This window comes from Manihot esculenta, chromosome 4 (genome assembly GCF_001659605.2).
Source record: "Manihot esculenta cultivar AM560-2 chromosome 4, M.esculenta_v8, whole genome shotgun sequence".
Taxonomy (NCBI): Eukaryota; Viridiplantae; Streptophyta; class Magnoliopsida; order Malpighiales; family Euphorbiaceae; genus Manihot; species Manihot esculenta.
The window spans coordinates 28,496,105-28,565,926 of NC_035164.2; the positions used below are offsets into that span (position 1 = coordinate 28,496,105).

Genomic DNA, 69,822 nt, shown 5'->3' on the forward strand with positions numbered 1-69,822 from the left:
GTCCGAGAAGAGGCTTTGACAGGAGGTCGGCTGATCTTCTTGGAAAAAGCGGCCTGTGCCAGCTCTGCAGCAATCTCAGTTACAGAACGCCCATCCCCAAAGGCGTCAAAAATTGCATGCATGTTCTCCCGAGACAGGTCAAAATTCTTGGGGAATTTGATGCCCTCCATTCTAACCTCAGAAGCTGCAAAAAACAAGAAGTTATAAAGAGTCAGCATACTTCCTGATATCATGAGCAAAAAAAAAAAAAAAAAAAAAAAAAAAAGAATAACCGGACAAAGCACTATACCCGTGTCCTGGATATCCCTAAGGTTTGACGCAAACATACACTTCTCGACATCATACTTCCTCTCAACGGAAGTCAGTCGAAGCAGCCCGACCTGCTCAATAAGACTCAATTCGGGCAGATCGTTGCAGCCCGGAAAGATCTCCCCCCACCTCAGGTCCACATCCCACGATCGGCAGGATCCTAATTTCAACTCCGCCGTAAGGAAATTCTCTACCCATCCCTTTATAGAATCCTTGTAGCCCGTAAGAAGAGACAACCCATTACGGGGGGAAAAGTAATAGAAGTTTTGCTTCGCCCTAACCAGGCGGAAAAAAGTGACAAACAGACAGGCCGTAGGGGCGAAACCCCAACCCAGACAGATAGACTCGAAACAGGACATGAATAAAATGGAATTTGGGGATAACATTCGAGGAGTTACCCCAAAATATTCAAAAACCTCAACAAAGAAAGGGGTAAAAGGAAGCGGTAGACCAAATTCTCTCTGCTTCAGGAAAAACACTATGCTACGAACCTCTTGAGGATCCACTAAACCAGGAGGACGAGGGTAAGGAAGAACTATCCTCTCATTTGGAAGGGGTGCTCGAATAAGATACAACGGAGTATCTAAAAGCCTCCGGGAAATGTGATTAGTTATGTTGGAAGGGGTAATATGCGACTCAAGATCAAAAACATCAGGAAGCTTTAAACTTGCCATAGAAGAACAAGGAAGCGTACCTGAGAACACGATGGGATGAAAAAAGAGACGTAGAAGGAATTGCAGGAAGACAGAGAGCAACCAAGAGCTAGTTCTTCAAAGGACAGAAGGAATTCGAAAAGAAAGAAAGAAAGGCTATTATGAGGCAAAGCGTTGATACTGAACAGTTTTGTCTTGGAGCGGTGCGATCATTAATTGTTCTCGAAATTTACCCTCTCGACGGTTAGGAAATAACCGGCGAGACGGTAAAAGGGCAAAAGGATGATCGCTGGGCTTCTCTACATCTATCAAGAGGACAAGTATACGATGACAGTCCATCATTTAAAAAGCCCATTCGCCACCCACATAATACAGGCCCAACTCATCAGTCAGAGCAACTTAGCCTACTACTTTACCATCCCTATGGTAAATGCCGAGGAAACAGAGGGGCAAGTTATGAAAAGACTCAAAAGTACAAGCAAATGGGAGCATGATAAAGGTCAGACTTGCGCATCACTTAAAAAGTTATAAGATTTGATTTGCCACTACTAAACAAAGGGTGGGAGATCGGAAAGAGGCGCCGAAAGCACCTCGGAGTCATATAAAGCTGAGAGCTTAGAGTTCAACTCATCAGAAGCCGAGCTCAGAGGTCGGATTAGTCCAGCTCAGACAGCATGACTTGAGAGCTTGGCCAGCTAAAGGAAACTCAGAGCTCATCTCACTAAGCAAAGACATAAATCTCAGGTCGGTCAGTTCAGCTCGGACAACATGACCTGAGAGCCCGTTCAGATGAAGAAGACTCAAAGCTCAATTCATCGAAGTAAAGACCGAGCTCACAGGTCGGTCAGACAGTCCAGTTCGAAAAACTTGAAAGCCCAGTTGACTAAGTGGATCCGGAGTTCAACTCATCAGAGCTCGCAGATAGGTTAGATTAGCTCGGAAAAAAGCAGGACAGAGCTCAGTTGGTTAAAACTATAAGGCGGGCAATCTAAAGTATTTCACACATAATAAAAGAAGAACAGCTTAAGCATGAGAGCAGAACAAGAACTTCATTAAAAGAAAAGCACATTACAGCACGTTACAAAGGCCTACACTACGGGATGAAAGACTATCCTCAAAGAATTTACATATCCAGATACTTCCTCATCTACGACTATCACCTACCCTACTATTCTAGTCTTCAGCTCGCAGGACTTCTCGTAACTCGGAATGAGAATTTTTCAGGAAAGGCCAAGATCTGTCTCGCTATTATAGGGGAACTGAACAAGTTGATTCCCATAAGCATTTCTCACTGTTCCCCTGGGCGAACGTCCGGTTACCCAAATGTGATGCACGGTACATTCGAACAAGCTCAGATATGGTATGCTGGCCGTGCACCACACATGAAAAACATAAGTCTTCGAGGCTATGACCCCGAAGAGATCGCGAAGCACACATTCGAAAAAATCGCTGGAGACCTGACTGAGTGCAGCAGATCCCAGTCTCACGTAATACTGGTACTTCACACCAAAGGGAATAATAATACTGGTACTTCACACCAAAAAGAACAACAAGCTGAGCGCCGGCGCCACTCCCATTTATATCAAAAGAGAACAACAGGGGCATCGAGGAAATTCCTTGTTTCTCTATGGAAAAAGGCGAAGTTAGATCCAACCCCTCAACAGTCCAGAACTTCTCTGGAGCCCGGACAACAAGCAGAGGAGGAGGCCGGCCAGACGACCTGGGTAAAGCAGTTTCAATAGCTTGCTGGATGGTCCCGCCCTTTGCCTGCCATACCCAAAGGATCTTCAATGCACCCTTCAGACGCCTTAGAGGTAACATCAAATTTTCAAGAATTTTGAACTGACCCATATTTATCTCAGGAACGGCAAAAAGTTTCAAAACAGGGACAAGTCAGAAACAGTTCTCCCTTAAGATGATAAGAGCACAATCAAGGCAAACCTCTGGGGCACAAGGCAATCTGTTTGAAGAAGGCGTCGGATAAACCTGCCACAGACAAAACGAGAATTCCTCGCTTCAACAGAAGGCTCAAGAATGAATAAAAGCTGGCGCTGATATATACTCGGAGCCTGAAGACTTAGCACGGGACAGAGCTACACTAGACTCTAAGCTAATGGCGTCAGATTTTTAAAAGATATTCACAGAAAAGGAAAGAAAGGAGATGTCCAGATAATGATGACAAGAAAGTAAAGGCGACAGAGGACAAGAAAAATAGAGAAAAGACAGAAAGAGGAAAGAGCCGATAGAATTCAGAAACTGCGCAACGACTGAAAGATGAAAGGATGTTATTAAGGTACCTGAACCCGAACAGACGCGATCATAATAGTTCTTGGTATTCACCCCCTCGGCAGTTGGAGCAATAACTGCCGAGAAGGTGAAGGGGCAATTGATGACCGCTGGATTCCTTCACCCCGGACCAGGGGCTTGACCACAGCCCAAGGCCCACGATGTAGGGGTCCACACACCTGATATGCATAACAAGCCTGGCTCATCCAACCTTCAAGGCCGGGCTCGGCCCATCTTCCTCACTCAAGCTGGCCCGGCCCGCACGAAGCAGACCCTCTCCACCCAGGCTTAGCATCCGGCCAAACTCTCAGCCCAGCCCAGGATCCGGAATAATATTCACCAGACAGCCTGGCAGATCCACTTGAACGTACGCACGAGGAGAATCAGAGGCCGTTACGCATGGAGCAGGCGGCTGATACCCTAGTACCTCCGAATCCGCATGGCAGAGACGCGTGGCCCAATCCTGGAGAGACCTTTACACGTCACCAGCAAGCAAGACAATGTATAAAAGAGGAGTCCCCTCCTCAGGAAACTCAGACCTTATTCAGTAATACAAAACCCTTGTAAAACTCTATTCATTTGGATCTCAGATCATCAGGAGTTAGCAAATGCCTATCAAGAAATTTCAATGGACCAAAATAACTTTTTGCTTGGCCTTTACTGGATTTGAATTGTAAGTAAATGCCAAAGGATTTTTTGCAGGGACGATACATAATTCTTACTAAGTAGAAGGTAAGGAGTTGTGGCATTAATTTTGATAGAAATTAGAGAAAATCTTTTAAATTTTAAAATAATAAAAAAAAAACACTTGGGTTTCAAAGATTTTAGGTTTAGGATCTATGTGTATAGAAAAAATATCAAATACCCTATATTGTCCCCTAAACAAGATAATAGACTTAAAATTGTGTTCATAATAAATTAATTATCAATAATTTTGATTGGAATTTAAATTATAATTTCTGTCTCTTGTAGTCTTGAAGGAACACATAAATGTTTCACAATTAAGACGAATTAAATACATATAATTGATATTTTGATTTCATTTATTTATTTTTTATTTTAAAACACTGTTTTAAAACAATTTTTTTTTTATATATATATATTTTTAAAAATAAGTGTACAATTACAAGTGAAGAACTTTAAATGAGATAACAATAATTAAAACTAAATGGAGATTTGAAAAGTATGTATACAGATTAAAATTTTGCTTAAGTTTCTTTCAAAAGAATTCGACCTTCATCATTTTAAATTTAAATTTTAGTAATAGATCTATAGTAGTTTATGTGAGTTACTGCTATAAGTGATACAACGTAATAATTATTCAAAGTAGGCTACATTTAAAAATAGAACTATATGAAAAGAGTTCCATTGATAGAAAAGAAAATTCAATAGGTTTTTCTTTATTAAGACTCATTATCAATAGGTTTTTCTTTATTAAGACTCATTCTCTCATTTACAGGGTGAGACTCCACATAAAGTCACCATTAGAGAATTCAATATAATAGATTTTCATTATATCTATAATCGCGGAATCTCATATTTACTAATCGGTGCTAATCGGATTTTCAAAAAATATATAATTAACTATGTTTTCTTACAATATAAAAATAAATAAATATAGAATTCATGTACGTTTTTCTGACACTAACTATTTTTTAGTTCAACGCATCTCATTATACTTATTTTTCTCTTCAGATTACTGACTTAGCATCAAAATGTCTTCAGATTACTGACTTAACATCAAAATAACTGCCGTAAGCGTCAACCACCTTACTCATTATTTTTTTTATAAATTGATCAATTACAATGCAATCTCATTTCAATTATATCAATAAATTTACTAGATATTTATATCTAAATTTCATTTATTATCCATAAATATAGAGATATCATAATCGATTTTCAATTTTAGGATATAAAATTTTTAAAATTAAATTTAACTATTTTTTTAATAAAAATACTCATAATAAATTATTATTATATAGTTGTCTGTTAAAAATTTATATTTAATTTAATATTAAAAAAAATATTTGATATATTTCAGAAGCTCTATTTAGATATTAAATTTGTATATGAGCATGGACCCATGTTTGATTTTCATGCTATAAAATAATTGATAGTGAGCCATTACTACTAACAATTTAATCCGCTGTAGCACAAAAAAAACTGGTCAATTCTGATAATCATCCGGGTTCGATTCCCGGCAGCGGAATTCTTTTCTTAATCAAATAAGTATTTTCACAGCCAATGCCATGTGATTAAATCAGAAAACGGATTTTTCAGTTTGAGGCAAGCCCAACTCATCTGGGCCCAAGCTCAGTCTACTCTACGTGTCAGGAAAACAGAGTCCCCAACCATGACCCAGACTTATATCATACGTGGCAAGAAACTATTGGCTAAGTGAAAACTATTTTACAAGAAAACTTCTGGATGGTATTTGATGTAGCAAAACAAAACATCCTTGAATTAAAATAATTAAAAAAAAAAAGAAAAAAGAAAAAAAAAGCATTGGCCTTGGAAAAAAACATAGAGAGATTAGTGGTTCTCAATGGATTGGAAGTTGCTTTCAAAAAACACGTGCTTTTTTAAGCTTTGTTTGTGGCTATCAATCATTCAACACTTATTTTTTATTTTGAATTTAGTAATTATAAAAAACTCATGATTGCAAATATCCATTATATTACTAAAATTCATGACTTTTAGGTTTTTCTATTATAATTTTGAATTTTTTATTTATAATTATTGAAGAACTATTCCTAACCCATATATTATTAAACATTTCAAATAAAAAATTTAACAGTTATTTTAATTGGTTAATACATTTATTTTTTTAAATAAAAATTATCATGTATTATATTATTAAAAATTATAACCTAATCTCATAAAATAAAATAAATAGCTTAAGACAATCTTCATAATCTTTTAATTTTAATGTCAATGTTTTTAAATGATATAATTTATATATAAAATTAATAATAATCAAACTTATAATTTTATAATATATATAATTATTTTAAAATAATTTAAAAAATTAAATAAAAAATATATAAATTAATGTAATTCGAAATACATAAATTAAAACTTTAAAAAAAAATCATGCATGTTAATTTGAAATATGTAAGTAAATATAAGAAATTGAAATGATAACAACGATTTCTCGTTTCGGAGACACCAAAATTATTGTTGTCCTTTTGTACTTGGCGTCCTTCTGCGATCGAAACAAACAGATTTGTTCAAGTTTTACACATGCTCTCAGATGAGTGAAACTCACTTACCAAAAGCGCCATACAGGCTTGTGGCATCACCATCAAACGTGGTTTTCACAGTCCTTGAGGGAGCGTGTGTCATAATATTCCTCATCCACTATTAACAGCAAAGGAACAGATCACCGAAATGAATAAACTCGACTATAATAAACTCTTTGAAAAAAAAAAAAAAGCTATAATAAACTCCATTTGAGCAAACGCGCGGATACTCGAATGCATGCATCACACTCGTCATCTCCGCCACGAGTTCTTTTTTTATTTTTTATTTTTCTTCCTAGATTCATTTTTTTTTTATATAAATCAATTTTACTTAAAAACTAAACTTAACGCCGTCGAATTTTAAACTTTAATACATTATATTATATAATATAAATATATTATTTAGAGCTTGCATTATATAAAATTAAAAAAATTATTCAAAATTAATTTATAAGTTCTTTTTTGTTCTATACTGGTTATATATATGAAAATATTTTTTTTCCAGTTAATATCTATATACTAGGCCGGGACGGAGGGAAGGTAAAATAAGGGGTACGTGCCGTACCAGAGACCGAAAAATGCTTTGAAGGGAATGAAGGTGCCGCAGCGGCGCAGCCGGTGGTGCTACAGCAATACAGTTGCAGCCGATAGTGCACTACCAAAGGAAAACTCCTGACTTCGCCACTAATACTAGGCTAACTCGTAAATAATTGATATAACACCATTTTTTTTATCTTTTAATTTTTAATTTTAGAATATTTTGAGCAAAAACTCATTATTATTATTATTATTATTATTATACTCTGTAAATATTTATAGCATAAGGATAATTTAATTCTATAAATTTATTATTATCATGATTATAAAGTCAATGGTTTATAGTTGCGATAAATTTTATTTTACTTTTTATAAAAAATTAATAGAGATAGAAACTCACTGCTTTATTTTTTTATTGATTCTAAAATTAAGATACAGTATATCTATTTTTAAAAGAAATTATATATATAAGTCTAAATATTCTATTCAAATAAAAAATTATCAAATTAAATTAATTTAAAATTTTAATTTAATTTTTTATTTTTTATTCAATTTAATTTTTATTTTTAAAAAAATTAAATATTTTAATTTAGTTTAATTTTAATTATAAATTAAAGAAATTAAATGAACCGATAATAATTTGATGGTCGATAACTAATAAATAATATAATATATATATATACTAATTTTAAAATAAATTTGGATACACTATATTTTAACCTCTAATTTTTAAAAATGATTAATAAATTATTTTTTTAGCTAAATAATTTAATCTGTATTTTTAGTTTATCTAAAAATTCGTCATTCTATTTTTTAAAAATGTTAAGTCAAAGACTGATAATTGGTAAAACGTTTAAATTTTTTTTTAAATATCTTTTTTTCATCCATTTAAATTATTAAAAATTAAAATATTTTAATAATTAAAAATTAAAAAATAAAAATATTTAAAATTAATTGAATTTTAATAATTCAAATTATTAATGTTGTAATACTGAAATCATTAGAAAGTTAAAAGAAATTATGTAATAATAAGTAAAGGATCAAAATATTTAATATTTATTAAATTTATTTATTATATTAAAATGTATTATAAAATGCCAATAGAAAGAATAAAGTATTAAGAATTATAATTTAGTTAATATTTTAAATTTAAAAAATAAAATAAAAATATTTAAATTCATATAACGATAAGAATTCAATAAAAAGTCTAATTTTTGAATAAATGGAATATATAAATATTTAAGTGTTTAATTTTAAAAATATCAAAATTGATATATTAATATAACTAAAATTTAATTTAAAATATATTTTATTTAATAAATTTTTTTAATAATATTATTTAAAAAATTACTATTTATATATAAAAATATATTCTTTAATTTTTTTATTTTTTATTTTAAAAAATATATTAAAATATTATTAAAATTTAAAAAATATATTAAATTGTGATTAAAACTTTTAAAAATACAGTTTTATAAATTTGCTAGATTAATTAATAATTTTTTTCATATTATACAAATTAAATAATAAAATATTTAATATTTAAAATTAATGAAAAACTGATTAATAATTTTTTAATATTTTAATATATTTTTTAAAATTAATAAATAAATTATTAAATTTTTTTAAATAAATAAATTATATTTTAATTTTTAAATATTAACATAATTAATGTATCAGTACATATATTTTTAAACTCAAACATTTAAATTTTTATACAATTATTTCATTCAAATTAAAAATTCTTATATTAATTAACCGATTAAAAAATAAAATAAATATTTTAAATACTTAAAATATTTTTATAAACACTAAAATTTTTTTCATAAAAATTTATATTTTATAAATTATATTTTAATTTTTAAATTTTAACATAATTATTGATTCAATTTTTATATTTTTAAAATTAAAATTTTAAATTTTTTTATATTTAATATATTTAAAATTATAATTTTTTTATTTATTATAGATATTAATTTAAAATTAATAAATAATTACTTTTCTTTATTTTTAAAATACATTTTATAAAAACTTATAACTTATTTAAAGTTATTTAATATTATTTAAAAGTAATTAAAATTATAAATATTTTTTAAAATTTTCTATAGAAATTTAAGTATTTTTTTAAATAAAAAATTAAAATATTTAAATTATAATAGATGAGATCAACCAATAATTATAAAAATTTAAATATATAATTTTAAAAATATAGAAATTAATTAATTAATTAATTATATTAAAAATTAAAAATTTAAGTGTAATTAATTAATTTAAAAAAAAATAAAAATATTTTTATATTTTTAATAATAAAAATAAATAGAGTAATTTTTAATTTAAATTAAAAAAATTAATTATATAATTTTAAAAATAAAAAATCAATTTATAAATTATATTAAATTCAAAGATGAATATGTAATTTATCCTCCCTTTATATCAAGTGACCATTTTATTTATTTACAATAAATAATGGAATTGGATTCATCAGAAAGCAAACGTGTCGAGGAAAAGAAGCCAGTAGTGAGGAGAGATACGACAGAACAGAGCCCGAAACTGTTCCCAGTTCCTGAGATTCCAGAAGAGACGACTTCCACTCTTCTCTCTCCTCCCATCTTCTCTGCTTCTTCTTCTTCTTCTTCTTCTCTCTCTCAATCTTCCTCTGATTTCCTTACTCAAGACTCTGCAAACCACTGAAATGGCGTTCAAGAGAAGCAAGGACCAACAGTTTATTGCGCAGATTGAAGAATAAAGACTAAATTATTGAGTCATTTTATATATAAAATAAGGAAAAAACAGAAATGCGTACGCTTTGCGACGTGTGCGAGAGCGCCGCCGCTATCCTCTTTTGCGCCGCCGACGAAGCCGCTCTTTGCCGCTCTTGTGACGAGAAGGTAGTTTTCCTTCAATTGAAAAAAAAATTGATTAGTGAATCTGTGGTTAAGTTTATCGAAGTGGACAGTTGGATTTAGATGTGTATTTGTGGAAATTTTGAATGAGTTGATATGGTTCATATGTTTTTAAAGCTTGAAGTAACTGTTACCAATTGGATTGTTATATTCTGTTTGTTTTGAGGGAACTGAGGGGAAATGGGAAGAAAAGGAATCAATTTAATTTCTTTTGTTTGGATGACATAAATGAAAGGGAGGGAACTAACTCACCTAATGCTTCCTTCAACCTGGAGGGAAATGATAGAAAATTGAACTTTCTATGATATCGTCTTAGTCAATATAAGTATGGATCCTTGATTCGGGGCATCATGGTACAAATATAATTCCCTTTCATCAATTTCCTGAATAAAACATACGAACAATCAAAGAGTTTCTGAATTTCTTTCTGAATCTCCTGTTCTTTACCTACAGTATTTGCTTGCATAACTGAATACAAGTATAATCTGATAATCACGTTATCCTAGGGATAACTCTAGGAATAATGTTCTCAAATTGCTCACGTGAAGTTTTGGAACTTTGAATATCTCTTGTGGAATATGTGTGGGCTTTATTAGCATGTGATCACATCAGTTGACCTTTTATCAAATTGAAGAAAATAGGTGTTTACTATATCTTTTATTGCTAGGCTGCCCTTTTTTTCTTTTTTTCCTTATGTGATTCAGCCATTTAATGCCTCTAAAGGGATACCTTAGAGTTAATGGTTGAAACATTTGTTGAGAGGTTATGAGTTCAAATTTTCATCGTGATTGTTTGGGGTTGCGGTGGGAGATTGATTTATGGCAATGGGGACTAATGTAACTGATGAGTGTGGATTTACCCATTATCACTCATTTATTTTTAGTTAAATGTGGATAGTGGATTATCTGTTTTCATAATGATTTATCCAGGGTCTGCTTGTATAATTTTCGAACTTTTCTTCCAGGTCTCTCTAGTATTTTTTTTAACTCAATACAAAAAAAAGGTACTGGATTATGTGTTCTTTATGCTCTGGAGTTGCAGGTCCATTTGTGTAACAAGCTTGCTAGTCGACATGTACGCGTTGGGCTTGCTGATCCTAGTGATGTGCCCCGTTGTGACATATGTGAAAATGCACCTGGTATAGGTTTTTAACGTTTAATAGTTTTGCTTTTGCAAGGATATGCACTTTTAATTGTGCTCAAGTGTTTGAGTTTTATGCTTCTCTTGCAACATGCATGTAGCTTTCTTTTACTGTGAGATAGATGGTAGCTCCCTCTGTCTGCAATGTGATATGATTGTGCATGTTGGTGGTAAAAGAACCCATGGAAGATATCTCCTATTGAGGCAGAGAGTTGAGGTTTGTGTCTCTGGACTGGGAGCTGGGTGTTATCTTTTCTGTAAAGAAGGTTCCCAAAATTAATATGTTTCTCTTTGATTGTCTGATTTAGTTTCCAGGGGATAAGCCTAGCAATCTGGATGAATTCGGACAACAACCTCTTGATCAAAATGAAGTAAGGAAGGACCAAAATCAGCCACCTAAACTCGTCATGAGAGACAGTAAGCAAAATCACATAGAATCTCCCATTCCAGTGATGGAGAATAACAGTCATGGTAAGATTGAAAATAAATTGATCGATCTTAATGCCAGACCTCAGCGGATACACGGGCAAAATTCTACTAACCAGGTATACCCTTTTCCATTGACCATTATGTTTGTATTTTTCAGTCTGTGACTTCACATTCATATGCATGCTAAGAAATGTAGTTTTATGCATGAGATTTACATCTTAAAAAAGCTGCTCGGTTTTGTGTGTTTGAAGGAACAGGGTATAGATGTTATGAGCAGTTCTAATCATGAATCTGCAAGTGTGGTTCCGGTTGGGTCCTTCAAAAGAGAGCATGAAAAGTAAGCAAGATTTAATCTACATACTTTGTAATTGATCAAGTCTGGTCCTTATGTATTTTTTTTTTTTCCTTTTGTTATTTTTAAACTAGGATGATGTCATAGGAAAGCTTTGAGCTAGCTTTGAAATTACAATTCTTGAACTAATGGATAGACATAACCTGTTATCAAAAACTTGAAGCTACTGATTGTAAAATGTTAAGAATTTGATATTAAGCTTGACTTCAGAAGGATGCTCATGTGCTTGAAAAGGTAAATTTTTACAGTTGCATCTCGATAATATGCTTGACTGCTTGTGGTTCAGATCGACGTCAGAATTTAGTGTTTGTTATGCTGGATGATTACACTGCCTCATTCATTGACCTTTCCTGGACGTTACACTTGTTCACATTTTTCAGATGTCAGGTTAGATATTAGATAAAATATGCATCATTTAGTTTTGTTGATAAGTTCCAAGACATTGATAACAAGTTGCTTAATAGGATTGAAGACAGTGGTTCAGGTACTGAACAGAATTTTAAAAACAGTCTTCACATCTTCTGTCATTGATAATTGTTTGTTGATTGAAGAGGGGACTATAGCTTGGCTGATGGACAGAATTAACAACCTGAGATTTTTCGGGTCTTCTTTTATCCACTTGTATAGGTCTACAGCTAGTTCTGTGTGAATATGCATTGTTTGCAAGTGCATATTCTGCAGATACCCTCATATGTTTTTGTTTTCGTTAAGTGGTTAATTTTCAGAGTGCTTGACTTATGTGTTTGCGGATATGTGGGCTTCTTGATGAACAGGATTTGTTTTTTTTTTTAAAAAAAAGAAAAGAAGAAGGATGTAATGTGAGCTTGAATAACAGTGTATTATTAGCTTTACAATGAAGGCATTTGCTAGAGGCCTTAACCAATAAATGTCGCTCTAGAGTGAATACTAGTAGAACTGTTGAACAAAAGTGGACTTAGTGTAATGTGCAGTTGTGGAGAAATGGAGGAAATGTTAGTCATGAGTATATCCTCATCATAAAGTGCAATTTGACTAGATTTGGAGAGTGATTGTTGAAGAACGCATTTAAATTGGTAGAATTGTTTGAATATCAAATCAACTACCCCAATTTATATGATGTGGGACATGAGATTTCTTCTACTTGTTTGTGCTGTTTCTGGTTTATCCTCTCGCCATTCGTACTTTGTCTTGTGTTCAAGGTGCGGTCTTATTTTTTCATAGTTTTGACTTTATTGCCCGGAGAATTAATCTCTAGCATATCATTTGGTCTGTGCATGTGTTTGCACTTTGTTGAAGAGTCTTTACCATCTCAGAATAATGTGGACTCCTCTCTCATACTTCTAATTTGTGTCTGCAGGTAATTTTGGATGCCTTATGACAAGTTGAGTAGAGCGGCCTGCGTTATACTCTTATTCGAATTTCTTTAGGTTAGGTTTTCATCCCTTGTGCAAAGTTGTTTAGATAGTGATAACTGCGTCCTGTATATCTAGAGCAAGATAGCCTGTGTTATCCATCTACTGGCTGAACACACCCACTGCCTGCTGGTCCTTGCTTTTATATTCAATAAAGTGGTTGTGTTTCATTTGAATTGACAATTTTTTTTTTTCAACATCAAATGAATTTGCTTTCACCACTTGACATCAAACTGATAAATGTACACAAATTCAATGGATACCTCCAATAACGTTACAATCTGCGGAGGATGCTATGTTCATGTCTGACTATCTTCTAATCCACTCGGCGTGCCGACTGAATCTCTTGTCCCATCCATAACCTTTCTCCTCTGAGTGATGGAATTTTTTTAACCTAAACTTCGTCTATCAGATTAAGGAGCAAATTGTATAGCAGGATTCACAAGTAAAATGATAAGAGTATAATTTTGCTGTTATGAGATTAATATAGACTATAATTCCTGCCTCGTATATTAGTGGACCACAATGTGCTTAGTTAATGATCGCACGGCCCCTTGGCGGTTTTCCTACAAGACGGGTGCCACTAAGGAACATTGACAATTGATGGAAATCTGTTGCCCTGGCTTGCTTCGGTGTGGTTATCATCATCAAGCCATCCGCCGGTTAACCTATGGTGCCTCTTTCTGGACGGTTGTTAAATTAAGAGCAAGTGCTGGTTGAACATTAGGTTAATTTGATATGGGGTTAAGTTACTTAAACGCTCTAGTTTGAGAGGTGAACAGTAATAAGGGTAAAAAAAAAGCAAGGTAACTCTTTCTTATATTGTTTGATCCAAACGACCTAAAGAGCTGAACTTTTGAAAAAGTTAAGAAAAATTGTTTAATAAAGAAGTAGAATTATAGCACTTTCTGAAAACTTAAAATTTTCAGTTCCTGAATTTAGTTATGCTTTAACACTTGGGTTGCAGTAGGATTTGAACTTAAATTTGTTGAGGCTTGGCAGTGTTTGAAGCATCTGCTGGTCCTATGTGTTGAGGATATCAATAAAAGGTCCCATTCCTCATTGTTACTCAGCAATTTTTGCCTTCTTGGACTTTGTAAAGCATGGACATGAGGTCCTGCCAAAAGATGAGGATTTGTATTGCCCATTTCAAGAAGAATGCCTCAACTAAATAAACCCCACTTAGCCATTCTGTTTGTTGATCCATATCAAACTCTACTTTGGCTAATCTATTTCAGCACCTTCTGCTTTAGCTACATGACTGATCAAACTACTCACAGCTAACTTTTTGACTTGCTAGTAAACTTTTCTAACTTGGATTTGTGTCTATGAATTTCTCTCAAGCTACTGTAATTAGCCTGGTTAAAATTGACTTGAATAATTATTAAATTTATTTTTCATCTAATCTAAAATAGTTAATTCAAATTATTTAATAGTTTTAAATTAGTTATCGTAAATCTTTTACAAATTTTTTATCCTGCCGATGTGGGACGCTATGGTTAACTTTCCCCTTAATATAGAATATGACTAGAGATGATTAAACAAAATGAAGCATTTCAGTATATGGTGCATCATATCAAGTACACACTAACTAATCTCATCAGCAAATGGCTTATTAAGTGGTGGCTAAAAGTACATGTTATAACAAAGAACAAAAATAGTCTGCAAGGCTATAAAGCATTTTAACACACAGTGAGAAATTAATCTTGCATTTGATTTCTCCTTCAACCTTCATTCTGTAGCTTAGTACACGTAGCCCTTGACGAACATTCCTTTCTTGGCTTCCTCTGATTCTCCTTCGCCGGTGTACTTGCCAAGCTGAGCAAGTGAGTTGGCCTTGGCACGGATAAGAAGTGCCTCCTGAGCAGCCTGGACATTCTCAGGTCTGCCAGCCCAGGTCTTGAGGCAAGTGTTCTGGAGAGCTCTTGCATATGAGAAGGACACATGCCATGGGTTTGGACCTTGGTTCATGGCGTTCAGGTTCAAGGTTGCTTCAACCTCAGATTGTCCACCAGACAAGAACTGCACCATCAAATTGTTCACCGTCAATCGTACATAACTTAATTTTTGCGAAATGAACGGAGCCTAGATAAATAAAAGGAGACAGGCACTTGCCATGATTCCGGGAACGGCTGGGGGGATTCTCCTCTTGAGGAGATTGAGGGTGTAGTCTGCAACCTGCTGAGGAGTGGCCCTGTCTTTGCATTCAGCTCCAGGAGTAACCATGCTAGGCTTGAGAAGAATACCCTCAAACATGACATTGTTCTCAGCCAAGTAGAAGAAAACCTCAGCCCAGACCTTCTGTGCTACTTCAAATGTCCTATCAATGCCATGCTCACCATCAAGCAAGATTTCTGGCTCCACAATTGGGACCAATCCATTGTCCTACAGATCCCAGCAACAAAATTTCCTCAATCAGACATATATATTTTTTATAAGAGATTAGAAAAAAGAATGGCAATGCAGACACATACTTGAGAAACAGCAGCATAGCGGGCGAGACCCCAGGCAGCTTCCTTCACAGCCAGAGCAGATGGGCCATTGGGGATGCTCACAACAGTACGCCTAATCCATTGTGTTATGAACAATTCTATCAGAAACTAATTCAAATATTTGATTCAGTATATGTATAATGAAAGTGAGAGAGTCAGATTTCTCATACCATTTGGCGAAACGAGCACCTTGCTGGTAATAAGCAGCTGTGCGGGAGGCGAGACCATCAAGACCTTGGCACCATGACTCATTGTTGGAACCAGGAAGAGGCACCAAACCCTGTAAAGTTCTCATTGTTCAACCAATACAATCATCTTCAATATAAAATTGTTCTAATATTTATGTATGATTTACATACGAACTGAACTTTACCTTGTCGACTTTGATACCAGGGACAATGTTTTGCTCAACAAGAACATCAACCATCTTCTTGCCATCAGTGGTGGATTGGTAGAGAGTCTCTTCAAAGAGAATAGAACCAGAAATGTATTGGCCGAGGCCAGGAGCTGTCACCAGAAGGGTTCGGTAGGCCTGGCGGTTAGCCTCTGTGTTCTCCAATCCAATTGATGCAAGACGTTTCCCGCAGGTAGCATTGGACTCATCCATGGCCAAAATACCACGTCCAGGTGATGCAATGGTTTTCTACATGCCCAAGGAACAAAACCCATCAAGGAATTTTAGCAGGCAAAAAAATTTCTAGCTTGTTAACTAGTTTCTTCTTAGTTTTCCACAACCCATAGTGGAAAATTTACTATTTACTATATGTAAGATAATTAATTTCTTATATTTAGATATTTTAAATTTTTTACAATATTTAATAGTGAAAATTAATTGGAGATTAATTAATAAATATTTTAGTATATTTCTCAAAACTTACGAAATAATTAATAGGTTTCTCCATTTTACAGTGACGGAATAGTAATTTTCCTTTCTTAAGCGCTGTTCAAGTTTGGTTAAGAGTGATTGAAAAAGTTTCAGAAATAACATACCGCAGTCTTGACAAGCTCATCAGCGTAGGAGCCAGCACGAATGGTGAGGGCAGAGGGGGCAGTGGGGTGGCACCGGATAATGGAGGCGGAAGGCTGCCGGAGGGACTGGCCCTTCACAAACTCAGACTTGTCAAGAACTGGTGAGGACTTGAGAAGTGATGCTGAGGCCATTTTTTTTTTCTTTCTTCCTTTCTTGGCTCTGCTCTGCTGCTAGCTTTTGCTTGAGAAGATAGAGGCCTTAAAAATACTCTACAATCTTATCTGCTATTCTTCTAAGTTAGTGCCTCTTTACCACGTAAATGCATATGTAGTCACTGTATTTATATTTGGCTTTTGTGTTATCATAAGATGTCACATTTGAGGCTGTGGTGAGTCTACAAATGAGTATTCGCCACGTGGATGATAGCATGGTAGAGTTGGCATTAGAGTATCGGTGGTTGATATGGATGGTGTTATTCTCACCTCGTAAATAATTTGAAATTTGTGTCCCAAAGATCAGATTTTTTTCTTGCAGAAAACTGGACAAATGCATCAAACTCAGTGATGTACTGAGCATTCCAATAAGAGTTGTTTCATAGATTCCTCCAGAAAGCAAGTGTGAGGCTCTAATCTCCCATATTTGTTTTCTAGCTTCATTTGATTAATGGTTATGGTTTTTTGATGGATTTTGCATCCATGTCAACGGCAGAGAGCTTGCCAGATCAGCTACTCCATGTGATTGGATCAAGAATATCAATGCCACATAAGCATTAGTGGGTCCAAGTATCATTGGGTTGGGTCCATTTTCCTGAATCCCCCCCTCCCCCAACCAAATTGCAAGCTTGGTACTATAGTGATGCGTGGCTGATCTCCCTTCACAACTTAGAAGCTTTGTTGATTCAATGTTTTGTACATCATTTGTGGTGGAGCCACTTGTCATTCTTCACAAAGAACTATTGCCTTCAGTCTCTATGCAGGCAAGGTGAGGCGAGGTAAGGTGTTACATCTGAGCTTTTATCAGATGTGCTCCATACAGAATCTTAATGCAAAATATTTAAAGAGAGGATCATTTTCCTGGGTATTTAATTTAATGAAAGTTTGTAATTTACTCATGTTTCAATTGTATTATATTTTTCATTTCGTATGATAGAAAGATTCATTCCATTCCAGTACAGCATCACCAAATGCCTTGCAACTGTCAGAAGGTGTTTGGCATCGAATTCAAGGGTTCAAAAAGTGTTTTTTGAAAAGCACCATTTTAGATCTATTTTAGTATCCTTATAACTAAATTATGTCAAAAATGATTTTAAGTTATTTTTTAATATTTTCAAAATAATGTTGTTAAGAAATTGTTCAGCTCTAATGGCAATGCCAAATAGGCCCTTAGTGTCAACCTTTCAACAAGGTAGATGTTAACATGTTCTTCTAGTTAGAATGGACACCCAAAGACAGGTCTGCAATGCCAGCAATTAAATCAACAACTGATTCTTCTTCAAAATCCTTCCACGCTCCTATATCATCAGTCCTTGATGACATCAATATATCATTACTTTCTGAAAGGGCCTTGTTCAACTGTTTAACAAGTTGATCTTCCTCTGATGGAATGCTCAAATCCCAGATCCTAAAGATATTCTCAGTTGATGGCTCTATCTCATCTGTTGAAGAACCAACATCAAGTCCTGAATCAATGGATTCACTCATTCTTAGGTATTCCTCCTCGTAATTTGGCAGAAAAGCATTTCCCAGAGAAGTTTCTGAGAGTTCTTGAAAATGTTGTGATAATGAATTGCCACTCTGCTCCTTGATTGGGAAATCATCACTACTTGTTTCAATTTCTTTGTTGATTTGTATAGAACCATCTTCAGTCACTCCGGAGGACTCGACTATTTCTGGTTCAGCAGAATCAAGCATCTCAATGGCAGCTCCTCCAGGAAAGCCATCAGTTCCAGGTGCAGATAACTCCTGTGATCCAGGTTGTAAACCAAGGATTTCTATTAAGGCATCTTTCATATAACTCCAGTCACTATCTGAAATTTCTGGATCTTTAACCAAGCAAGAATCAACCCATGCTATTTCTTCAGGTGAAAGAGAATCCCCATGCTGCTTAGAATTCAATGAATCGATAAGAGAAGAAATAGAACCCTCTACTATATATTCACTTGAAGCCATAGCTAATGATTTGTAGAAAACAATGTCTGTATGAAGAAAACAGACAGCCTTATGTACAGTCAACCAAACCTGCAGAGGCGAAAACAATGCTCAAGTCAAATGCAAGAGGTCCAAAAATTGACTATTTTGCTGAATCTGAGTCTTGGGCACATTCTAATTAGTGAAGCCTACTAGGCCATACACTTCCAGAACAGTTCATAAAGTGTTAAATCTTGGGAATGAGATGCCATTTAGGAAGTGTTGAAACCCATTTCTTTTCATTTTGAATGCCGATGTTTTGATGCATATTTTTATCAAATAAAACGAAAATTTGACCTTGAACATGAAACAATTCTATCTACAATAAACAAAAAGGTTTTTGGAAAAGCCAAGTAGGAAACTTCAGCTCTCCAAACAATGAAAGAAAAGATAAGCAAATCAAGCCAAATGCCCAACTCTCAGAATCTACAGTTTAGCAGAGCAGCGACAACACGAAAAAACCAAGTTCTACAAACATGGCTCTATACAGCTAGCACCTTACAATTTATCTAACGCCACAAATTCTAATTACCTAATCTAATGGATAAGTATTCAAACAAGAAAACAAGTTCTTCATACTCAAATATGATCCTATAGCAACTCCATGAGGCTTTCTGGAACAATCATGAGATTCTCTATATCAGAAACCATCCTAATTCAGAATTTCATAATCTAAAACCATTCAAGTTGGAAAATTAAAGATGAACAGAAGTGAATCGGCAATAAAGGTTAAGCTCTCAATTGAAGAAGAAGTGAAAAACGCACCTGTATTGGAGACGCAAAAACCTGATTACTTGTAGAGGAATTTGAATGGGGAGTGATCGGATAGAGAGCGCCGGCCGCCGGAAGAAATGAATTCAAGCGACGTAGTTTGCATAAATTCATTCGTTTTGAGAAGATTAAAAAAAAAATCACTTAGTCTTTATAAATTTATTGGTTTATTAGTTTATATTTCCTTAATTTTAACGTTAAATATTATAAAAAAATTTAAGATAGGTTTAATATAAAAAATTAATGAATAAATTTTTAAAAAATATAAAAAATTAATGAATAAATTTTAAAATAATATAAACTAAATAATAAAATACAAAAATTAATAAAAAAAATAATTAATAATTTTTTTAAAATATTAAAAATATTTTAATATATTTTTTAAAACTAAAAAATTAATTAATAAATTTTTTTATATCATAATAACTAAATAATATTTTTTTAAAAAAAAATAAATTATAATTTAATTCCTTAATTTAGTGAAATCTTTATACTACTCTTATATTCTTAGAAATCAGCAATTTAATCCCTGTAATTTTTTAATTTAATTTATAATTTACTCTCAAAAATTTTATATATTTTGATTTTTATATTTTAGATATATATAATAAATTAGCACTGAAAGATAATATAATTATAATAACTTAACTATATTTTTTTCTCTATTTTAACTATACTCTTTTCTCCACATGGACTAATGTATTGATTTTTTAAAATTATAAATATCAAATAGCTAAATTTTAAAAACATAAAAATTAATGTTTGATTTTACTAAATTGTAAATACCAAATTATATTTTACTTTAAACAAAAAATTGGAGGTGAGTAATTTTATTTATTTTGGAATTAAAGATTTTATAATAATTTAATTTAATTAAATTTTTTTATTAATTTTCTTATTTGAAATAAAATAATTTTTTAATTTAAAATAATTCATAAAATTATGTATAGATTTGTAAAATTTTATTTTAATTTTTTTATAAAAAATCACTCAAATGAAACTTTTATAATAAAAAATTTTTGAATTAAATTAGATTAAGTAAATTAATTCAGTTTGACTAATCGGTTGGAATTAATGTTTTTAGACAACATTGATTGTTGATTTGATTCTAAAATTTTCATAAAAAAAAAAAATAAAGATGCTATTATTTTCAAGGCATGTGATAAGATAAGGCTCAAATGTGGTCTAGAATCTAGATTAGTATGAGAAATTTTTCATTTTATAGTGAAAAAAATATATTATTAAAATTAGGATAAAAAGAAAAATAATTTTAAATTCAATGTTGTTAATAAAATAAATTTTAGGAGAAAAAAATATACTTACCGAATTGATATATGATATAATTGTATTGTGATATTAAAAATATTATTTAATAGATTATTGCATTGTATAGTTGGATAATAGTCTCTAACTGCAAAAGTGGTTGCATAACATCATCTATGAGAATTTATCAATTCACATGCCACGTGTGAACAATAACATAGGTATATCGTAATGGAGCATGGAATACATATAAGCTACAATAATAGTTAAAGAACCTAATATAACTAGATTAATACATAATTGAACATGTCATGATAGGATTTTGTATAGACCTTTATAAATCTTTAAGATATCTTTTATATTACATAATTGAACATGTTATATTGTTAGGATTTCATATAGGCCTTTATTATCCTGCATCTTTATGAGCCTCTAAGATATCTTTTATATTATGATGAATGTCCCGTTAGTCTTGTACATGTGAAAAAAATTGTAGTAGGTGCAGTATCAGTTAGCCATAAACCCCTCAATAATGGGATCTAATCCTCTATGAAAAGTAAGAAAGTCAAAATATTTTAATCAAATTCAAGGTGAAAAATGGGATTGCTTCCTCAGCAAAAAATGAGATAAAATTGAGTCAAAAGATCAACATAAAATTCACGAGGGAGTGAGATTTCTTTAGGATCCACTCCAATGTTTAGAAATTGATTAATTGGTAAAAATATATGTACTTATGTCCTGTCCAAGAAAGAGACCCAAGTCTTAGTAGTCCCGTTAAGTGGTGATTCAATATAGATTCTACATCTTAGAATCAAGTCAATTTTGGAGCAGCTTTGCGATAATGGAACCAACCAGTAAAAAGCATTAAGGTCGCAATGCACCAATTGCGATACAATTCAGTTGTAATTCATTAGTTATTCCATAGGCTCGTTATACCGGTCTATTAGGATGCCTCAATTGCATAATCATTGCACTTCCACTTACGCCTATTGTAATGATAAACGACTCGTTAAGGACAATTGATATGTTGAAGCGGGGGACAGGAAGGAGGCGTCTGACCAACCTGATGAACCGCCTTAAATGTGCTTCTTTGGCGTCTTTAAGTTTATGTTATGAGCTTATTCTAGTTCATATTAAGTAGAAGATGTTACGGGTCGGCCTTAGGAATTCGAAGATGTAATATCCGGCTAGACCCCGGCACCGGAATTCCTACCTTCCGGCGGAATCTCCGTTGGAATCCAGAATTTCTCGGATGTTGGAGCCTTCTAGAAGGGTAAAATAAAAGTTTTCTAAAATGTTTTTACATGTTTTATGGGTTTTACGAAGAAAGAAATTGAGTTTTGAAAGAAAAGACCAAGGAAGGAAAAAGTCAGGTTCGGCCGCCGAACATTGGCCTCTTGCGGAGGCACCTTTGGCCCCCGAAGGTGGTCTGGCCAGCCACCTATAAAAGGCCCCTTGTCCGAAAATGAGCGAGTTTTCTCTCTCTATTTTCGGGCATAGGTGAGATTTCGCCATTCCATAGTCGATTTGTTGTTTTTCTTCAATCCCTTCAAGTTTTAATGAGTTTTTACTTGGTTTTGAAGATTTTTGAGCTCAAGATCAAGTTTTGAAGCTTGGAGACCCCCGGAGCTCATTCCTCCACATCTCCAAGTTTGGGATCACATCTCCTCTCGATCTTCAAGAGGTAAGTGTAGATCCTTCTCTTCTTTCATGTTTTAAGTAAGTTTTAAGTAAGTTTTAAGTAAGTTTTAAGTAAGTTTTAAGAAGGGGTTAAGGGTTTTGATGCATGCTTTAGAGTAGATGTAGAATGTTAGGGTTTATGTTAGTTCTATGCTCAAATGTATATTATGTGATGCTTGTTGGGGTATAGGCTAGTCTTATGCCCCTATATGCTTGAAAATATGTTTATGCATGCTTTTGTGTATGTTGGTGTGAGTTGAGAGGTTTTGGGGTGGCTGGATGTGCTTGTGAGGCTTGGGTTCTGCCCTTTGGAAGAGCTCAGGTTCGGCCGTCGAAGCCAGGTTCGGCCGCCGAAGCCAGTTTCGGCCGCCGAACCTGCCTGGAGGCAGCTTTAGGCCGCCTAAACTCGCCCCGAAAGTTTGGACTTTCGGCTTTGGAGGGGAGTTTCGGTCGCCGAACCTACCCTCGAAAGTGCCTAAGTTTCGGCTTTGGAAGGACTTTTGGCCGCCGAACCCTGCCCCCGAAAGTGCATGACTTTCGGCTCTGGAGGGACCTTCGGCCGCCGAACCTGCCGCCGAAAGTCCCCTGTCCAGCCTTCCTTTACCTATTTTGCATGCATGTTTTATGATGTTTTAGGAGGTTTTTTGGGAGATGTTTAGAGTCGTGTTAGAGTATGTTTGGTATATGTGAAAGTTTAAAATTTTTATGCAAATGTATGATCATGTATGAGATTTATCAGGTATGACAGGATGTATAGTAGGTTTGCTACGGGTCCCGGCGATCTTAAGTCGATCTGGATCCTAGCGCTGGTAGCGGTCCGATTTTCGGGTCATTACAGAAGAGCTACCGACTTTATTTCTTATTAAGATTGCACTGCTCTTGGAGGAACAACTTAGATCTTCAACTTTTAACATGAAAGTCTCAATCCCAGTTCCATATTAAGAAAGTAGATGGACAAACTTCCGACTTTATTAGGATCCTTTCGGATTGGATAGCTCCTCTTCTAGTCGAGTAAGGTGCATACCTTCCCTCTGAAGTTCTTAAGAGGGACATCCTTTCTAATATGCCTTTTTCGGATAAAGATTAGCTTCTGATCTTCTTACCCTTGCCTCTTCTTCTTCATAGTCGTTGAGGTCTTTACTTACCTAGAAAGGTAGTCATCATTTAGTATTAGAAATAGAAGTAATCGACCTCTTTTTTATATATATATATTTTATTTGGGATTATATACTATTCATTTTTGTAGACTTTTATTGAATCCAGAAAAAAGATTGATTGTCCATTTTTTTAATATAATATATAATTTGATATAATATAAATATAAATATCTAAGACATATTTCTCATAATTCAAATTGATGGATATATGATTTCAGTCCCGAATAATATAACTGTTATAAAAATATTAATTTTTTAAATTCATCCATAAATTATTTTTAAAATATCAAATAAAGCTATTACTTATAAAAATTTAAGAGTGTGAAATTATATTCTTTTCCATTTATTAGCATTATTTAAATTTATTTAGTCATTTAATAATAGTTCAAAAGTAAATTTAGATAAAAAATAAAATTTAATATTTTAATTCTTATTGTATAATTCAAGTTCGTGTCAAACTAAAAAATATAGGTTAAAATATATTTGATATTTTTAAATTTAAATTATTATTTTACAAACATTTCAAATATAATATATTACTTTTGTAATTTATTTTAAATACATTTAACATATCAAAATAATTAAATTTATTTTTTTTCATAAGCTTTCCGATTATATATGATAATTACTAACATATTTGAATTCAAATAATGTCAATAACATATATGACTAATGTGAATTTTAAAATTAATATTATATACAAAATAATAAAATTATAAATGATACTGTGTAATTTTAAATAGTTGAAATGAATTCTGATAATAAATAATAAATTCGACATTTTCTTTTATAATGCTGAGTTGTCCAACTTTTCCCAGCTTAGAGAAATGCTTTTCCTTCCATATATAATTAAGCAATTTTTATAAAAAATAAATTTTAATACACATTAAAATAAAATAAAATAAAATTGTATGGATGGCATATCTATTATATACAAGGAAATTTGCATATATCTTTACTGTACTTCCATACATACGTGTGTATTTTCATTTTCAAATTTCCATTAACATCCTTTTTATTTTATAAATTTTAATATTTAATTCAATTATTAAAATAAAAATGTGAAATATCTTAAAATTAAAAATTATATTCAAAAAATAAAATTATTAATACCCGTCATTTTATTTTATGCGAGTCATCTCTTGCTCGTTCTCATCCACACGAAAAGACGTAACATTTCGTAAAAATATAAAAAAATCAAGCAAACCTTACAATATTGGGTTTGAGCCCATACTCATGAGAAGAAAACCCGATCCAATATCAGGGCGCAATTCATCATCAAAGGGTGCAAATAAAGACCTGACCTTTGCGAATGCCTTCGTTCTTCTCTAGAAAACGACGGGATTTCACCCAAAGCTCAAAACCCTAACCATTTTTAGGGTTTTCTAATTTTCACTTCAATCTCTTCAATGGAAACAGAAGAAGACGATAATTCAAGCCACTCTATAATCACATCAACAACGGCAACCGCTACAGAGCCTGAAACTGGAGGCCACCTATTATGTACTCGGCCTCAATGTATGCCCCACCCGGTGACCGAATTACCCGACCCACAATTCAGTGGTGGCTGTAGGGATGGCGATTCACGATCACCACCTGAAACAGAAACTAATGTTCCCAATGACAGTGGTTATCGGGATGTCGTTGTAGGGGAGAACATGTCCGTGATAGAGTTTAGCGAGTTGGATGGAGGTGGTGGCGAGTCTCAATCTCATCCTTCACGATCGCTGCAGCTAGCGGTGGCTGAGGGAGGCGAAGAAGAGAGTGTTAAGGCCGAAGAGGAGAGTGCTCAGGTCAAAGATGAGGGCCAGGGTATTGAGACACCAGAAATTCTGCATGAAACTCCAAGAAAAGAAGGGGAACATAATGAATTGGTTCCTGGAGAGGGATGGCATCAACATTTAAACGTCAGCTATTCATCTAATGAAGATAAAGATAAATATGGGATCGTGGATTCTGCAGTTGACATTAGAGGAGAGAATAAGGAAACAGAGACTAAAATGGAGGTTGTTGTTAACTTGGTAGTGGATTCTGGGGAGACAAGGAAAGCAGATGTCATTGGTACGACAGAGGAACTAGCTATGGTGGATAAGTGTACGGAGAAGAGGGACGTGGTAGAGGAACCAAAGGAGGATGCTTCTGACACCCCAAAGGAGGCAGATATGGCTTACATCCCTGAGGAAACAAAGGAGGATAAGGAAAATTGTGGGGTCACTGATGCCGGAGTTGACGTGCCAGGAGTGAATAAGGAATTAGAGACTAAAATTGAGGTCGTAGAGGACTCTGGGAAGGCAGTGGAAACAGATATCACAGAGACTATGGAGGGACCAGCAATGGGGTATAAGGATCTGGAGAAGAGGGACGTGGTAGAGGAAACAAAGGAGGAGGCTCCTGACACTGTAGAAGCCGCAGAGACAGCTTACATGTCAGACCAAACAAAGGAGGCAGCTTTTGGTACGGAAGAAGAGGCAGAGATGGCTGACATGGTGGAGAATAAGGTGGAGGTAGAGGAGGAAGAGGTTGCAGAGGAGGTGGAGGAGGAGAAGGAGGTGATGGCAGAAGAAGTTACCTCGACAGAGGAGATGGAGGCAGCAGATCAGACTGAAATGTCTGAAAATGCGGAGGAAACTAAGATGCCAGAGGAGACAGAGGAGGATGTTAATGAGGCAGGGGACATGGATGAGGTCGGGATAACTGACAGAACAGAGGAAAATGAAAAGGAAGAGGACATGGATGCTACAAATGCGAAAGAAGAATCAGAGATGGCTGAAGAAGCAGAGAATGGAGAGGAGATGGAACTGGCAGATGGAACTGAGGTGGAAGGGGTAGGAGATGAAGTGGAGGAAGTGAGCAGAAATGCTGGTGGGAAGAGGAAAAGGGGAAAGAATGCCAAGGCCTCCGCTAGAGTTTCTACCAGGAAGAAGTTGGAGGAGGATGTTTGTTTTATTTGCTTTGATGGTGGTAACCTCTTCCTATGTGACCGCAGGTAAATAAAAAGAACAATTCATTGCAATGAAGTCTTTATTCTGCTATGGTCTTAACTTTTGTTTCATTGATTGTGTAGGGGGTGCCCTAAGGCATATCATCCTTCCTGTGTTAATCGAGATGAGGCATTCTTTCGGGCTAGAGGTCGATGGAATTGTGGTGAGCAGTTTTTCTTTTTTCTCTTTAAGTTTTTAGCAACTTTATTTGATGGTATATTTTTGTATTTGATTACTTTATTACTTGTTATTCTCTGGTGTTTCAGATGTTTGGTTTCTGCTGATGGTGGACTTTTCTGATGTGGTTTTGCTTTTCTTCACTTGCAATTTTTAATTTTTAAATTTGTAACTTGAGGAATATAGGGTTGATGGTAATTTTTGTAGCGAGTATATATACGTGTTTTTTTAGTGCATTTGTGAATTTGCGATGGTAAACATTTGGAAAATTTGATTTTATCTAAGGATGAAAAATTTGGAAATTTTTTGATTCTATCAGAAGATGTAAATAATTTCCTTCACCACTTGAATAATGAAATTTTAATATTTGTTTATTTTAAAGGTTTTTAGCACATTCACAACTATTTTAACACTTCCAATTTTTCAGCTTATCCCTTTATTGTAATTTCTTTTTAAGTATTGAAGTTGTTGCTTTTCTTTTCTTTTCTTTGGAAAAGGTTCCATGTACATACACGACAGAGAAGCTTGCAGGAGTGGGCTTGTGTGAAGGGACAGGAAGCTCTTGCCCAGCACACTGTTTTAAGTTTTGCAAGCGCACCAAGTTGGTTTATTGTGTGTGGTTTGGTTTGAGGTGTAACATTGTCTCCCGCTTATTTGTGTCCATGAATTGTAGAAATTCGCGAGCAGTTGCCGATAGTTGCAATATTTGGTTCCAAGTAGAGGTTGCAAAATTGTGATTGCATTCTGTGAAGTGTTAGTCTATTAGCAGCTAGATGATAGATCTGATGAAAATTGAAGGTCTCAAAGGCAATTGTAATATTAGCCTGGCTTTGTATACACCTTTTTGTGGGAAAATGTTACAATGTACTTCAGCTCCATTATTGTGTTGATTCCTGGCTAAAAGTAATAGTTGATTACAAGAGCAGCACATTCTGCTTTTAGAAGATAGATTGTTCTATATGATCTAATAGATTGTTCTGTATAAGAAGCTTTGCATTCTATATAGAGGAAAGAAGGTAAGCAAGAAGAACGTTAGTTACTTGTAATCAACTCAGTTAAGGGTTTTGACATGATTATACTTCAGGCATGTGGTTTAAAATTATCTCCTTGCCTGCCCAAGCTTCAACTGTAAGAAACTGTCTATGATGGGATGAACAGAGGCTAAAAGAATGCTATTAGCAGGAGAATAAAAAGTCAGGATTCTTAATACTAATATTCAACTCAACTCGATTTAGTCTTATTCCCAGATTAGTTGGGGTGGACTATATGGATCCATTTGCTTTATTCCACTTAGTTTAGGCTGCATCTTTAGGGAGATTTGGAGCCACTAAACCTTTCTTGCTACTTCCGAATACTGATACTTGTGAACAAAATAAGTAATATGGAAATTTGGAAGTGACAATCTACTCTAATTTTTTTGCTGAATATCATATAGAGTGGAGTTCTACAGTAAAAGCTTCAAGATATTGTGACTCATTCAATCAGCCAAGTATTCCTTTCTTTGCAACTACCTACATAGATGGTGCCTGTCTTTGGCCCCGGAGTCTCTGTTTTCAATGGTTACCAATTTATTGTTGATGATTACCAATTGTTCTGGTACTACTGGAACAGCTTTACGAGCTACAACACTTCTATGCCCACTCCTATTGAGATTGTTTGGATTGTTTTCCTCCTTTGCTGTCATTTTCATGATGGTTAAGCGTCTCTATCAAGTTGGCCAAGTCTATAAAATAGCCCAAATGCTAGTTAGGAGGGCTCAACCATTATTGACCAGCAGGTATACATTGCTTTGGGTGACTTGCAGAGAGCACAATTTCCTGAGCTTCCAGTCTTTTGAAGAAGTTCATTATATGGCAAAGAGGAAACTCAGATTTGTTTCAGAATTGTCTGTGGTCTAGGTTTATGAATTTGTGTCTTTCAATTATTATATTCTTCTTCCTTTTCTTGGTGTTTTGCTGGAAATTGCTTGAGTATTATAATATCTTTGGTCACCTACAATGATTTAAGCACTTTATAAACGTATAAAAACTACTTCAAAGTGAGTTGACCACTTGACCTTTGTTTGTCCACATTGCTGACAAGACACATGCATATATTTGCTCAAGGGTGCTTGCTTGTATAAGTACTTTTGGAGCATTTTCAGCATTGTCAATAGGATTTTCATTTTATTTTTTAATTTATTGTTTTTCTTGATACATCTATTACAATGTAGCTTCACTTGTTGATAAACTCTTGTATGAATAATTTTTTCTTACAGCTTTTTTGTATAATCTAATGTGAACGTTTGTATTTTCTCTTAATTTAGGTTGGCATCTGTGTAGCATCTGTGAGAAGAATGCCTACTATATGTGTTATACATGCACATTCTCCTTGTGCAAAGGTTGTGTCAAAGATGCTGTCATCCTATGTGTTAGAGGTAACAAAGGTTTCTGTCAGACATGCATGAAAACTGTCATGTTGATTGAAAAGAGTGAGCAGGGAAGCAACGAAGGGGTATGTTGAATTTTCAGGTTTTATGTTTTTCTTGCATTTGCATTCTTCATGTAGCCTGCTGTGGTTGATGCTGCGAAGTATTTTTGGTCTATTCATGTATAATGTATTAAAGTTTGGGAACAGAAACAATACTACAAAAACTTCTGTTAGTTTGATGTTGTTTTAATTGCTGATGAGTGTTTGTTTGATTGATGTGATCTTTTCAGATACTTGTGAATTAATTGCTTTGGATGATGCATATATGAACTCTACTAAACTGGTGTTCTTGGTATCTTTGATACCCTAATGTGTACTTCAATAATTAATATGCAGCTCTGTTTCTATAACAATGTTTCTCATAATTTTAAGGAGGGGGAAAACTTATCACACAAACTCTTTAGAACTTCTATTTTTCTAATCTCATTTTTCCACAAACTCTTTAGAACTTCTAATCTCTTTTTTGGAAAATCTCCTTAAAAATATGTTATAAAGAAATAGAAGTAGTGATCATAGGATAGAAGGAATTCTCCTATTTAATTGTTTTGCATGTCTTTTCTGCTCTATTTTCAGGCATCTGCTTAATTGTGTTTTCTTTCTCATAATGAAGCGTAGTGTCTCTGGGTGCTACCAATTTGGTTCTCTGCTTAATAGGAGGTTCCATTCCATCTGCCATTCCTTTGAACTTCTCTCTTCATATTTGTATTCTCTTGTCTTGACAGCTGATGCAGCACAGTTGTTGTAGTAACCATTTAATTGCTTCACTGCTTCCTTAACTTGGTGCTTCAGCAATTATTTTTATTATTTTATACTTAGCCTGACCAGTTTTGTGAAAGAATACTGATGTGGTGGTTAATTCTACTTTTTCTGAATTCTCATACATTTTTATTTTTTAGCTGCTTAGTCTGCATCATCACCATTTTATCTATCACCTTTTCTCCTTCTTTCCACCTTCTCATTGTTCGTTACAACTTCAGTATCACTATTTCATTTTTTTTTTTTGCTCTCTCTCTCTCTCTCTCTCTCTCTCTCTATTGGTGACAGTTTTATTTGTACATTTCTCTTTTGCTTATGCTTTTGTAATTGTTCAGGCCCAAGTAGATTTTGATGACAAAAGCAGCTGGGAGTTCCTATTCAAGGATTACTGGATTGATTTAAAAGAGAGGCTATCTATAACATCAGATGAACTTTCTCAGGCTAAAAATCCATGGAAAGGATCTGAGTTATATGGTGGGAAGCGGGAATCCATGGATGAACCTTATGATGCTCATAATGATGGAGGGACAGGATCAGACAGTTCTGGGAATCCAGAAGTAACTACTTCTAAAAGAAGAAAGGCTAAAAAGCGGTTGAAGGCTCATGCTAAGGAAAAGGATTCACTGATTACAACAGTAAACAATGCTGAAGAGGCATCCCCAGTTGGAAGTGTGGAGTGGGCATCAAAGGAGCTCTTGGAATTTGTTATGCATATGAAGAATGGTGATAAATCTGTGTGTTCTCAGTTTGATGTGCAAGCTCTTCTTCTGGAATATATAAAAAGGAACAAACTTCGTGATCCTCGTCGTAAGAGTCAAATAATTTGTGATTCAAGGCTTGAGAAATTGTTTGGGAAGCCGCGTGTGGGGCATTTTGAAATGTTAAAACTTCTGGAATCTCACTTTCTTTTAAAAGAGGATTCTCAGGCAGATGATCTTCAAGGAAGTGTTGTTGATACTGAAACTAATCAGTTGGAGGCTGATGGAAACTCTGATGGTCTTATGAAGGCTAGTAAGGACAGGAGGCGTAGGTCACGCAAAAAGGGTGATGGAAGAGGATTGCAATCTAATCTTGATGATTATGCAGCCATTGATATCCACAACATCAATTTAATCTATTTACGGCGGAGTTTGTTGGAGAATCTAATTGATGATACTGAAACATTTCATGACAAAGTTGTTGGTTCTTTTGTGAGGATAAGGATATCTGGAAGTGCTCAAAAGCAAGATTTATATAGGCTAGTCCAAGTTGTTGGTAAAAATTGCATTTAATTTGTTTCACTTCTTCACAAACTTTTGGCCCAAGTCTGGGAGAAAATAGAACTCTTAGGATTATAATTTTTAAAAAAAAAAAAAAAATGATGTATGCAGGTACTAACAAAGCTGCTGAGCCCTATAGAGTTGGCAAAAAGACAACTGACTACCTGCTGGAGATATTAAATTTAAACAAGACAGAGATTGTATCAATTGATATAATCTCAAACCAAGAATTCTCTGAGGTGAATAATGATACTACTTATATGTGAAGTTTTTTTTGCATTTTCTTTAGGGCTGTAAATTAGCTGAGGCACTTGTGAGTTGCTCAAAGCTCAACTTGATAAAAGCTTGCTTGAGTTTGTTGCTAACTTTAATGTGCTAAACTCTAGTTTGCTTCTAGTATCTGTTTAGTAAATGAGCTAGCTTCAGTTAGGTGGAGCTTCACTATGGAGTATGGACTATGGAGGCTCACAAGTTTTTTTATGAACTAATGATAATTTGATTATGTTGTAGGTATCTCTATTTTAACACAGAGTAGAAGTCTTTATTTAAAAAATGTTTATTAAAAAATAAATTGAGAGGACTTTTTTCTCCCTAACAAATGATAAAACTTGCATGGTAAGACTTAAAAATGTTACACATATACAAGCTAATATTAAAAGAAAAACATATATGATTAAGTAGGTTGATAACACATTGTTTTTTTTTTTTTTTTTTGAAAATAGATTTATAGATATCATTTATTTAATTATTTAAAATCAAGTCTATGGAGAAAGAACTTAGTTTGGTCCATATTTTTTGTCTATATTTAACCAATGAACCATATATTAACAGGGTTGTCTTTTGCTTGGCTTTACTAGTTTGCTAAATGAGGTAAGCTTGAGTCTAAATTTAGAGGCTTTAGAGTCTGAGCTTGCTTGTAGCGCCGCTTTTCATTGTCTCAGTATTGCTTCATTGTGATCATAATGTTTCTGGACAATTTTGTTTGGAGTCAATGTATGATGTTCTAGTGCTAGAGATTCTTCTGTTCTGGACACCTGCTTGCAATGATGGAAGGGAAATATTCTGGTGTAAACATGTTTCTGAAAGTCAAATATACTGTTAACGTTGGGATCCTGATGGAAATATCAGATGTTAATGGTTACGCATAAAGTGTTTATGCTTTTTACAATATTGCAAGTTTTCAATTGAAATTGCTATGCATCAGGAATTATTGATGATATTAAAGATTAATTTATGAAATTTATTGTTATCTCTCCATGCCTTATGTTTTCTTAGGATGAATGCAAGCGGCTGCGGCAGAGCATAAAATGTGGTCTTATCAATCGGTTGACTGTGGTATGTATGTTACTTTGCATTCTTTGTACTAGTTTCTGCATTCTGTGTGTCCTGAAGTGACAGTTTGTTGCATGTAGGGGGACATTCAGGAAAAGGCCATGGCACTTCAGGCTGTTAGAGTTGAAGATGTAAGTTTTTAGTGTCAACAATTTTTGTTATGATGTTTGACTTCCCATCTACAATGATTATTCTTGTTGCTCTTCGAATGTTCTAAGTCAGCTTGATGTGATTTTTGAACAAAAGCAAACTATCCATGGAAATTGGGAAGTATTTAAGTAAATCTTTATCTTCTTTTCACCATCCATGAGCTAGAGCATGGGGATACTCTCCTCTTTAGTATACTCCCTCCTTGTAATCCAGCCTGATTCTAGCTGAATTAAAAGTTACATTTATACTAGTTATTGTTGTAATAATTAACAAGTAACTTAAACTTATATTTATAAAAACTTTAAATTAGTAGTTAAAAGCTAAAAATTGAAAATTGATAATAATGGAAGTAAAAGAAAGAGAAAAACAAATAAAAGAAAAAGAAATGTTAATAATAATAGAATGACAACTCAGCATGTCTTTGTTGCATAGAATTAGAAAGGCGTGGTGGTCTTATTCATTATTGTCATCGTCACTGTAAGCCATTAAGTTAGATTATGTACGTGTGCAGGAGATGAGGACTCTTCCCTCTTTAATCAGCCTCCATGTCATTGTCTATTATATAGATTTGAGATAGTGGTGGGGCCTACCTCTTTCTTGAGATTTTCACATCATAGATCTCCGAAGTTGATTTATCCCTAACTGAATGTGAAATCCTTTACTTTCTAACCATTCTTCGCTTGAGCTGTAGGGCCCATGCAGTTGCCATGCACTGCAGCCCTGGATTTCTCTCTCACTCTCTCACTCTCTCACTCTCTCACTCTCTCACTCTCTCACTCTCTCACTCTCTCACTCTCTCACTCTCTCACTCTCTCACATTATTCTAATAGTAGTAACGTTAAGAATTTGATTTAGTTAATTAAAAATCTTTAGTTAAGATCAATATTAATATTAACTTCATATCAAAATAAAAAAAGATTTTATATACACTAAATTAAAATTAAAACTTTAACATTATAAATAAAAGAGTTTATATATTAACCTATTTCGTCACCTTAATTCAAATTTATCTAATGACATATATACACACACACACACAGAAAAAAAAAAAAACACTAGCTTAGTATTGTCTATGGGTGGCTGCATCTATCCACATGTGCTTATCCAGGCAGCGGGCCTCACTGTGTTGCCAGTGGATGATGATGACAAAGCGACAAACAAAAATGATTGTCTGATGTATCTTATAGTACTATTTTAATCCCAGTGACAGTGAAATTCTAGTTAATAGATTTACAGAAGGATACTATCTTATTGCTATAATTTTAACTTCAAAGTTGAGTAATGTAAAAAAATTGAATGTTGATTATTAGGATTAGAAATTTAGTAAAATAAGGATATATATATATATATATATAAAAGGAAACGAAAAGAGAAAGCTAGCTCCTACCTTGTTTACAAATTGAAAAAAAAATGATTAGTCACCAGGAAGAAAATATTTACAGTTTTTATTAATTAACAAAACATTGATAGACTCATATACTTTACTACATTTTTAAAATTTATATACAAATTTTTTATATTGGATTTAGTTTATTTAACAAGTATGCATACTAAATCTTATTTAACAAATGGTCAAAGAATCTTATTCCAATTTTAGTATAGTACTTTCTTTGATTTTAACTTCTTTTGGTATTTAATTTAATCTTTTCTATTTTAAAGTTAATCAAGGACTAATATTACCGTACAAAAGATTTTCTTAATGAAATTCACTATTATTTTTCAGTATTGTCTTTGAGCAATTAAAATAAAAAAGTTAAGGTTGATCAATTTTATAAGATATGCTTAGTAAAGACACAGATTATAATAGTATAAGTTGATTTTTTTCCTTATGCATATTTTAAAATACAAAATATATTAAGCAAAACAGTAATGTTCTAAAATGAAAAAAAAAAAGCAAAGCAAACTTTATTTAGGAGTAGAATACAGTAACACTAATTTGGTGGTATGGCAATGGAGAACTAAATTTAATTGGCTATTGAACATCCATATATTGTGATAATACTGTATCATATATAAAAAATTACTTGTAAGAAAGTAAAATTATGAGTATTTACGGTGAGTATAAATAATGTGCTAAGTACATTAAGAAGAAAATGGTAATTGAAAGAGTCTAAACTCTTGGTATGAACTCGAAAGGCATACGACTCGCAGTTAATTAAGAAAAAAAAATTCCTTTGAGCTTTTTGGAGTCCCTTTGGCTGGATGATACATGCCTGCTAGGTTTAGTGTCTTCCACCTTTTCAATTAATCATGTGTGGTAGGATATGCTTCTGGCCTAATGTTGCTTGCCTGCTAGATGAATGCAGATAAATTTTAAAAATTCCATACTATTAGTGAGGAAAACAGCAAATGGTTAAGTTTAATTAGATGCACCTCTAATCGAGATTCACTCACTACCAATTTCCTGTGAAGAGTGAAATTTCCATTAGGACAACCTCGTTATTATTTTTTTAGAAATAATATGCGAGTCACCCACATCCAGTGGTTTGTGTCAGCCTCCGGCTTGTGTCACTAAAAACCAAAAATATACTACTATTTGATTAATACATAATCCTTTCAATAATAAAGTTTGAAAAAGCTAATTAGTTGGAAAATATTGGATCATTTGATTGCTAATGTCTCCTAGAAATCATATGGAAGGATTCCCGTTCTGACTTCTATTGGAAGGATTGATTGTGGTCGATGTGTAATAATTTTTTGCTTTCTTAGCTTTGGTTATGATATTTTATGGCACTGGTTCTCCTTTGGTATGAAATGTGTTTTGGGAGCATTTCTGAAGATTATTATCTTGAACTTTCTATGGCAAACTCGAAATTGTTATCCAGCATAATTAAAGTATGTACATTTGTGTGTTGAATTTGAATCATGGCTTCCTTCAGTATAAATTCGTTGAATTGGAAAAAAGTAGCGTGCACTATGGTCCTATCTGAAAAAGGGGCAATTTTACACGTCATGTGGAGATGCTCTTCGGCTTTGAAAATTTAAAATTCATGGTTCACACTTAATTGCTATCATTGGTTGGATTATATGTAGGTAAATGTCGATGTATTTCCTTATCCTTCTGTCTGAGATGGGTTTTGTTGTTTTATATTCCACCTTGGAGTACGGGCAAGTAGGGGACATTTTGATTTTGCTGTGTAAATTGTTAATATATTAAGTACTGAATATCATTCCTTGACTTTTGAGGGAAAAAAGAATAACATTGAGTGATAAATGATATATTTATAAAGTTAAATAAGACTTCACCTTTTTTCTATATTATAATATAATTTGTAAAATTGAGGCTGAATTGGATGTGGTAGGACTCCTTGACTTGTGGTTTGGGAGATGAACCTAACAGGGCAAAGAAAAAATATTCCATCTCTAGCCTTTTGACCATGTCAAGCTCTAGGATTAGCAAATGGAAATTATCTTTCAAGCACTACTATTTATGAATTTAAATTGCAATTGTAGACACATATAATGGAAACTGCACTCTTGTGGCTTACTGCTATGTAGATCTTTTCCTTTTAAAGAAAATGTAAAATGCATTAAATGAATAAACATTAAGGAGTTTGCCAAAAAGAAATTAAATGCAATTAATGAGCATGTATATGTCAATAGAGTTTTTGGACCTGTGATTTATGTTCATTGTTATCAGCTGACAAATCAAAGTGTGAAGGTGCACCTATATATTCAGGCCAAAATTTCTTTTAGTAAGAATTAAAGGATTTTAGTTAAAGAAAGAGCAAAAATGGTATTTGGAGGAGCCAGGGGGGCTGCTCTTATGTGAAACAGCCTTTACTGATAGGTTCTTACTGCTACAGAAATATTTTGACTGTCACCAATACCAGCAAGACTCTGAATGGCTGTCACATTACCTCAGTAATGGCCATTATCTGATACTTTGATAATTTGTGAATTGTCACTCTCTGCGTGAGAGCTATTTACATCTTATTTCTTTCAAATTATAACTAACATAACCTTGATTACTTACTCAGCATGATGACTGTTTAATTTGCCTCTTTTGGAATCATTCTTCGTGCTATTTAAGAAAGTGATGTTTTTTTTTTATAATAATCTACTCTTCTATGACACATGCACTATTTCTAATGCAGTTATTGGAATCGGAGGTTACACGTCTCAGTCATCTTCGTGACCGAGCTAGTGATTTGGGCCGGCGGAAGGAATATCCTTTGCTCATGAAATTCTATCATCAATTTTGCTCCTAATTTATTTAGTTGGTTTCTGGTCATTGACTTCTTTTATTTCCTTCTATACTTTCTTAACATATGCTGCACTGAGGAATGAATACTTGTCAGTGGAATTTATATCTGTTTATCCTTATAACTACGCAACGCATATTTGGATTCATTCATGATTCTTCTTTTCTAGTCATGCAAATTAGTTGGAGTGAAGATGATTAAAACAAGCTTGTGGACTTTGTTGCTATAAAAATGGATAAAGTTAGCTTGACCTGAAAACTGAAATGCTTATTTTCCTACTTGTTGCAGTTATGATACTTCTAGTAATCCTTTATCTTTTTTTACTTTCCCCTATAGGCTTTGTTGGGGATGTTTCCCTTAAATTCCACGATGTAAAAACTTGTACTACAATGAACCTTTTTGAAAGCCTTTGCAGGAAGTTGCCCATTATTGTGACACCACCAATTGCTCAATCTATCAGACTTTGACCATTTTTCTCTTTGTAATGACATTATGATTTGATGAAGTGTTTTTTTAAAATATGCGACTAAGAAACCTGTGAAATTTCCAAAGAAACATAAAACCTATGAAACTGGTTTGTATGGCTTTTCCACTATGGTTTGTTGAGAAGTTTTAGATAATAATTTAAATATGTTCTTGTTGACTTATTTACTAATCCTAGCTGATTCTAGAGATTTGATTTGATCTGATTAGGATTCTTAATTATCTCTGTAATTATTATTTGATTATTTGCTTCCTGTTTAGATATGATTCTCTGTGTATAAATAGTCATGTAGACCAATTGTAAAGATTAAGAGTGAAATACAAGAATACTCAAAATTTTCCCCAAAATTCTTCATGGTATCAGAGCCTTTTCTTTATTTTTTGGGTCCAAATTCAATTTTTCCTCTTTAGGGTTTTAAAACTCTAGACCTACCTTTTTGGTACTAACCCATTTAGGAGCCTCTCAATCTCTCACTGTCGGCACCAAGACAACCACCGGACTGCCGCCGGCCCATCGATCAGCTCCGACGCCGGAAAAGCCTGCGCATGAGGCTCACGCGCCACCCCTTCCCGGCGCGTGACCCGTCGCTTCCCGGCACGTGACCCATCGTCTGTCACTGCTTTGCTGCTCCGATCACTCCGGCGACGATTCCAATCATCTTTCCGGCCTTCCCGTGCTGCTATCCGGTCTTTTTGGTAAATCGATTGGGCTCTCTTGTGTGTACAACCTTGGATACCTCCTATTCTGTCACAGTTTATAAACCTTTACCATGGCAGAAGGTAAAAGGGTATCAATGACAGAAGGTAAAAGGGTGTCGATAGCAGAAGGTAAAAGAGTCTCGATTCCTAACTCTGATTCCTCATTTTTTAGTGCCACATCTGACTTTGTAAAGTCAGGTAATGCTTCATCTCTTCATAATATTCCATGGATTATCGATTCTGGTGCGAATAGACACATGACAGGTTCTTCTAAAGGCTTTCTCAATTATTTTCCTTCCCTAATCAAAGATAGTGTCAAAATTGTTGATGGCTCTTTTACTCCCATATCCGGAACAAGTTCTGTTATTTGCACATCCAATATTAAATTATCATCTGTCCTCCATATTCTCCACTTTCCTGTCAACCTTTTATCTGTTAGTGCTATCACCAATGCCCTTAATTGTAAAATTGAATTCTTTCCTGATCATTGTTATTCAGGATCTTCATACAGGAAAGAGGATTGGCAATGGTAGACTGCATGATGGCTTATATATGTTGGAGGGTGATCCAGGTTCTTCGATATCTCAAGCTTGTTTTGGAGAAAATAAGGATGTCAATCAGAAAATAATACAGTGGCACAGACGGTTAGGGCATCCATCATTCTTTGTCTTAGAAAAACTTTATCCTAATTTGTTTGCTAGAACTCAATTTGATTCTCTATTTTGTGATGCTTGTGAGTATGCTAAACACACTAGAACATCCTATCCTTTGAGTCATAATAAAAGTCAAATTCCTTTTGCGACTATTCATTCTGATGTTTGGGGGCCTACTCAAACTGTCTCCTTGTCTGGTAATCGATAGTTTGTCACCTTTATTGATTGTTGTACTCGAATGACTTGGGGTCTATTTGATTAAAACTAAAAGTAATGTCTTGTTTTCAATCTTTTCTTGTTTTCAATCCTTTCATAAGATGGTTAGTACTCAATTTGATACTAAGGTGAAAATTTTGAGAACTGACAATGGAAGAGAATACATGGATAGTAGCTTTTCTGCTTATTTGGAGAGTAATGGGATAATACACCAGACTAGTTGTCCTTATACTAGTGCTCAAAATGGCGTTGCTGAGAGGAAAAATAGGCATCTGTTGGAGGTAGCTCGATCTCTTATGTTCACCATGAATCTACCCAAAGCATATTGGGGAGATGCAATTCTTGCATCTGCTTATCTTATCAATAGAATGCCTCTCAAGACCCTTGACTTTATGAGTCTTTTGGCGGTTCTACAAGGGAAGAATTCATACGTTGTTCCACCAAAAGTATTTGGGTGTGTTTGCTTTGTCCATACTAGGACGGCAGAAAAACTGGATCTCAAGGCCCTTAAATGTGTGTTTGTTGGGTATTCTCCAACACAGAAAGGATACAAGTGTTATCATCCTCCCTCTAGGAAATACTTCGTTAGTATAGATGTTACCTTCCGAGAAACTGAATCCTACTTTAGTACCACCCACTCACCTCTTCAGGGGGAGAATAATGAGCAAGAAGAGGTGATCCCGAATTATGTGATTCTGAATGATATGGTTCAACTAGAAAGTTTGAGTTCTAGTAGACAAGGGGAGATGTCCAATCAGGGAGAGAGAACTGGTCGTTTGGACAAACCAGATTTGAGAAGGTATTCAAGGAGAGACAAGGCAGAAGAAGCCATTATGCAGTCTACTCAGAGTCAAGAATCTTCTCCTGGTGAGTTACCCAGTCATGAATCTTCTTCTGATGAGTTACCCACAACTCTTTCTTCTGGTGAGTTACCCACAACTTTTGAATGTTTCAATGACTTAGATAAACCTATTGCACAAAGAAAAGGGGTCAGATCTTGCACTAAACACCCTATTTCTAACTTTGTTTCTTATGAATCTTTATCTCCTTCCTATAGAGCCTTTGCCTTGTCTATTTCCTCTGTGTCCATTCCACAGGATTGGAAGAAAGCTTTTGCAGATCCTAAATGGAAGAAAGCAATGATTGAAGAGATGAAAGCATTGGCTAAAAATGAGACTTGGGAGCTTGTCACTCTCCCAACTGAGAAGAAACTCGTTGGCTGTAAATGGGTGTTCACGGTGAAACACAAAGCTGATGGCACAATTGAACGGTTTAAGGCCAGATTGGTTGCTAAAGGATTCACCCAAACCTATGGAGTGGATTACCAAGAGACATTTGCCCCAGTTGCAAAAATGAACTCAATCAGAGTTTTGTTATCTTGCGCAGCCAACTTGGACTGGGACTTGCAACAGTTTGATGTGAAGAATGCTTTCCTCCATGGAGATTTAGAGGAAGAAGTGTTCATGGAAATTCCTCCTGGGTTCGCTGATGAGAAGACACAAGGAAAGGTGAACAGGTTAAAAAAGGCTTTGTATGGGCTAAAACAATCTCCCAGAGCTTGGTTTGACAGGTTTAGTAGAGCCATGATGTCCTTTGGTTACCAACAAAGCAATGCTGATCACACTCTGTTTATCAAACATCATAAGGGTAAGATCACCCTTCTTATTATGTATGTTGATGATATAGTGGTGACAGGTGATGACAAAGATGAAATGGCTTAACTAAAGAGGTTGTTGGCCCAGGAATTTGAAATCAAAGATCTGGGAAAACTGCAATATTTTCTAGGTATCGAGGTGGCTAGATCAGAAAAAGGAATTTTCATCTCCCAAAGAAAGTACATTCTGGATCTTTTGGAAGAAACTGGTATGATGGGGTGTAAACCAGAATCTCCCATCGAAAGCAATCACAAGCTGAAAGTAGGAATTGGTGAGTCCGTGGATATTGGAAGATATCAAAAATTGGTAGGAAGGTTGATTTATCTCTCACACACTCGACCGGATATAGCCTATGCTGTTAGCTTAGTCAGCCAATTCATGCATAACCCTCGCGAGACTCATATGCAAACTGTACTTCGCATCTTGAGATACCTAAAGTCTGCGCCAGAGAAAGGGCTTCTTTACTCCAAACATGGTCACCTCCGAATTGAAACTTTTACAGATGCAGATTGGGCAGGATCTCTCGATGACAGGAGATCCACCTCTGGCTACTGCACAGTTGTGGGGGGGAACCTTGTCACTTGGAGGAGCAAAAAACAAAGTGATGTTGTTCGGTCAAGTGCGGAAGCAGAATACAGAGCAATGGCCCAAGGAGCATGTGAAGTCTTATGGTTGCAGAAATTATTGGAAGAGTTGAGATTGTTCGAGAGAGACAAGATAACCTTGTATTGTGACAATAAAGCTGCTATAAGTATAGCACAAAATCCAATCCAACATGACCGAACCAAGCACATTGAAATTGTCGGCACTTCATTAAAGAAAAATTAACAGATGGTGTCTTGAGTCTAGTTCATGTGACTTCTACGGGGCAACTTGCGGATGTGTTTACTAAAGGACTTAACAACAAGATCTACCATAATCTGATTTGCAAGTTGGGTATGTGTGACATCTTTGCACCAACTTGAGGGGGAGTGTTGACTTATTTACTAATCCTAGCTGATTCTAGAGATTTGGTTTGATCTGATTAGGATCCTTAATTATCTCTGTAATTATTATTTGATTATTTGCTTTCTGTTTAGATATGATTCTCTGTGTATAAATAATCATGTAGACCAATTGTAAAGATTAAGAGTGAAATATAAGAATACTCAAAATTTTCCCCAAAATTCTTCAGTCCTATAAAACTACTGATTTTGAGTTTATGGGAAAGCATGTCCTATAATATAATGATCTTTCTTCTTTTTTTTTATTTTTTTTTATTTTTTAAAATAAGAAGAAATCTATGTGCTGATTTGAACATGGAAAAATGAAAGTCTTACATCCATTAAAGGACTCTATATTAACTTTATTCTTTTAAACTACTAGGTCTGAGCATTTTAATTGAATCTTCCAACTCATTTGTTATCTCATATGCCATTTCATTTTGGTATAATTGCAATTGTTGCATGTAGTTCTGCTACCTATCTTTGCACTTCTGGTGGTAATTATATTGGGTTTTATGTATTATAAGCCATTTTTCGTGTCCTACAAAGCTTGAGAGAGACGGAACTTGTTATATGTTGGATTTGAAGATGAATGTTCTTAAGGTTCTGGTTTTCGAGATAGCTGCCTAGATTTGAAACTCTTAAAATAGTAGGGTAGAAGATGGAATTGGTGAAACAAGGGAGCAGGGCAAAGATACAAACTTGAAAGACTGGATAATCTCAAGATTAATAGATAGAGGGACTTGTGATTCTGTGGAAAACCTTTTATGAATTCAGTCCTTAGTGATACTGAGGGAAATGGATAAGATTTGTGTACAGGGTGGGCAGGCATGTCGATTGTTTGGTGTATTTTTTCATGGAAAGCAATATGAAATTGAAGAAACCTATAATGTGTTTTCATCAAATTCTCAATATTTATCTCTCTTCTTAAGAGACTTGGTATGAGAGCAAAGCATGCATACAATAGGCAAGGAATTTAAAAAGCAAAAAAATTTATCAAGAGGGCCTCTTCCCCCTCTCTTAATAGATATTTCTTGCAAAGGCTTAAGCTGAACGGATGAGTCATGCTTCTTCATTATCAATGTTAGAATTTTTTTTTTATTTGTTGTTTGCTGTTGTAATTAACTGTAGTATTGGGAGAAATTGTCAGAATTAAAAGCTAGGAGAGGCTTTGCTTGTATACTAGGCATAGAGAAATATGGGACTCAACAGACTGTTTGGAGAACGTAGAAATTGAGGACCTCTGAGCTTGTAGAAACCTGCTCTGACATGTTGATAACTAGGATTTGTTTTATTTGTTGTCAATATTTTGAGAAGTCTTAAAATAGTATACCTCTAACATTTGTACACTTCTTTTCTTTCTTGTTATAGTTCTTTGTTTGCTTATTGGTGGGGAAAACATCTGGGTTCTTTGTACATGATGAAAAAACAAGAAGATGCTTGCTTATGTCGCTTGATTGGATCTTTCAGAGATTAAAATCCTCTAAGATGGAGCTGGCATCATTCAGGATTATTGACAGAAATGCTTCGGAAGAGGAAACAAGTTTATGTGGTAGGAACAATAAGGGAGGAGGTAGAGTAAAAACATTGTGGGTATAGTAAATCAAAGTGATTTAGTATCAAAATTTCTTAGAAAGCCTTCAATGAAATTGAAAGGAGAGAAATGAGCCATATATTAGGTTTTTGAGACTGAATATGAGAATTTCATGCTTTGAAGTTCTGATTCTTTGATGATATTATCTAAGAAAGTTTCCTATGGGGAGGTTTGTTCCATTAATTTCTTATGAAAAGCTTTTTGCAAGTTGAGAATGCAGCTTTATCATATCTGATGGTCAGAGAGCTTTACATTTACATGTTTCCTTTTTATGTCATTTAATCTTTGAAAGCAGATTAAAATTTGTCTTGTATAATTTTGTTTGTTATTTGTATTTGTATTTCTCCTTTGGAAGCAATCATCTTTCTTAGTAACAGTTTTATGTAGTCCTTAACTTATGCTTCACGCTTAGAGAGTGTGTAGAGAAATTGCAGCTTCTAAAATCACCTGAGGAGCGCCAACGCAGATTGGAAGAAATTCCAGAAATTCATGCTGACCCAAATATGGATCCAAGTTATGAGTCTGAGGAAGATGAAGCCCAAACAGATGAAAAGAGACAAGGTCTTTTATTTTCTTCTACTTGCAAACTTTACTGCCTTCATAGTTCTTTTACCTTTCTTTTGTCTTTTCTTTTTTGGTTCAATTTTGACATTTAACTTTTAATGTTGCAGACTATCTGAGACCTGGAGGTAGTACCTTCAACAGGAGAGGGAGAGAGCCACTTTCTCCTGGAAGAGGAAGTTTTGCTTCAAATGATTCATGGGGAACTAGAAATTACTCAAGTTCGAATAGGGAGTTGAGCAGAAACTTGTCCAATAAAGGTTTCTTGACGAAAGGTGATGATAATACTGGAGCTGGCGAGATACTAAATGAAAGCTTATGGAGTCATGGAAGGGACAGAGAACCACTGCAATCACAAAGTTGGGAGAAGCCAAAATCTGCTTCAAATTTGGAAGCTAAGAATGTCCATTCTGTACTATCATCTGAATCAGTTCCTAGTGTTAAACAGGATATTGCAATGGCACCTTCCTCTGCAGTTGTAGCACAATCTTCAATCAAAGTGAATGAAACAGACAAGATATGGCATTACCAGGATCCATCTGGAAAAATACAAGGGCCATTCTCCATGGTGCAGCTGCGGAAATGGAGTAATACTGGATATTTCCCTGCTGACCTAAGAATATGGAGAACTAATGAGAAGCAGGATGACTCTATGCTTTTGACTGATGCATTGGCTGGAAATTTCCAGAGAGAACCTCAATTGGTGGACAGCAGTTTCGTAAAAAATCAGAGTCCACATCATTCATCCTCATACGCCACACATGCAGGGGAGGGTTGGAAACCTCAACCTGAAATTAGTAATTCTACTGCTCGAGCTGCTTCAGCACCCCTTGATATTCCAAAGTATTCTACAGAAAAGTGGGTTTCTGAGACAAACTTGCCTTCCCCAACACCAGCCCAAGCTGCCACAAGTGGAATAATGGGGAAACCATATGAAAGCAGATGGTCACCCACCCGAGCTCAACCTGGTGGATCTCTCTTGGGGGCCAACTCAGTCCCTGGTGGTAATGGGGAGCTGCAACGCGCTACTGTAGTTATCCCTGAAATTACCCAATTGCCACATGCAACTCCATCTCCTTCGGCAAAACCGTTGAGTTCTATAAATGCTCCTCAGATGCATTCTCAATCAACATTGCCTGGTGAATCACCAAGGGTACAGGTCATTTCCCATCCGCTTCTGGCACCTGATTCTGGTGGTGCTTCAGTTAATACTGTCATTGATATGAAAAGTATCCAGAATTTGGTTCAGCCTGTGAGTAATAATAACCCTATTATTGGAACACAAGGATGGGGAGCTGTCTCAGTTTCAAAGCCTGAAATGGTTGCTTCTCAGGCGTGGGGAAGTGCACCATCCCATAAGCCAGAGCAGAACAATACAGTTTCCACTCAACCTAATACTTATGGAAACTGGGGCGATGCATCTTCTGCTGCCCATAATTCTACTTCATCCTTTATTGCAGGCAACCAAACAGGTGTTTCTCCTGTACCAGGAACTTCAGGTTTGGCACCATCTGATCTTTGGCGAGGTCAAATGCCTGGGCAACCAAACATTCAGCCTTCTGCTGCTCCATCTAATGTGCCATGGAGCATGAGTACTGATAACCAATCAGTTACACCTAGACAAGGGCCAGAAAATCAAAATATTGGTTGGGGACCGGTTCCAGGAAATCCGAACATGGGCTGGGGTGGACCTGTATCTGCAAATTCTAATCAGGGTTGGGCTGTATCTGGTCAGGTACCAGCACCAGCAAACACAAACCCAGGCTGGGTTGCACATGGGCAAGTGCAAGCACCTGGAAATGCAAATCTGGGTTGGGCTGCTCCTGTTCAGGGTCAAGCACCGGGAAATGCATTTCAGGGTTGGATGCCACCTGGGCAAGGGCAGGCACCAGTAAACACCAATCCAGCTTGGATTGCATCTGGCCAAGGACAACCTCCTGGGAATGCAAATCCCAACTGGGCAGCTTCTTCAGGGAACATGGGGTCATGGGGAAGTGAAAAGAACAACAATGGAGACAGATTCTCAAGCCAAAGGGATGGTGGTTCTCAGGGTGGGGATACTGGTTATGGTGGAGGTAAGCCATGGAATAGGCAGTCATCATTCGGCAGCCAAAGGGATGGTGGTTCTAGGCCTCCCTTTAAAGGGCAGAGAGTATGCAAATTCCATGAAAATGGGCATTGCAAAAAGGGAGCAGCTTGTGATTATTTGCATACTTAACTTTAGAAATTTTGAGCAGCATAGTGCAGTTAAATCTGTACAGTAATTTTATTTGAAAGAGGTTAGACATTTACAAAAAAAAGCTTTTAAATGCTTTATACTTGTAAAACCCTGTGCAGTTTAGCATCTTATATTTTCTTTTATTTTCCGTGTTTGGATGCCTGCATTTCTATTCATTTAACAGTGTCAATTAAATAAGCTTGGTTTAGTTTTCTACCAGACCCTTTTTCTATTTGAGGAAATGTTTGTGCTTCGTAGGACAGCTTCGGTATAGAATGAGAGTAGTTATTCCTAATGATGGGGCTCAAGTGTTTGCTATTGGGCAGTGCCTATTCCCTCGAAGTTCTTAATTTACTCTTATATGACCCATGTCCGATTGAGATGACTATTGATGATATTATTATTATTATGATTATTTCTTAGTTAATTTTTACAGTTGTTCACTTGTTTTGGTTCTCTAGTGCTTGAGCCTGCCGCAGTGAAAAAGCTCAAAATATGATAGATTTTTTGACATTTGGAATAAATTTTAAAATTTTACTTTGGTCCTAAGTTTAGTATAGACTAGAAAACAATATTCTAAAGCAACCATATAATTATTAAGATAAAAAGAATTACTTTAAAGTTTTTATTAAAACTTTAGAGGTTTTAATAAAGTTGAGATTTATAATATAGTTTCTATTGCTAATTCATCATTTTGTCCATCGCAATTATTTTTCCCACAAATTATAGATCTGTTGGAAATTCCACCGCATGTATTGTCATCTTTTTTAATCTCTTATAAAATCTATATTTATTTTAAGTGTTTTTTCATATGATATTTTCTTTTATTTCAATCGTAATTTTGTAAATTGTTTCAAATAGTTTTTTTTTCATTATTTTAATAATAAAATATATATTTTTAAAATCACAAATCATAATATAAAAAATATAAATATGGCTTTTATTTTTTCATATTTTAAATAACAAGTGCAACTCTAACAAGCGTCTTGGGCAAGCAACCGTGTCTATAAGTGTATCCTTCGGAGTTTCTATCCACCAACAAAGGCGGCTTCCTTCCAATTTCCCAGCTCTCAATTCTCTGCTTGTCGCCGCACCTTCTAAAGAATTTTTTTCAATTTCTCTTGTTTCCGCCGCATGCATGAACAAAGTCCTTTTGTTCTGTTATTCTTAGTAATTGATTGATTCTTTTAACCAAAACGAAAACAGAATCAATTTCTTTTTTGAGAGAAAATTTGATGGCGCAGCGCACGGTTCAATTAGGGATGAATTCTGCGGTGTATCTCACCAAGTTTCTACCGTTCAATTCATCTTCCGCTAATAGATTTGAGTATAGACTGATATCAGAGCTTGTTAGCTCTAATGGCAAGCGCGCCTTTCTCGTTGATACATTGGCTCTGGTAATTCAATTCAAACGCTTTGCTTTGCTTGTTTGATTTTCAATTTTTGTTTTTTGATTTATTTTTTAGTTTTTGGTTGAATTGGAAAGGTGAGAGGCTTGGAATCGCAAGGAGTGCCTTCGAAGCAGGCTGAGGCAATAACAGCTGCTATCACTGAGGTGTTAAACGATAGCTTGGAGAATGTGGCACGTTCTTTTGTTTCCAAGGCTGAAATGCAAAAGGTGATGATGTCGATCGCTTCCCCCCCCCCCCCCCCACCAAATTTTAGTCTCAATTTTTCAGTTTAGATGCTATGTATTGCGTGCGTACTGTTCGACGTTTTTACTGTAAAATAAATAGGTAAATTTTCGCCATCTGCAGAGCGAATTTATTCATGAATCAAATTTGTCAAAGTTCAAATCTGAAGTAAAGAGTTCTCAGGTACCGAAATTCTTTTCATGTGAAGTTTTTCGATCAATATTTTTCTATGTTAAGTTATTTTCTGATTAGAATTCAACACTGGTTTAGTTCTCCTTTTTTAGTTATTTCTGATGCATATCTTGAACAATACAACTACTTTAGTGATATCAAGATTGAAAGTTTTTGATCTGATATTTTCCTTTAATGTATAATTATACTTGATAATCTTTAAAAGTTGGGAAAGATGTGCTAATATTTTTAAAAATTGTGCACGGTTGTTCTAAAGCACTTTTCAGTTTGAGTCAAGGACATCTTATAGGGACTATTTAGAGGTATGTCTTAGGCAAAGAATCGCCTAATTAGACAATTTAGATTTGTCTGATTGCGATGAAAGAACTTTTGGGCCTTTCAGATTCATAAATACTGGCTGTTTCACAGGTGATAATTTTGGCATCACATAACATAGAAGTACTCTCTCATGGTAAGGAAAGAGTGCTGGTTTGGGACATTGTGTCACACATTGTGGGGCTACTGTGCATCAGTGCTAATACAAATAATCTGGGGTAGTATGTCCCCATGCTAACTTGGGGTGTTAAAATGCTTTAGTAAGAGCATAAAAAGTATTTTTCCTTTTGAACTTTATATTACATGATATTTTTTATTATATCACTACGTGAGGGTAGGGATTGGTATTTTCCTTACAAATCTTGTTTGGAGATTAGAATTCTAGTTAATAGGATCAGCTGACTTTTCATTAAAAGTGAATTTATATGGGAAAGCATCTTTCATTGGTCTACCATCCAAAGCATTTATGATATTGTTAACTCTTCTGTTATTTATTTACATATTTCTATGTGGTTGGTTGTGAAGTTCTCTAATATTTGGATGTGTCTGAATAGCTAATCACTAAGAATAAATTCCAGCGCTTGTCTTGTTTTACCCTGGAGGAGTCTATTGTAACAGAATGGGTCTTGGCATCTTGCTTATTGAGATGTATCCAGTGGATCTTTTATATCTTCAGCTATTATTAACTCTTGATGGAAGTGAAAAGAGCCTGAAGCTTCTTGGTGGACCGAAATTTTGATGGGCTCAATACAATTTTACATACCCAAATCAAAGTACCTAGCCTGCTCTTCCTCTTCTTATTTTGATTACACATACACTTCTACTTCTTCCTTCTATTTTGATTCAGCTCCCTCAAATTTTTTCCTTTGTTGTTTTCATATCTTTTTCTAGTATGAAGCTTCCTTATCACCCTCAACATAAATGGTGATTTTTGTTGAGATCTTCTGTGCTTTCTTCTCCTCTCAAATGGTGTCGCTATTGGCTCCTCTACCTCCACTTATTTGTTGCTAGCCTTGCTTTCCTGTCCTCGTACTGTGCAAATGGTGCACGCCATCACCTCTGCCATAGCATCTTTGCTGGCTCGCAATAGCTGGAGTGTTGAACTTGAGCATTATGAAGCCCTGCAACTGAGAATATATAGATATAGTTATGAGTTATAACAATCTATAATAAATATATTTGTTGCATAATTTTTATTTAGGTTATTATCATCATATTACAAATTCTATTGTTCTAAGAAATAAAATCAGTCAACATGAAATTACTACACAAAACCTTCCATAAGATTCAAATTACCCAAAAACCAACAATCCAATATAAATCCTAGATATTTTAGACATACGACTTTATAACATAAGATTTAAAAAAAAAAAAAAAAATCAGAGATTAGTAAAATAAGCAAAGCCATATAAATATTAAAAGTTAGAAATTATATGGATATGAGGAATTAGTGATTTGATAAAAAGAACTGCAAAGTAGTAGGGACTAATAGAAAATTGAGGGGGCCAATTAACAAGAGGTTCCACTTCACTTCACCTATTTAAGATTTTTTTTTATAAATGTTGGGCCAACAGAAAATTTATGATATTTATAGACAAAATCCAATCTTAATTTACCAATTAAGAAATATATATATATATATATATATATATATATATATATATATATATATATACTCTTTTTGGGTTTTGATGTGGGGGGAGTTGGGGGGGGGGGGGGAGGGAGGGAGAAGGAAGACTTGGTTCCACCAGTCTAAATTCTTTCCACATTTTGTGCGCCTGTGGAATAATTCTTGGACAGGGGTCTTCTGCAACAATGAAAGTTACTTCATTTTTTTTATTAAACTAGAAGCCTAATCATTTTTCTTTCAAATATTAAAAAAATAAAAATGAGAACTTTGAATTCGAGGTTTTTAAGCAGCATAGGTTGTGTTCTGATTCCACTTCCTGATTATGTGATCCTTTCTAGAACCTGATATTGCAATAGTATAACATGCTATGCATGTTCTTTTTAGCACTGAAATAGTTTAATGCATGTGGAGATGAACTATTTTCATGTATATTTTTCTGTATTTGTTGGAGTAAGTAAATTTAAAGGAATAGGTTTTGTTGCTTTACATATCCATTTTGTACATCCCTTAGTACTGGTGATCCTTTTGTGTAAATTCTTTCTGAAGAATTCTACGTAATGCAGGAGCATCATTTTTCTTTATTGCAACGTGAGACTGAAAAGCTTCGGAATGATATAGAAAAAATGCGCAGTGAGTTGAGGTCTGTGAGCAAGTGGTTGCTAACATCTGCTTGAACATTTGATGTGTTGGTATTTACAGTTAATGCTGTTGCACTCTTGAACAGGTATGAAATTGACAAGGTCACAGCTGGGCAGCGTTTGGATTTAAATCTTGAAAGAGGGTAAGGACATAAAACTGTTATGTGCCAAGTTCTGTAATCTGCCTAAGCCCTATGGTGGTGCTGTGAGCTCCATTGTTTTAACCAGCATAATGTTGATGAAATCCTATTATGTAGATTAAATTCAATAACAATGGACTAAAATTGACAATTCTTCCCATCTAAAATTTTGCTTTTCTTTGTATGATAACTTGCACATGCAGTCTTACTTTTGTTAATCATAAGAAAATTTTAAACAGAGCAACATAAATCAATCATTTTTTTGGATCTTTATGCCACTTGTGAGGAACTGTTATATTAAGAAAATTGATTTTAGGCATTTTATTTTATGCCATTGTTTGAATGTGGGTACGGTTATATGGTTTTGTGATTGTACATCCATTTTTATTTTATTTTATTTTATGCGTTTGTGAGTTTACCTTTGCTTCACCTTTGACGCTTTAATTGGGTGCAGGCGCATACGTGATGAACTTGCTAATCAGAGTGCAGAAACCACCAACCTTACGAACAAGCTTGACCGGGTGAGCATAGTGATTTAAAATAATGAATGTTGCTATTAGTCTTGTGGAGCAATAACATGAATTGTTGGACTTATTTCCATCGCAGGAAATTCAGTCATTAAGAGCACAGTTGGAAGCGGCAAAGTATGACGTGATTAAATACTGCATAGGGACCCTTGTTTCAATATCTGCAGTTGGGCTTGCCGTTGTCCGCATCTTGTTGTAGATTTTCAGTATATTTTAATTCTATTAACCTGATTATTGAGATTTTATTTAAACAAAAGTTGATTGATTGAAGTAAAATAACTATATAAATAGATGAAGGGTTGGTGCAGATTGTCCAAGTTAATTGCTCCGCATGGTTTTTCTTGAAGGCCAAGGGCAAAACCATTATATACTTGGTACACAGTTTTTTAGCAAGCTCTTTAGTTGGACAAAATAAAAAGATACGAATGTGCTAAAAAATACAATAATAAACTTATAATAATGGAAATATCTAACGGTTTCAATAATTCTGTTTTAGATTTTTATCTTCTATCAATTAATTCAAATACAATATTGTCATATTTTAAGTATTCATTTACTTTAATGATTAGTGATGTAATTTTTGTAAGATGGTATTGATTGTTTTGCTGTTGTTCGTTGAATTCTTTTATATATAACTTAAAAATAAATATATAGTTTTTTTAAACTAGTATCAATCACAGATACACTCCAACATTCTGCAAGATATAACACATGAACGCTAATTCAAACACAAAGTCATCTACTAAACATTGCTTACAGGATCATACTGAATGAACAATAAGTTACACCAGGGACACATAATTAAGGATTGTATCAGTAATTGGAACTATTTTTTTTGAAAAAAGAATTGTTTACTTTTGAGTGATAAAAATTTTCAACTGATAACAGTCGGGAAAAAAAAATTGGCATTTTACAGAAATTATACCATAAACCATCAAAGTAAATGGATATATACAGTATGACAATTGCACTTGGATTAATTGGTAGAAGATAAAAATCAAAAGAAAATTATTAAAGCCATTAGATTTTTCATTATTTATAAGTTTATTATTATATTTTTTAATCATTTATTGAAAAAAAAAATCTAAAAGTTTATATCTTTTCACTTTTATATTTTAATTTTAAAATTTTGAACAATAAAAATTTATTTTTGATATTTATATCCTAATTTTAGAATTTGACATTTGAACAATAAAATCAATCTTTTGACATTTATATCCTAATTTTAGAATTTTGAATAATAAAGTCAATCCTAATATAATGATAAATTGACAGAAGTTAATCATTTGACATTTATTAATTGACAGAAATAAAATTAATCTAAAAAATAAAAATAAAAATAATTGTTTGAGAATAATAGTATACATAATGAAAATTAGTTAAAAAAATAACATAATATATATATATATATATATATATATATATATATATATATATAATTAATAAGATATATTACTTCTGTCAATTTATAATTATAAATTTCGTAATAAAATATATAATTTTTATTTATGTAATAATATTTATTATATAATAAAGTTATTAAATATATAATTTTTAAAAAATATTATTATAATATAATTATAAAATAAATATAATAATATTTTAACTGAATGATTTTAAAATATGAATAAATTAATTAGTTTTAACTCCTTATTTTAATAATTTAAAGTTTAATAACCTGAAATGAAATAACTATCTAGATTGAAATATGATTAGTATAACTACACATTAATTTTTGCAAGTATAAGATACACGTTAAATTATGGATTAATCTATATAATTGACAAAACAAATGATTGCAAAGTGAAACAAATATAATTTCTCAGAATATTTGACAAGAACATGGATATTTGTTCTATTTTTTCTTCTTCAAATCCTTATTCAAAGAATCCAAACATAGCAATACATCCCCAATCCTCCCCCATTTTCCAAATTCAATACTTAAATATAACAATTTATAAATAAATAAATAAAAAAAACTTTTAGGTGGATTTGATTTATCGATTCATGATCAATTGGTTCGATGTAAGATTTTCTCCAATTTCACATCATCAATTTTCTTTCAAAATGCACAATTCAACCTGTAAGTTGGCACAGCAACGAGTCGATCAGCTTTTGGAGCAGTCAGTCCAAACACATCACTCATGTCAAGCTCACTTGCCTTCATTCCATTAGGCAACTCCCATTTAAAACAATGAAGCAAATGAGCCAGACTCATCTCAAATGCATACAACCCTAGCTGCATACCCGGACATGACCTCCGACCCGACCCAAATGGGATGAACTCAAAGTTGCTTCCTTTAAAATCTGGTGCACCATCTTTCAGAAACCTGCTGGGATTAAACCTTTCTGGCTCATGCCATGCATTTGGGTCTCGCCCAATTGCCCATGCATTGATCATTACACGTGATTTTGCTGGAATTCTGTACCCTGAAATCACACTATCCTCAGCTGTCTCATGGAGGAGGAGGGGAATTGGAGGATGAAGACGTAGTGTTTCTTTCGACACACATTTCAGGAAGGTCAGATTTTCAAGGTCTGATTCATGGACTACCCGGTTCAACCCAACCACTTCTTCAAGTTCTTCTTGTACTTTTTCGAGGTCTTCTGGGCTCTTCATCAGCTCCGCCATTGCCCATTCTATAGCTGACGCCACCGTTTCGGTTCCACCAAACATCACGTCCTGTTAAGAATAAACTTGCATATCAGTCAAGAAATCAAGTTCAGTGAGCATTCGATTATCGTATCAATGGAGACCCAATAAAAAGAAAGAGTATAATACCATGATGATAGCTTTGATGTTGTCTCTGGTGAGCTTAATGGTGGATTGTGAGTCGTAGAGACCATTTTCCTGGTCTTCTTGTCTGTAAAACGCCATTAATTCGTCCACCATGTCTTTTTCTATTTCTACTCCATTTTCATCTTTGCTGTCATGTTTGTCTCTTTGCTTCTTCTCCATATGTTCATCGATTATCGTATCAATGAACCTATCTAGAGACTGTCTTGCCCTGACTAGCCTCTTATTGAAATCTTGTGCATGAATCCAACCCAACCAAGGGAAAAAATCTGCAATATTAAAAGCTCCAAAAAGCTTTGAAAACTCTTGCAAAATCTTCATGAACTCATCTTGCCCTTCATGGGAAAATGATCCAAAAGCAGCTCTGTATGTTATATTCCTCGTTAAAGCAAATAACAGTTCACCGATATCAACTTGTGAAGCAGTTTTCTCCATCACCGATCGGATTATGGAGTCCACTTCTTCTCGCACAGATGCCCAAGACTCCGCTCGTTTTCTACTGAACAGCTTCATAACACAGATTTTGCGCATTTGACGCCAAAGCGGTCCATAGTTTGCAAAGGCCATATCGGCCCGGTTATAGCTCAAGTAAGTTATCGCAACATTCGCCGGCCGGTTGGAGAAGACGATATCTTGTGCCTGAAGGACTTCTTGGGCCACTTCCGGTGTTGACACGGCCATGACATGAAGCCTCCCCATCTGAAGGTGAAAGAGCCCACCATATTTTTTAGCTAGATTGGCTAATCCACGATGGGTTAATTGGTCCACGATACCCATGTTACCGATGATCGGATACCCTCTTGGGCCTGGAGGGTAGGGGAGTTTACGACGGGAATGAAGCAAGAAAATCATAAAAGCAACAAGCAACGGGAGAAGATAGAGGAGCATGGATGGAGATTGAAGAGAATCCATGAGCTCAATTGGTTTGCAAGGTTGATATGAAAAATGCATTTAAATGTAGAACTGATTTTGTTAGGTAAAGGAACTAAACAGGTGGATTCCGATAATTATAATCACTACCAGAGGAAAATTATATTTATTTAATTTATATTTATACTTCACACCATTCGACTTAAATTGAAAAATTAATTAAATCAAATTAATTTAAAATTTTAATACAATATTTTATTTTTTTCCTAAATATTATTTATGGCAAGTATATACAATACAATTAGATACGTACAAGAATTTACCTGCCATATAAGAATTTTTCTAAATATTATTTATGGTAAGTGATAGATAATTTAGGTATATATAAATTATTTCTACTCTATTACAGGTTACCAAACTTATATATGGAATTTAATTTGAAAAGATAATTTACTTGTGCATATTTTTTTACTTTCTTTGTTCTGAATAATTACATTACAGGTGACCAAACTTATAATACAATTTTATCAAGTGGACCATATTTGTAATTTCTTTAATTATTACTTTTTTATTTTTGTCTTTTCCTTCTAAATATGTAATTACTTCTAAATTAATTTTTTTAAAAATAAATAAATAAAGAGTTTACTCGAGGCTCCAGGGTTAGGTCGGTGAAAGTCATTTGTTTTTTAATAACCAAAATTTTATCCCTAATTGTCAGCTCAACTAAACCTAAGTCTGAAGCTTCCTTCAAATTTCGATTTTAAGTAAATTGAAAATTTAGAATAATTTCTAATGTAATTCTTGTGATTTAATAAAAAAATTTAAAATTTAGTCTCTAAATAATTCAATTTTTTAAGTTTTTATCTTATTAATAAATTATAGTTACTCTGTTAAATTTACGTTAATTAATTATAAATCGAATAAATCAACCAAAATTATAAAGGATAATATTATTATAAGACTAAATTAATATAAATATTAAAAATTAAGAGAATTAAATTATTATAAAAAATAAAATTTAAATTATTAAATTATTAAATTATTAAATTATTAAATTATTATAATCTAATAATAAATTTTAATGAAATGAATTTTTTGTTTGTGACTAAAACTAAATTATTTCTTATTTAAAAAATAAAGACTAAAAATTAATTAAATTTTTTAAAATTATAAATTTGATTGGAAGTATTCAATTTTAAAAATTAAATTTGAGAAACTGTATTTTATTGACGTGACAAAATTCTATAATTTATTTAATTATATTCGTATGACACTAGATAAAAATTATTGATGTAAAAAATTTAAAACTTTTTAATATAATTAAATTTAAAATTTTTAAATTTATTTTTTTCCGTCTACAATTTAAATTTCTTTCTATTTAATAATTATTAGCTCTAATAAAAATTAGAACAAGTCTATATTAATTAATTTTTCCATTGCAATAATTATAAATTTATCATAAAATTAATAATTTAATAAAAGAAGTAAAAAATAATTTAATTTATTATTAATGGTATCTTAAATTTTATTAATTGAATTTTAAATTTTCATAAAGTTAATTTATAATACTGTTAACAATATATAGATTTAATTTTTTTACTTTTGTTATAAATTATTAATAATATAATTAATTTATATTTATAATTATTATAATTTTTATAAATTTAAGTGTTGAATAAATTATAATTTTAATTTAGATATTTAATAGTGTAATCTCAATTAATCCTAAGGATGTATGTATAGATTCGGGTAAGAGACGAAAATATATATAGTGGTGTTTTAAAAAATATTTTGTTAATTAATAAAGTAATAATATATTTAAAGGTAATTATTTTATTTTTTAAGAAAAAAATAAAAAACAACCATATGGCATGTTTGTATTTCCTAGGAGAGTTTTGGCAAATAAGATGGACAATAAATTTAAAGGTGTGATATGTTACGCCAAAATTAAATGTGGCCTGCTATATATATAGCTAGATTTTGTAAATTGTATTTTAAATTATGTTAACTATATTTTAAATCTTTATAAAATGAAAAATTAATTCTCAGATAATTAATTGTTTTATAAAAAAATTAGAGTACACCATAAACAAAATTCTATATCAATAACAATCATATCACATTTTATTTTTAATTAATTAAGATTAATAACTTAATTATAAAAAAATTAATATTTAGCTTGAAATTCATTAGTTGATTTATCAATTTTAAAAAATATATTAAAATATTTATAATATTTTAAAAAGTCTATTAAATAATTTTTTTATTAATTTTAATAATTAAATATTATAAAAATTTTTAAAATATTTCTTATATAAAGAGATTAATTAGTTGATTTTTTAAAATAATTTATTTTCTTTTTTAAATATGTTTTATTAATTAAATTTTTTGGCAATGTTTGTTCAATGTTTGGGCTTGAGGTCTATGATTTGTGGGCGGTCTTGTTTATTTATTTATTTTTTTGTTATAACTTTTCTTAAAATATTTTTTATAAAAATATTTTTTAATAGAATAATTTATTTTTATTATTTAATTTTAATTTAAAAATAAAATATATTAAGAAATGTATACAAAGAAATAGTAATAAACTTTTTAAAGTGTAAAAAATATTTTTTAAAAAATAAGTTATTCTTTTTAAATGATTTTTTTTATCAGAAAAAATTATTTTACTAATCAATTTTTTACGTGTTCCGTTAAAAAATATAAAAAATACTTTTTAAAAAACGTAAGTTTTAATCACAGTTATCCTCACTTAAAATAATAATAATAATAATAATAATAATAATAATTATTATTATTATTATTATTATTAGTTTTTGCATGGACGATTCTTATTGTAACACGTAGTTCATCGAATTTAATATTTTTTTTATTTAGGGAGGTGAATAAAATATTTTTACTATTTGATGACCGCTGGATCTCTTCATTCTGATCTGGGGCCAGACCCATGGTACCAGCTCATTATTTAGAAGCCTTCAAGTCTCCCGCATGAGTCAGGTTCGGTCCGCTCGGCTTTAAAACCGAGCTCCAGTTAGCTTCCTCAACCAGGCCGACCCAGTCCACGCGGTCCATTAAACAGATCCTACTTGGGCTCAACTTTAATCCAATCTTCAGGACCAGCTCAGAATCAGGAAGGGGATCGACCCGCCTGTCTTGTGGGTCCATCCACATGCGCGCCCGGGGGGAATCAGAGGTCGTTATGCATGGGGCAGGAATCTGATATTCTCGTACGATCGTATCAGTATTGCAGGGACAGGTGGCCCAATGAGAGACAGTTAGTTAGGCGTCACTAGCGGACAGAAGAAAACGGATAAAAGGAAAAAACACTCTCCTAAGAAGGGGGCTTTTTTTTTGCTAAGCTTACATAACGCTTTGTAAACCCTATTTTCTGGATCCCAAATCATCAAGTGGCACCGTCTGTGGGAACCGAAGGAGATCTTTTCATCACCGGAAGTTCCACTCTTACAAAACCCACTGAGATCCACGATGGCTAGTCACAATGAAAACAACAATCTTAACACTCCCAATGACCTGAGCTGTGCCCAAGAGGGGCAGCAGTTCTCTTTTTCCAGTCCTACAACTCCAGACAATCAACCACCCATCCCTTTCAACCCCTCGCCAAGCCCGGTGGGGAATGTGTCCGCCGCTGCCTTGTCCAACCAGGACCTCCAAACCATCGCCCTTCAGTTACAAAACACCGCCCACTGGCTGGGGTAGATAATGCAACAACGGGGCCTCAGCAAACCAGTAAATGTGTTGCCGGTGGTAGAAGAGCCCCGGACCAATGAACCCCAACCTACCTTCAACCATCCCCAAACTGTCAGCCGAGAAACCGGGGACGGGGAGCGAAGGGCCGTAGAAGAGGAAGAACCGGAAGTTAGGGTCCATGGAAGGAGGGTGAGGGAGATGATTGAGAATGATGGGGCCGACAGTTATTCTGCCGGAATAACCAGGTGGACGAGAAGCGAAGCGGAAGAGGAGGAGTACCACCTGGAGAAGAAACCCAGGCAGGAGGAGGAGAGTATAGACCAGAAGCTGCAAAAGATGAGAGAGCAGCTCTTGGCTGAGCTGGGAACTAAGGGTCAGAATCAAGCTCTCCTGCCCACCTCTTCACCCTTCTCGAAGTGGATACAGTAGGAGACCGTCCCCAAAAAATTCATGATGCCTCCCATGGCCGCATATGACGGAGCTGGGAACCCCCGAGAGCATGTCTTGAACTACAAGACTTTCATGGAGTTGCAGACTTTGTCAGATGCCTTGATGTGCAAGGTGTTCCCAACGACGCTTTCGGGGCCAGCACGGGCGTGGTTTAATAGCCTTGAGACCGGAAGTATTAGAAGCTTTGGAGATCTGGCCACTCGTTTCATCAGCCGGTTCATTGTCGGGGTGCCTGCAGACAGAAAGATGAGTTATCTGGAGACAGTCAGGCAGAGAAGGGATGAATCACTTAGGGAGTACGTAGCCCGTTTCAATACGGAGGCCTTGCAGATCCCCGAGCTAGATGAAGGCAGAGCGGTGGAGGCAATGCAGAAAGGGACGACCTCACCCGAGTTCTTCGGTTCATTGAGCAGAAAGCCTCCCACCTCACTAGCAGAGCTAATGAAGAGAGCAGAAAAGTACATCAGGCAGGATGATGCCTTGGTGACGAGCAGGTTCGCCAAGGGAGCGGCCGATAAGGGGAAAGCTCCGGAAGAAAGGAGGCTGGAAAGGCAAGAGAAGAAGCAAGGCAGAAGGCCTGAGCCCTACTGACAGCCTTGGGAGCGAAGGGACCAAAGACCTCTCCTTCCTCGGGTCTCAGAACAGAATCCACTCCCTCCGTGGGTTCCAGAGAAGCTGACCCCACTCAATGCCTCCGGTGCCAAAGTGCTCATGGCCGTCCAGGACAAAGAGTTCCTACAATGGCCTAGACCTATGAGAACTGAAGCAGATCAACGAAATCCTGACAAATACTGTCAGTATCACCGCACACACGGCCATGATACCAATAACTGCTTTCAGTTGATTGCTGAGATCGAGAGGTTGATAAAGAGAGGACATCTCAAGAGCTTTGTGAAAAAATCGGAGGAACAAAGGCCTCAATCGAACCCAGCAGTGCAAACACTTAGGAGAGCGGGAGCGAGGCCAGTGAATGATGGGTCCAGCGGGACCATCAACATGATCGTGGGAGGGCCCCCTCAGAATAGCAAAAGTGGTCAAGCCAGAGGTATACTGAATTAAAGATACGCAGGGAAACCCTGAGCCCCATGCCTGGAATATCCAGCACCTAAAAAGGTACTTCCCCTTAGATATTATCAAATGTAAAAAATCAAGAGTACTCTAAAGCATGATAATAAAATAAGACGTTGATTATCGTCTAACTTCTTTATTTGTCTCAACTCACATTGCTTTCATGAAAAAAAAAAGACAAAAAGAAACAGGTATAAATGCCCAAGACCAAGGCCGGGATCCCTAAGATCTCCCGGAGTTACAACACCGACCTGAGACATAGAGACCTCAGGGAGGTAGAAGACCGGGATCCCCAAGATCTCCCGGAGCAGCATGAACCGACCTGAGACATAGAGACCTCAGGGAGGTAAAAGACCAGGATCCCCAAGATCTCCTAGCACCAATAACACCGAACTGAGACATAGAGACCTCAGGGAGGTGAAAGCCCAGGATCCCCAAGATCTCCTGGCATAACCGAACTGAGACATAGAGACCTCAGAGTGGTGGAAGCCCAGGATCTCCAAGATCTCCTGGCATAACCGAACTGAGACATAGAGACCTCAGGGAGGTAAAAGACCAGGATCCCCAAGATCTCCTGGCATAACCGAACTGAGACATAGAGACATCAGGGAGGTGGAAGCCCAGGATCCCCAAGATCTCCTGGCATAATCGAATTGAGACATAGAGACCTCAGGGAGGTAAAAGACTAGGATCCCCAAGATCTCCTGGCACCAACAACACCGAACTGAGACATAGAGACCTCAGGGAGGTGGAAGTCCAGGATCCCCAAGATTTCCTGGCACCACAAACACCAAACTGAGACATAGAGACCTCAGGGAGGTGGAAGACTGAGATCACCCAGATCTCCCGGAGCAAAGCTAGACCCGACCTCCCAAAGGAGCTCAGATCCTAAGAGAAAGGGACTCAGATCTCATATGACAACCAAAGGAGGCAAAGCGCCATGCCGATCTCAAGAATATACTAAAGCAGATATAAAAAGTCTAAATCCGAACTCGGATTGCAGGCTAGTAAGATACCGACCCCAAAGATTGATGAATGACGCTAAACCAGCTCGGCTAACCTAGAGAAAGATCTAAGCAACAAAATACCCAGCCGGGGAATACCCAAAAACTGAATCATCAGATGAAGAACGACAAGAGGCCAAAAGTGCCGACCTGAAAAAATGAACTCCGAAAACCAAGCAAAGAAGAAGAACCGAGCTCAGAAAGCTCAAAGAACAAAACGAAGATAACAAACCTCTTATGAGCTGAAAGGAAGTTCAACGGCGTGAGCAGATAAGAAACAGAACTGAAAACAAGAAGATCAACCCTGCTCGTTGTTTTAAAGAGGTACATAATCCCTTTTACTTCAGTCATATAAAGGCTACACGCCCGAACTAGTACATATAAAATAATGGAAAGAAAGTTGAAGATATTAAGTCAGCTGTTAAAAATCGAGCTCATAGTAAAGACCTAATGGGGTTGAAATCTATAAAAAAGTACAGCTTGAAGATCTTAGCCTTAAGGCAAACTCAGCTCGGAGAAAATTTACAGATAAGAACGCCCTTGTAAAATTAGAAAAGATTATAAGTCAGAGACTAAGTCTCTTGCTAAGTTTTCAGCCCTGATTAACTGAGGGGCAAGAAATGAAAGGCGATGTAGTCAATTCCTTACAAGATTTATTAGACACCGCCTAAGTGTTTTATTCTCAAATCTTTAAAATTAAACAAGTTAGACTGTTCAGACAGAATAAGTAGCCCGAAGAGGATGGAAGAACAAGCAGAGGTAAGAACAGCTCAAGTATGAATAAAGTTAGAGAAATAAATAACAATCAAAATAACTCAAAATACCAACACAACTCGAAAATTAAATTTCATTAAAAAGAAAAGTAATTACAACCTACTTTACAGTCTACTCTACTGAAGGAAAAACAGTCCTTAAAGGACTTACATGTCTAGGGGCATTATCATCTACATTATCCCCTGTACTATCTACACTTACATTATTTACATTACTGTCTATGGGAGGCCCAACACCTTCTAGCTCAGACTCCCCAGTACCCACAAAAGGCACGACCTCCAGCCCCCGAGACCCAGCATCTCCATCTCCTAGCTCGGCGCCTGCCTCAGAAGGCCCAGCTGCAGTACGAGGAGCCCCTTTGGGCAAAGGCCTATCGTCCTCCCCCTAAAGCACCTCCTCGCCATCAAAGTCTTCCTTTGCAGCTCGGAGTTCAGCCAACGGGGTAGAGGGAGCGTATCTGGCTATCCTTAGGCCCCGATTGTACCCAGAGACGAACATGTGAAAGCCCTTGTTCCATATGGCTGTCTTCATTTCGTCAGAAGCTTTAAACTCCGCAAGTCGCTCCTCGCAGGCTTTAGCTACCATGGCTTTAAATTTAGAAGAACTCTTGTAATCCTGGAGGCGAGCTTCACAGGCCTGCTCTATCTCTTTTTTCGACTCGGGAGACTCTTTATACTCCATCAGATGCCTCTCACACTCCAGCTGGATCCTATCTTCAACCAGTTTGGCGTCCTCGAGCAGGGCCGAGCATTTATGCTCCAAAGCCGTGACCTCATGGCGAAGCCCTTGACTAAGAAGTCTAGACTCCTCTACCGCTGAGGCCAAATCTCTGATGCGATCTGAACTCTTACTCAGCTCCTGCTCGAGAACCTCCACCCGAGCTAGCGCCCCCTCCTTCTGAACCTCTACCTTGTTAAGACGAGCCTGGGCTCCTTCGAAATCAGCCTTCAAGGCCTCATACTGACGCTAGGCCTCGTCCCTCTGGTTTATAGCCTCGTCCCTTTCACGAAGGGCATCTACCGTGGAGGACAGCTGCTTCAGGACTTCTTCACAGCGGACTTCAGCAGCAGCTGCCCTCTCATCAGATTCTTTAAGAACCCTCCGGGCGTGAGACAACTCCGCCTCTAGGGACCTAGAATGCTCTCGAGCTGCCGCAAGGTTGCTCCTGGCATCACTGGTCGCAGACATGTTCTCCTCTAGACGCGCCTCCTCGATCCGAAGATCAACAGATTCTCGGAGAGAGAGGTCACGGGCGTCCACCTCCATGAAGAGGCCCATCACCTAGTATAAAAAGAGAAAACTGTCAGAACAAAGAAACAAAAAAAATTGGAATACGAGCAGAAATCGAAACGAACAACTTACCATCAGGAGCATCTCCCTGATCCTATCTCCGAGCTCCCTTCGAGGTAGAGACCGGAAGGTTGCCTGCTCTCGTGTGAAGCCAGCCAAATGGCCGGTCAAAGCAAGCAGGCGAGAGTCCGAAGCCTTCGTGATTCCCCCGAACATCTGCTCCCGCAAGATCTTCGCTACAACGCTCGCTGTAGTTTGATGAGTGATGTCCTCTGCGTTCAAAATGTCGTTGTCAGGAGCAGACAACAGGGGTATCACAAGAACATCCTTCTTCTTTTCAAGAGGGGGGAGAGCTGGAGCTAATCCCTTGGAAGCTTCCTTTTTCTTTCCAATAGGAGGGAGAGCTGGAGTTGATCCCTTGGAAGCCCTGGATTTCTTCCGAGCAGGAGCTGGGGTGGACATTTCGGGGAAGGCAGGATGCTTGTCCCCAGCCTTCTCTGTGACACCTCCGTCATTAACAGGGCCGGATCCAACATCTCCGGTAGGGGCCTCCTGGACATCTTCGTCTACAAGAATAACCTCCCTTCTTTTCCCTGGAGCTTCCTCTTCGGTAATGGGGGCCTCGAGCCCCACCTTGGGGACCTCCTCCTCAGCAACAGCGGGGACTTCAAGCCCCACATCAGAAGCATCCACAGGAGGAAGGGCGGGATCCGTCCTCGCCAGCCCGGCGTCCTCAGCCACTTCAGAAATAATTCTTGGAGTCTCTTCTGTCCTCTCAGTAGAAGCACGTCGAGGCCGGAGGGCTTGAGAGGACTGGTGAGCTGAACCCGACCTGCTGCGACCGGAGGAACGAGATGACTGGCTACATCGGGAGCTCGGTCTAGGAGCCTGAGAGGAGACCGGAGGAGGAGGAGGTCGGATAGCCGACTTAGAAGAGATAACTTCGGCCACCCTTTGAGTCGCCTCCCTCACGGATTGCCCAGCCAGGAGGGCATCTAGAGCAGCATCCATGCTCTCCCAGGACAGCACGAGGTTCTTGGGGGGCTTGATCTGATCCATTTTCACTGAAGAAGCTGCAAGAGCCACAAAAATAAGGCAGGTTAGGACCATTCTCAGCAAAACGTCATAAAGAAAAAATTAACACAGGCAGATAAAGTAAGATACCCGCGTCCTTAATATCCCGAAGGTTGGACGCGAACAAGCATTTTTCGACGTCATACTTCTTCTCCACAGAAGTCAGTCGAAGATATCCGACCTGGTCGGTGAGGCTCAGTTGGGGCAGGTTGTTGCAACCCAGAGAGACATCCTCCCAGGGGAGATCGAGCTCCCAAGCCAACCCCGTCTGCTTCTTCAATTCTACCACCAGAAACCCCTCTACCCAGCCCTTGATGGAGTCCTTATAGCCCGTAAAAATAGATAACCCTTCGCGAGGGGCAAAGTAGTAAAATTTCTGGCTCGCTTTGACCAGCCTAAAGAAGCTGACGAATAGGTGAACCGTGGGTGTGAACCCCCAGCTCAGACACACAGATTCAAACCAAGACATGAAAAGAACGGAGTTAGGGGTTAGCATTCGAAGGGTGATCTCGAAATACCGGAAGACCTCGTTAAAAAATGGACCATACTCCCTCTGCTTGATAAAGAAGACTAGACTTACGTCCCTTTGAGGGTCGATTAGGCCAGTAGGAGAAGGATCAGGGAGGACGATCCTCTCATTCCGATAAGGAGCCCGGATGTGAAAAAGAGGGGTATCCAGGTATTCCCTGGAGATGAAACTCCTAATGTTGGAAGAGGTGATGCTAGACTCTAGGTTGACGACATCGGGGAGGCTAGAACTATCCATGGTAAAAGGAGAGGCGTACCTGAAAAACGGTTGGGGCGGATGAGCAAAGGAAAGCAAAGAGAGCAGTAGAGCAGAGAAGAGCGAACGTTCTGAGGAAACTGACAAGAAATGAAATTTGAAACAATGAAGAGCCGAAAAGATATTTTGAGCAGTTTTGTCTTGGGGCGGCGTGGTCATTATTACTCTCGATATTTACCCCCTCATCAGTCGGACAATAACTGATGAGAAGGTAAAGGGGCAATTGATGACCGCTGGATCTCTTCACCCGGGTCTGGGGCCAGGCTCATGGTACCAGCCCATTATTTGGAAGCCTTCAAGTCTCCCGCATGAGTCAGGTCCGGTCCGCTCGGCTTTAAGACCGAGCTCCAGTTAGCTTCCTCAACCAGGCCGACCCAGTCCACGCGGTCCATTAAACAGATCCTACTTGGGCTCAACTTTAATCCAATCTTCAGGACCAGCTCAGAATCAGGAAGGGGATCGACCCGCCTGTCTTGTGGGTCCATCCACATGCGCACCCGGGAGGAATCAGAGGCCGTTATGCATGGGGCAGGAATCTGATATCCTCGTATGATCGTATCAGTATGGTAGGGACAGATGGCCCAATGAGAGACGGTTAGTTAGGCGTCACTAGCGGACAGAAAAAAACGGATAAAAGGAAAAAACACTCTCCTGAGAAGGGAGCTTTTTTTCATTAAGTTAAGTTTACAGAACGCTTTGTAAACCTTATTTTCTAGATCCCATATCATACTATTATTATTTTTAAATATTTTAAAATTTTTTATGGATGATATTTTATGAATAACAAATATATGAAATTCTATTGATGATGGAACTTGGATATTTTTTTATCATATATATATATAGTTTTAATTTCTTTAAAAAATAGAATTAAAGTATCTTTTATCCTTATAACCTAAGATGCCCTGCAACGTTTTAGTTATTACTTAAAAAGAAAAAAGTTTTAATCTTATCATTGATATTATTTAAAGTAAACGTAAATTATATTTTTTTTATTTTTAAATTTACACTTATCATATTTACACTAACATATATCTATTCAAATTATTTTCTAATTTTATAATTAATTTTCAATAGTCTGATAATAATATAATATGTAAATTTTGAAATTAAAACTCAATTTAAAACATATGATATTTTATTTTATTTAGAATATTATTAATAGAAAGTAAAATTTTTTAAATATAAAATTATAATAAATATTCAATAAAATATTTTAATTTATATTATTTATCTGTGATGTTTTATATAATATCACTTTATTTGTAATAAATATTTATAATATGTTTAATATTATATATAATAAATATAAGATATATTTAGTTTCAATATGAAATTTAAATTAAAAAATTATATATTTTATTAACAATATAAATTTTTTAAGAATTATATTATAATTTATTATTAATTTTTTTAAATTTAATTTAATCTTTTAACTATAATTGGAGCAAATTAAAAAAATTAATTTTATTCTTCTTGGATATAAATGTTATTAATTAATATTAAAAAGAAAAAAGAAGAAGGAAATGATGGCAAAATAGTAATATAAACTCCCTTTAGAGAGAGGGGGCAAGAGCCAAGAAGTCTTTTTATTCTTTTTAATTTGGAAAGCTAAAATGGCAGGTTATGAAATCTTATGAAATAAACTTCAAATTAGGGCTTTCTATTTTAAGAAGAATTAATATCAAACCTCTAAATCTTTAGAACATCTATTTCAAAATAATTCAATTAAAATATTTTTATATATATTTTATAAAATTAAACTATATAATCATTTTATCTAAAAACTCTTATTAATTATTTTAAACTTATTAAATAAATTAAATAAAATAAATAATTAACTAAATTGAGAGAGGATTGGTGCAATTAACCATTAATTTTTGCAAATATAAGATGCATGTCATAAAATTATGGATTAATTTATATAATTGATATAAACCTTCATAAAAATTTAATTTTTAATTTTATTTAAATTAAGAAGAAAAATGTCAATTATCTAAACGGTGAAATAAACCTGTGTTTACAAAGCTAACATATCCCCATTTTCCAGATTTAATACTTAAATTTTCTTTCAAAGTGGACAATTCAACCTGTAAGTTGGCACAGCAACGAGTCGTTCAGCTCTTGGAGCAGTCAATCCAAATGCCTCACTCATATCAACCTCGCTTGCCTTCATTCCATTAGGCAACTCCCATTTGAAACAATGAAGCAAATGAGCCAAACTCATCTCAACTGCATACAACCCTAGCTGCATACCCGGACATGACCTCCGACCCGACCCAAATGGGAGGAACTCAAAATTGCTTCCCTTAAAATCTGGAGCCCCATCTTTCAAAAACCTGCTAGGATCAAACATTTCTGGTTCATGCCATAAATATGGGTCTCGCCCGATTAACCATGCATTGATCAGTATACGTGATTTTGCTGGGATTCTGTACCCTGAAAGCACACTATCCTTCAGCGTCTCATGGCGGAGGAGGGGAACGGGAGGGTGAAGACGTAGTGTTTCTTTCACCACACATTTCAGGTAGCTCAAATTTTCAAGGTCTGATTCATGGACTACCCGGTTCAACCCAACCACTTCTGTAAGCTCTTGTTGTACTTTGTTGAGGCCTTCTGGGTTCCTCATCAGCTCCGCCATTGCCCATTCTATGGGTGACGCCACCGTTTCGGTTCCACCGAACATCACGTCCTGTTAAGAACAAACTTACATATCAGTCAAGAAATCAAGCACTTGTCGAGGTTAAGTTTCAGGTCTCTGTGCTTTGTTTAGGCTTCGAGCTCAGAGAGCATTTGATTATCGCATCAATGGACCCAATAAAAAAGAAGAGTATATTACCATGATGATAGCTTTGATGTTGTCTCTAGTGAGCTTAATGGTGGATTGTGAGTCGTAGAAACCATTTTTGTCGTCTTCTGGTCTGTAAAACGCCATTAGTTCGTCCACCATGTCTTCTTCTATTTCAACTCCATTTTCATCTTTACTATGATGCTTGTCTCTTTTCTTCTTCTCCATATGTTCATCAATTATCGTATCAATGAACCTATCTAGAGACTGTCTTGCCCTGACTAGCCTCTTATTTTCTTGTGCATGAATCCAACCAAGCCAAGGGAAAAAATCTGCAATATCGAAAGCGCCAAAAAGGATTGAAAATTCTTGCATGATCTTTATGAACTCATCTTGCCCTTCATGGGAAAATGAACCAAAAGCAGCTCTGTATGTTATATTCCTCGTTAAAGCAAATACCAGTTCACCGATATTAACTTGTGAAGCAGTTTTCTCCATCAACGCTCGGATCATGGAGTCCACTTCTTCTCGCACAGATGCCCAAGACTCTGCCCGTTTTCTACTGAACAGCTTCATAACACAGATTTTTCGCAGTTGACGCCAAACCGGACCATAGTTTGCAAAGGCCATATCGGCCCGGTTATAGCTCAAGTACGTCATCGCAACATTTGCCGGCCGGTTGCAGAAGGCGCTATCTTGTTCCTGAAGGATTTCTTGGGCCAGTTCCGGTGTTGACACGACCATGAAATGTACAGTGCCCATCTGAAGGTGAAAGATCCCGCCATATCTTTTAGCGAGACTGGCTAATCCGCGATGGGTTAATTGGTCCATGATACCCATGTTACCGATAATCGGATACCCTCTTGGGCCTGGAGGGTAGGGCAGTTTCCGACGAGAGTGAAGCAAGAAAATCATGAAAGCAACAAGCAAAGGGAGAAGATAGAGGAGCGTGGTTGGAGATTGAAGAGAATCCATGAGCTCAAGGTGGTTTGCAAGGTTGATATGAAGAGTGCTTTTAAATGCAGAGATGATTTTGTTACGTAACGGAACAAAAGTCACTGTTAGAGAGAAAATTAAATTTTATTTATTTACTTAATTTATATAAATATGAAAATCTTTAATACCAAATACAATAATTAATAAATATTAAAATAAATAATTTAAATCATATAAGAATATTAATTTCATCAAATTTATTCTTTGAATTTAATTTTCAATTTAAAATTTACCAAATACAATAAAAATTAATTAATTTAATCTTATAATTTTTTCATATATATATATATATACAAAATCAGATACGTATAAAAATTTGATTCAGAACTACCATATAAGATTTTCCCTATTCTATTACAGGTTACCAAACTTATATACGGAATTTCTTAAAAGAAATTTTAGTTTTATATATATTACTTTTTTTGTTCTGAACAATTGCAGGTGAGCAAAGTTTACATGGGATTTTATTCCATATAATACTATCAAGTATACCATATTTGTATTTTTTTTTTTTTTAATTGTTACTCTTTTATTTTTGTCTTTCTTTGTAAATATGTAATTACTTCTAAATTACCTTTTTTTCATAAGTGAAAAATTCTAGCTGAATAAAAAAAAATATTAAGGTAATTTATAGTGTAGTCTATGAGAATAATAAGATTTAACAAACTTTATAATTTAATTTTATTTATTTTATATTGAATAATTTAGTTTATAAATTACTATTTTATTAATAAAATAATATTGTACATAAAATAAGTCTATTCAAATTAAAAAATTAAATTATTATAAATATTAAAAAATAATAATTAAATTATTATGGTTGACCTAATAGTAAACTTTAATTAAAAAAAAACTCTTTCGATATAATAATAAATTTTTTTTCATTTTTTAGTTATATATGAATATATATAAATAAAATTACAGCAACTTTAGATATTCATTTACTTCTTTTAGGCATATTTGCTTTTCTTGTAGTACTCAAAACTCT

At 35.1% G+C, this 69,822-nt stretch overlaps 8 protein-coding genes across 12 annotated transcripts; 4 read left to right on the forward strand and 4 right to left on the reverse strand.

Moving 5' to 3' along the window:
- The first annotated feature begins 9,504 nt into the window (after positions 1-9,504).
- On the forward strand, positions 9,505-13,439 carry LOC110612825 (B-box zinc finger protein 19). 2 transcript variants are annotated; one of them, XM_021753641.2, is made up of 6 exons: positions 9,505-9,918; positions 10,975-11,071; positions 11,175-11,290; positions 11,382-11,618; positions 11,754-11,839; positions 13,191-13,439. In XM_021753641.2, the coding sequence occupies exons 1-6, from the start codon at positions 9,826-9,828 to the stop codon at positions 13,192-13,194; spliced, it is 633 nt and encodes a 210-aa protein (XP_021609333.1). In that variant the 5' UTR covers positions 9,505-9,825; the 3' UTR covers positions 13,195-13,439. The 2 variants fall into 2 exon arrangements, with proteins under 2 accessions (XP_021609333.1, XP_021609334.1); XM_021753642.2 differs by having other exon boundaries at positions 11,760-11,839.
- Positions 13,440-14,782: 1,343 nt separating this feature from the next.
- LOC110612823 (fructose-bisphosphate aldolase 1, chloroplastic) lies at positions 14,783-17,032 on the reverse strand. Its single transcript, XM_021753638.2, has 6 exons — positions 16,728-17,032; positions 16,111-16,380; positions 15,908-16,017; positions 15,720-15,810; positions 15,361-15,630; positions 14,783-15,267 (listed from the first exon to the last, which is right to left on the reverse strand). The coding sequence occupies exons 1-6, from the start codon at positions 16,896-16,898 to the stop codon at positions 14,989-14,991; spliced, it is 1,191 nt and encodes a 396-aa protein (XP_021609330.1). The 5' UTR covers positions 16,899-17,032; the 3' UTR covers positions 14,783-14,988.
- A 1,011-nt stretch (positions 17,033-18,043) lies between these two features.
- Positions 18,044-19,778, reverse strand: LOC110612824. 3 transcript variants are annotated; one of them, XM_021753639.2, is made up of 2 exons: positions 19,659-19,778; positions 18,044-18,944 (listed from the first exon to the last, which is right to left on the reverse strand). In XM_021753639.2, the coding sequence occupies exons 1-2, from the start codon at positions 19,776-19,778 to the stop codon at positions 18,132-18,134; spliced, it is 933 nt and encodes a 310-aa protein (XP_021609331.2). In that variant the 3' UTR covers positions 18,044-18,131. The 3 variants fall into 3 exon arrangements, with proteins under 3 accessions (XP_021609331.2, XP_021609332.1, XP_043811756.1); XM_021753640.2 differs by lacking the exon at positions 19,659-19,778 and adding an exon at positions 19,426-19,633; XM_043955821.1 differs by lacking the exon at positions 19,659-19,778 and adding an exon at positions 19,473-19,629.
- Positions 19,779-25,021: 5,243 nt separating this feature from the next.
- On the forward strand, positions 25,022-46,298 carry LOC110613996 (zinc finger CCCH domain-containing protein 19). The gene is made up of 10 exons (XM_021755439.2): positions 25,022-26,750; positions 26,829-26,908; positions 29,228-29,415; positions 30,483-31,401; positions 31,518-31,645; positions 32,682-32,741; positions 32,819-32,869; positions 36,986-37,056; positions 43,783-43,937; positions 44,048-46,298. The coding sequence occupies exons 1-10, from the start codon at positions 25,174-25,176 to the stop codon at positions 46,153-46,155; spliced, it is 5,337 nt and encodes a 1,778-aa protein (XP_021611131.1). The 5' UTR covers positions 25,022-25,173; the 3' UTR covers positions 46,156-46,298.
- Positions 46,299-47,164: 866 nt separating this feature from the next.
- LOC110613997 (protein FMP32, mitochondrial) lies at positions 47,165-51,548 on the forward strand. 2 transcript variants are annotated; one of them, XM_021755440.2, is made up of 7 exons: positions 47,168-47,552; positions 47,642-47,773; positions 47,913-47,972; positions 50,490-50,566; positions 50,651-50,707; positions 51,159-51,225; positions 51,311-51,548. In XM_021755440.2, exons 1-7 carry the CDS (start codon positions 47,391-47,393, stop codon positions 51,428-51,430), a joined length of 675 nt encoding a protein of 224 aa, XP_021611132.1. In that variant the 5' UTR covers positions 47,168-47,390; the 3' UTR covers positions 51,431-51,548. The 2 variants fall into 2 exon arrangements, with proteins under 2 accessions (XP_043811813.1, XP_021611132.1); XM_043955878.1 differs by lacking the exon at positions 47,913-47,972 and having other exon boundaries at positions 47,165-47,552.
- Positions 51,549-53,227: 1,679 nt separating this feature from the next.
- Positions 53,228-54,940, reverse strand: LOC110612798 (cytochrome P450 84A1). Its single transcript, XM_021753601.2, has 2 exons — positions 54,014-54,940; positions 53,228-53,914 (listed from the first exon to the last, which is right to left on the reverse strand). Exons 1-2 carry the CDS (start codon positions 54,938-54,940, stop codon positions 53,294-53,296), a joined length of 1,548 nt encoding a protein of 515 aa, XP_021609293.1. The 3' UTR covers positions 53,228-53,293.
- Positions 54,941-59,158: 4,218 nt separating this feature from the next.
- Positions 59,159-59,647, forward strand: LOC122723465. Its single transcript, XM_043955617.1, has one exon. It carries the CDS (start codon positions 59,159-59,161, stop codon positions 59,645-59,647), a length of 489 nt encoding a protein of 162 aa, XP_043811552.1.
- A 7,403-nt stretch (positions 59,648-67,050) lies between these two features.
- On the reverse strand, positions 67,051-68,828 carry LOC110612510 (cytochrome P450 84A1). The gene is made up of 2 exons (XM_021753280.2): positions 67,890-68,828; positions 67,051-67,742 (listed from the first exon to the last, which is right to left on the reverse strand). The coding sequence occupies exons 1-2, from the start codon at positions 68,811-68,813 to the stop codon at positions 67,122-67,124; spliced, it is 1,545 nt and encodes a 514-aa protein (XP_021608972.1). The 5' UTR covers positions 68,814-68,828; the 3' UTR covers positions 67,051-67,121.
- Positions 68,829-69,822: the final 994 nt, after the last annotated feature.

What these genes read in the sequence shown, in the direction of transcription:
- LOC110612825 (XM_021753641.2), top strand. Translation starts at nt 9,826, where the DNA reads ATGCGTACGCTTTGCGACGTGTGCGAGAGCGCCGCCGCTATCCTCTTT. An exon ending in CATATGTGAAAATGCACCTG is followed by an intron (nt 11,072 to 11,174) that starts GTATAGGTTTTT and finishes ACATGCATGTAG; the next exon opens with CTTTCTTTTACTGTGAGATA. An exon ending in GGCAAAATTCTACTAACCAG is followed by an intron (nt 11,619 to 11,753) that starts GTATACCCTTTT and finishes GTGTGTTTGAAG; the next exon opens with GAACAGGGTATAGATGTTAT.
- LOC110612823 (XM_021753638.2), bottom strand. Translation starts at nt 16,898, where the DNA reads ATGGCCTCAGCATCACTTCTCAAGTCCTCACCAGTTCTTGACAAGTCT. An exon ending in GGTGCTCGTTTCGCCAAATG is followed by an intron (nt 15,811 to 15,907) that starts GTATGAGAAATC and finishes ACAATGGATTAG; the next exon opens with GCGTACTGTTGTGAGCATCC. An exon ending in GCTATGCTGCTGTTTCTCAA is followed by an intron (nt 15,631 to 15,719) that starts GTATGTGTCTGC and finishes TGGGATCTGTAG; the next exon opens with GACAATGGATTGGTCCCAAT.
- LOC110612824 (XM_021753639.2), bottom strand. Translation starts at nt 19,778, where the DNA reads ATGAATTTATGCAAACTACGTCGCTTGAATTCATTTCTTCCGGCGGCC. An exon ending in TTTTTGCGTCTCCAATACAG is followed by an intron (nt 18,945 to 19,658) that starts GTGCGTTTTTCA and finishes TCGCCTCTGCAG; the next exon opens with GTTTGGTTGACTGTACATAA.
- LOC110613996 (XM_021755439.2), top strand. Translation starts at nt 25,174, where the DNA reads ATGGAAACAGAAGAAGACGATAATTCAAGCCACTCTATAATCACATCA. An exon ending in CAAACCAAGAATTCTCTGAG is followed by an intron (nt 31,646 to 32,681) that starts GTGAATAATGAT and finishes ATGTTTTCTTAG; the next exon opens with GATGAATGCAAGCGGCTGCG. An exon ending in GATTTGGGCCGGCGGAAGGA is followed by an intron (nt 37,057 to 43,782) that starts ATATCCTTTGCT and finishes CTTATGCTTCAC; the next exon opens with GCTTAGAGAGTGTGTAGAGA.
- LOC110613997 (XM_021755440.2), top strand. Translation starts at nt 47,391, where the DNA reads ATGGCGCAGCGCACGGTTCAATTAGGGATGAATTCTGCGGTGTATCTC. An exon ending in TCGTTGATACATTGGCTCTG is followed by an intron (nt 47,553 to 47,641) that starts GTAATTCAATTC and finishes TGAATTGGAAAG; the next exon opens with GTGAGAGGCTTGGAATCGCA. An exon ending in GATTTAAATCTTGAAAGAGG is followed by an intron (nt 50,708 to 51,158) that starts GTAAGGACATAA and finishes AATTGGGTGCAG; the next exon opens with GCGCATACGTGATGAACTTG.
- LOC110612798 (XM_021753601.2), bottom strand. Translation starts at nt 54,940, where the DNA reads ATGGATTCTCTTCAATCTCCATCCATGCTCCTCTATCTTCTCCCGTTG. An exon ending in ACATCAAAGCTATCATCATG is followed by an intron (nt 53,915 to 54,013) that starts GTATTATACTCT and finishes TATTCTTAACAG; the next exon opens with GACGTGATGTTTGGTGGAAC.
- LOC122723465 (XM_043955617.1), top strand. Translation starts at nt 59,159, where the DNA reads ATGTGCAAGGTGTTCCCAACGACGCTTTCGGGGCCAGCACGGGCGTGG.
- LOC110612510 (XM_021753280.2), bottom strand. Translation starts at nt 68,813, where the DNA reads ATGGATTCTCTTCAATCTCCAACCACGCTCCTCTATCTTCTCCCTTTG. An exon ending in ACATCAAAGCTATCATCATG is followed by an intron (nt 67,743 to 67,889) that starts GTAATATACTCT and finishes TGTTCTTAACAG; the next exon opens with GACGTGATGTTCGGTGGAAC.